The sequence below is a fragment of the Melopsittacus undulatus genome, chromosome 5, assembly GCF_012275295.1.
Source record: "Melopsittacus undulatus isolate bMelUnd1 chromosome 5, bMelUnd1.mat.Z, whole genome shotgun sequence".
Taxonomy (NCBI): Eukaryota; Metazoa; Chordata; class Aves; order Psittaciformes; family Psittaculidae; genus Melopsittacus; species Melopsittacus undulatus.
This window is the reverse complement of record NC_047531.1, coordinates 9,613,683-9,685,771: the sequence shown is the minus strand read 5'-3', so window position 1 is coordinate 9,685,771 and position 72,089 is coordinate 9,613,683. Positions and strand designations below refer to the sequence as shown.

The following is a 72,089-nucleotide window of genomic DNA, read 5'->3' as shown; positions in this document are numbered from 1 at the left end:
GTATGTAAATGATTCAGAAGATTAGTTTAGTACAACAATCCAAATTTTTTAGCTACATGATAACTTAACAATACAGTGCCTTAAGATTCTTACTATCCTAGATGTAATGGTACTAAAAGACTAGAAAATTATTTTAACTTTCAAACATTTAAAAGTGTCATGAACATGAATATAGAGAGTGCCAGTTCTTTGTATTAAAATGCATTTCTACCTTTGCAGAGACAAAATAGTGCTGAATTGGTCAAGTCTCTGTCCAGGCTACTTTGTTGTTTAGAGGCACAAACAGTCACATACATATTTGGGGTTGGGGGGTGGGGGTTTGCTTGGGGTCTTTTTGGTTTGGTTTAGTTTTTTTACTCACAGTGGGTTGCAGAGTTGGTTTTGACTCCTTATTTATTTAGTTCTTTTTTTTATTTTTTATTTCCCCTGTGGCATATTAAATATATGCCACTGTGCAGAGCCTGCTTAGCTCAGCAGTCAGTCCAACAGCTGATGGATGCATGGGTTGTTTGGCTGAGGAAAGAACGGGAATGAGGACTGATTACAAGCTAAGCAAAACTAACCTGTTTGCCTCACACTGTGCCTTTCATTCCATATGTTCATCCACCGGTGTAAATTGCTCAGTACTGACAAGGGGTGTTTTATGAGCCGGAGGGAGACTGATTTTGGGGCCTTTGGAGCCGGTGGTATCCCATCAGTGCCGATGGGAGGGATGAGGCGCTTCAGCACCAAGGATAGATCTCCAGCCGTGCAGGGCTGCAGCTGGCCAGATGTGACATCTTATCCTGAAGAGGTATATCTTTCTCCACTACCAGCTGTGATTGTCAGTATCTACTCTAATTCATGGCTTCAACCAATAAAACCCTTTTGGAGGACCGAAGAGTAGCTTCCGTGTCTCTGACTCTGATCAAGGCTTCACATTTGTTTTCAGTGTTAGAAGGTTGGAAATTTGGGGTTGAGAGACATTGAACCTGCTGAGCATGAAGTTTGCATGAAGATTCTATTTGTGAAGGTGTCTTTGTTTAACCCCAGCTGACAACTAAATACCATGCAACCACTCTCTTACTCCCTGTTTGCCTCCTTCCCCTGGATGGGATGGGGAGGAGAACAGGAAGAAGGTAACAACCTTGGGTTGAGGTAAGAACAGCTGAATAATTGAAATGAAGTAAAATATAATAATAGAACAAATAAAAGTAATTATAATAGTAATAAGAAATAATAAAGAAGAAACAAAAATGCAGGAAACACAAGTGATGCAGTATGCAACTGCTCACCACCTGCTGACCAGCACCCAATGGTGATCCCAAGCAGCAACAGCTGGCTACCAGCCAACTCCCCCTAAATTTATATTCTGGGCATGGCATGCTGTGGTATGGAATGCCCCTTTGGCTAGTTTGGACCAGCCGCCCTGGCTGTGTTCCTTCCCAGCCTCATGTGCCTCTCCTCACTGGCAGAGCATGAGTGACTGGAAAGTGCTCAATCAGGGTAAGTGCTACTTAGCAACAGCTGAAACATAGGTGTGTTATCAGTACTGTTCTCAGACTAAAGCTAACACAGTACTGTACCAGCTTCTAGGAAAAAAACTGATTTTATACCAGCTGAACCCAAGACACAAGGAAAGACTAGGCTTTTACAAGTCTGATGGCACTGGCAGCAAGGGGTATCCCTTTTTGTTATAGGAAGATACTTGGGTGCTGTAATTGGTTATATACTCGCATTTCAAAATGACAGTGAGTACATGAGAAATTTGGCCTTTCAGTGTTTCTCATGAGATATTGTCTGTAAATTATCTCAGTACAGAGTTCATAGCTCAATGTAATTAGCCTGTGGTGTCACAGCATTTAAAAATGAGATCTGAGCACATCTTACGTACCTGCAATGCTACAGGCTACACAACATATCAAGCTCTTCTGACTTTTTCTTTTTTGATCTTCCCATCCCATTAACCCTATCTAATAACCACAAATATGTACCAAACTGGATGCAATCCCATTTGAAGAGGATAAACACATTTCTTACTTAAGAGCAGCTCTCCTTTGGTAGCTCTAGAATTCAGGTTTCACTTTTGCAACCTCCACTTCCACCCCTGCATGCTTTGATGCTGCCAATAGCAGACTCCGCTCTTGGCCACTTCTAACAGGGAAAGGAGAAGGAGAAGGAGGAATGCTTCCAACATGCTCTTTTCTCTCATGGCAGCAGAAACTTCTCATTGATTTAGCTGTTAAAGAATTCAGAGGCAACAACCATCTGTTTAAGTCAATGTCCTGTTTCATGTGTCTCCAGGAAAAGGCAGCAGTCCAGAAAGAAACATCAAGTGCAACTTGCTGTCTTTCTTGCATGAAGACTGTGTAATAATGAAAATACTTTTCTCCTATATTTTCTTTCCTCTGAGCTGGAACATGCTAATTCAGACTTTGGTATACCACAGACTAGTTAAAAACAGGGGACAATGGCCTTCTTCTGAACCAACTTCAAGGAAAGAGAAGACCTATAAAGATCAAAATGGATAAGTTCCATAAACATTCTTGAGAGTCTGAAGAAAAAAAAGCAGATGTAGGAGATTCAGAATTGGGACTTTTAGGTACCTACCATACATGTGCACTTTGAATGCAGCAATTTTTCCATGTGCCTACTGGTTTAGTTCTTTTGAATGTGAGTCAAATTTGAACCACTCTGACATCTGATTCACTGTATGACAATCAGAAAGCAACTTTTTAAAGCTAACATGTAATATTAATGATTCAATGCATCATAGAATAATAGCAGTTTGAGTCCATGCTGTAGAAAATTAATTCTGCATTCTTTAGAACTATTGAGTGTGTGAAAGAATGAATTAGTGTGTCCTTTAACTCTGAAATAGAAATCTGTAAAATATGATATGCAAACTTGGAAAAAGTGTCTGCATTTCTGATATTCAGCTTACTTTCTGTTTGGTTGTGGCAGAACCATTACCTAATTATGTGATAGACCACTCTAAAGCTCTCCTTTCTTTCTGACACTCCACATCTGAATAGATACTTCAGGTAATTTGGTTTATTCTTGTGTACAGTTTCTCTTTGTTAAACCAATTTTGAAAGATGAGAAGAAGTCAGAAACTTTGCCTGTGTTCAAATACATCTTTTAGTAATGAGAAGAAGGAGTCAAGGAAAATCAAGTGTGATAAACATAATCAGAAGGCAAGTAAGAAATTATTACCACCATTCTGATAACATTTTAGTCTATAGTTCAGGTAGTGCACTGGTTGCTCACTTCACTGTTGATCACAGAGTGCTTTGGGCCACACATGAGGAACCAGTGTTTTCGCAAATTTTCCAAATCTCATCAATTCCAAATACTGCTTTTTAGTCTAGAATTCACCTCACCTAAATTAACTTGTTTAATGGGTAGTTATCTAACCTTATCTAGTTCCTTGCCTTTTGTATGTAATAGGGAGAGACAGACACTTCCAGAAGGCAACTCATCACATCCTAATCCAGGGTGCCAATGTAAATGGGTTAAGTTTCCTTCAAGAGATGCCTGTGTCTCTATATTGGTGATTGTCCAGAACCTATATGACTAGAATTATTAATTTTAGAAGTATAACATTATGCAGGATAATCCTACATGTTTCCAGGTCCATGATTTGCATGAATGTCAACAGACTGAAAAGAGGATCACCAGAACTGTTGAGGTACTCAACTTCAAACTGACGTCTTTCTTGTAGCTTAAATCCAGCTTTTCCCAGAGTTTCAGTGTTCTGGGGCATACATGCTTAAATTACTCAGCACTTGTGAGGTTGCACCTAGAAGGCTATGTTCTGTTCTAGTCCCTCACTACAGTAAAGACATCGAGGTGCTGAAGAGAGTCCAGAAAAGGGCAACAAATCTGGTGAAGGATCTGGAGAACCAGTCTGATGAGGAACGGCTGAGGGAACTGGGGTTGTTTAGTCTGGAGAAGAGAAGATTGAGGGGGGACCTTATTGCTTTCTACAACTGCCTGAAAGGAGGTTGTAGTGAAGTGGGGGTCAGTATTTTCTCCCAAGTAACAAGAGACAGGGCAAGAGGTAAAAAACTCAAGCTGTGCAGGGGTGGTTTAGACTGGATATTAGGAAAAATTTCTTCATAGAGAAGGTGATCAGGCATTGGAATAGGCTGCCCACGGCAGCGGTGGAATCCCTGGAAGTGTTCAAAAACCACGTAGATGAGGCCCTCAGTGATATGGTTTAGTGGTGGTCTTGGCAGTCCTGGGGTAATAGCTGAACTTGATGATCTTAAAGGTCTTTTCCAACCTAATTGATCCTATGATTCTATTCTATACATAGATGCAAGCAAATTCATGCTAGCACTTACAGTTCTTTAGTGTTGTGGACTGCTCCTACTGGCATATACTAGTGTTCATTCAGGTTTTTAAACCATTTGTTTTGGGTGTTTTCCTTTATGGCAACTCCTCTGAAAGCTGTCTTACAACCAGCTTGCTTTGACCTTTGTCCCATGATTGAGTGGAGTTTCTCTATTTAAAAAAATGTGTGAGCTTGCTTCCTACTTTTCTCTCAAGCTCCCTTTTTAAATTGTCATCCTGATCCAGACTTTTCAATTTTGCATTTTTCATAGTTTTGACTTGTCTTAATATTGACTTGTTTTTACAGGTGAAGTCAGTGAAACTGTTTTATTTTTTTGTTAATCAGACATTTCTGTCCAATATTGCAGAAGGCCTGGAACAACTTCAATGTCAATGATAATGATTTCTTTCTTTCTCAGTATTTTTTCAGCCTGGGGCTGACTCACTGCATATTGAGTCCATCAATGATATTATAATCTTATAAAACAAACATTCATGCATTACAGATAACTGTTTTCCCCAAATCAGACCACTGTATTGAATGAATAACAGGTGATCTTATAAATCTGAAAGAACAATTACAAGCATTGGAAAAATGTTGGAAAGTATTCATTTAGTTACACAGTAAGTGCGACTTTTCTAAAATGAGAAGAAATGTCTTTAAATTATGCAAATTTCATAAAATGTTTGGTTTTGCCCTGAGCAGTTCCCAAGGTAATAATGGTGCTTGTCTTACCACTTGAAAAATGCTAAGTCACATCATAAGATTTAAATACTCTTTTGGCAGATGCAGGTAATTACAGTATTTCCTAGCCCAATAGAAACACATTTATTTATTTATCTGGAGTGCAGAAGAATCTAAATAATCTTTCTGTTTATTTAACTCATTGCTAACTGTTTTCCTGTGTGTGCAAAAGTGTTTTTACAGACATCAAAAACTGGGAAACATACCAGATAAGATTAGTATTTTTAACGATAGTTTAGTGAAAATGAAGTTAAGAACTGATTGTCTTCTTATCGAGTTACTATTTTCAAGACAATGAAGTTAATATGGAATCTCACTAAAACTGAGTTTTGTTTTTCATGTGATTTTGCAGTCTAATGTTATGGTCTTTAAACTTACAATGAAATAAACTGTGCTTCATATTTGAAAGACCTATCTACTTAGAGATGGAACCAAACAACTCAAACCTGTTGTGAATTGCTAGCTGTTCCCCAAGAACTACTTACTGATTAATCTCTATTTTCCATCTGAAGTATACATTTTCTTCTACTGTGTGCACCACACAGTCACAATGCTAAGAAATCATTTTGAAACAGAGAAGTAATCTGATTTATTCCAGTCTTGGCACAGATAAATTCATTGAGACATTGCTCACGAGAAGCCCTGAGATCCTTTGGATCAGCTTCCCTTTAGATGTGCTGAAGATCTTCATCTAGGGGCTCTGACAGCAGCTTTGCTGGGTTCCTTTTTTGGATTATTTTTGTAGCAGGAAAGAGCAAGAAGAGCAAAAGTGTTCCACCTGTAGGCGAAGGCATTTTTACAGTGGTATGAGCTAAATCTGTCTAGATTAGACACCAACATCAGAGAAGTTGTTGCAGTATTGCTGGGCAGACATGGAAAAGGTGCCTTTATCAGCATGATGGCCATTGCTAGAAAAGGAGCCATGGCATTCTTGCCATGCAAACAAAGTCAGCAAAACAGCTTTATGATTTGGTTTTCTCTTCACAGCAAAGCTGTGACTCTTAGTGCTAAAGTATCTGCATATGAGTTGTGCCAGGCTGAATGTAAACAAGTACATCTTTCCGTAACTCTACTTTTTCCCATCCTGATGCTGTAGAAAATATTCATACGGTTATAATTTTGGGGATATAAACCTGAAAGGGCATTCAGGTCATTTATGTGCACCCAGTCTCCTTTGCAAGATTGTCACAGGTTCTGGGAACCTTTTTAGTAGGAAGACTATGGAGAAGGGTAGGGTGTATGGTCTTTCAGCTTCTCCTGCTCTAGTCCATTAGTTCTACACTGAACATCCAGCATGTTCCAAATCAGTGTAATTTCTACAGTGAGTAGCCCTGTCCACCAGGATGCTGAACAATACCCCCTAGATGCAAAGCATCTATTTAGTCTTTTGATTTCTGAACCTGATTTAAAAGTTCTCATGACTTTCAATGAGATTTTGAATACATTTAGAAGATGAGTAGACCTAATTGTACTTTGTTATCATGATAGTGACTTAGAATAATAGAATAACAGAATAATGGAATGGTTTGTGCTGGTTTGCCTGGAAGATAACAACAGGAGTTGAATATCTCTAAGCTGTTAGATGGAAGTATTTTTTCTGTATAAGAAAGACAGAAGGATTGATTGTACCAGTTCTTCCATTGTATACTGAAGAATACAAGAGAGGATGTGACATGTGATTTGAGAAACTTAAAGGTTATCATTGACTACAGGTTATTTTGAGTGTACAGTATCATATTAAACAGCACTGAATGAGTATAGTAAAATGAGGACAGGCTAAGACAGGGGCTGTTTAGCCTGGAGAAGAGAAGGCTGCGTGGAGACCTCAGAGCAGCCTTCCCATATCTGAAAGGAGCATATAAGGATGCTGGAGAGGGACTATTCCTTAGGGACTGTAGTGACAAGACAAGGGGTAACAGGTTAAAACTTAAACAGTGGAAGTTCAGATTGGATATAAGGAAGAAATTCTTTACTGTAAGGGTGGTGAGGCACTGGAATTGGTTGCCCAGGGAAGTTGTGAATGCTCCATCCCTGGCAGTGTTCAATGCCAGGTTGGATGAAACCTTGGGTGACATGGTTTAGTGTGAGGTGTCCCTGCCCATGGCAGGGGGGTTGGAACTAGATGATCTTAAGATCCTTTCCAACCCAAACTGTTCTATGATTCTGTGATTTATTGCCCTCTGCACAAAAAGTTCTCTCTCTTCACTGGAGAATATCATATTCTTTTGCAAGTCAGGAAATTTCAGAAATCAGTTTTGAGAGGATGCTGTTATTCCTCAGCAGGTAATGTTCCAGACTGCTATACTGTTATACTGGTAGATATGAGCTGGTGTTCATGTGCCTTTACCTTCCTACAGTGATGGAGATTTGCACTTCAGTTGTAATAAACCTTAAAGGTTCAAAGTAGGTGTCATGAGCTTACTTCTACAGTATATCTAAGCATGAGCTTAAACAAAGAAGACATTTGTGTCAAACTGTTCCTAAGATCATTTATAAGATGAATCTTTTACATTTTTTTATTTAATCTTCTAAAAGAATACATATTTTAAATGCATGCTGGATTATAACATAGCTAGTGAACATCAGTGATGGAGCTGATCTCACTTAGCATCACCTGTCTTCCTCACAATTTTGGTATTCCTTGTCTGTCTGCAAATATACAAACTACTTTCTTGCTGTAGTCTTTGTTATCTTGGCAATCATGAATGCTGCAGTTTAGTGATTAAATGCAATGAAAAGCTAAGTGTGTGGTTACCTTCAGGGTGTTTTTAGTCAAACTTGTAATCTGGCATACAAAATGAGAATGTGTTATTCCCATCTTGTAGAGCTCAAATTTGCTGTCTTCCTGAAACGATGCCAGAACATTTGGCAGCCAAAAACCAACAAACAAAAATAAGTAAGTAAATAAATAGGAAAAAAGAAAATCCCCAGCAATTAATTTGCTGATTGTTTGGGGTTATGTTTTAGTTTGTTTTTTTTCCCCTTGGATATGGCTACATCCTTATCACCCCAGGAAGTCACATCTGCTAAAAACCTTCTTACATAATATAAAGTAAATATTTATTGCTTCCTCAAGTTTGCAACCTAACAGTGATTTGTTGGAAACAGAAATGACACATTTTGAAGTGCGATGATCTGTAAACTCATTGTAAGGAAGTACATTTGGCATTGTCATGGAATTTTGATTATCTTCCTTCTACAACGTGCTACATGATTCCTGTGTTTGCAAATGTTTTCATTAGTAATAAAATCATCAGAGATTCTTTTACACTGCTCATTCTTATTAATCCAAGTCTTTTGTTACAGCTTAAACTCTTATGACAATTTATGACTAGATCTAAGTATGTAAAATGTCTTTACTCCCACTGTTTCTTGCTGTGTGAGTTTTGATGTGTTATGTAGCCTACTTTTCTGGAAATTTGCTAACAATACACGTTAGAGGTAGAAAGATCCATGAGTCAATGCAAGATACCTGTATACAGAAAATGAGGTGTCAGTATGAGAATGGGTAGTGGAACTTGATTTGCTACTAGCAAATGATCTCCCAGTAGCATCTCAATGTGTTTTAAGCATGGCATATATGTTTAAGACCTTCAAGTAAAAAGGGACATTCTTAGTCACACAGTTCTTATAGAAGTTTATTTTGGACTACTATAGTTCAGAATTAACATCTAATTTCAAGCACAGGAATCTAGTAAGTCAGCTTAGCTAATACATGTGATATAAACTGTGAGAGCACACAGTGCAGTATCTGTAATTCCTACACCATGTGCTCTGTAAACAAGAGTGAAAAAATTAGGCAGAACTAAATAGACAGTGAGTACAAATAAACCTTAGAAAGACCAGTATTCCTGATAAGTGAGAAGAAAGATTCAGAAAGGGAATGAATTATAGAGTCACTTATGGACCATTACGCACTTCCTCCTGGTCTCTATAGGTATGGAACTTGTTGTATTCCTTAAAAAAAAAAACAAAACAACAAACAAGGGTTTTGCATGGCTTCAGTATTTCCTCTTTTTGTCTTTTTGTAACTGAAATGGAATTTTCCAGTCAAAACTTCAGCCTTTGAAGTTTCAATGTTTTTATTTTCTCTGCTGAAAACCTTGACAGAATTTCTGATTAATACCTCCAGCAGAATTCCAGCAGGAAGGAAATTTTAGCCCCACCTGGCTCACAATAAATCGTATTCAACATCAAGAGCTGCATTAGAAAGTTAGAGAGATCAGTAGAAGGCAGAGAAGGGAAAAAAAACCAAACACAACCCAAACCAGCACATTATGTTTGGAGTTTTACTCCTACAAAATAGTGTATAGAAAAGAGAAGTCTGCGCTTAATGAAAGCTAGGAAAGGCCAAATGTTCTGTTGTAGCACTAACAAATGCTGGGATAGGACGGGTAGATAATTGAAAAGTGTATTTACGGGAAAGCACAAGTGGGTATCTCACAATATCACTCAAGGCCCTTTGAGGGAATCATATCTGTCTAGATGAAAAGAGAAGAGGAAAAAAAAGAAAAAAGAACAAGGTAAGATATGGATAAAAGTAAAAAAAAATGCACAGTTAATTTTATTATTTCATTCTCTTCAACCTAAAATCAAAGGTGCACTGTTTCCATATCAACCCTGCAAAGCATCTATCAGTTTTCTTTCCTGCTCTTCACACTGCAGAAAGTCTTCTGTCCAGAAATCAATTATTTCAGCTGCACTGACATAAAATTTCAGTTCCTAATCAAATATTTTAGTGGAGAGGTGAAGCTTTATTCCCAGATTTGGCCCTTTTCCACAAGATTGGGTCCACACCAAATGCATTAAGGAAATCACATCTTCATGCATATACTAAAAGGTGGGACATTTCTCTCTTGGTTGATGAATACAAGAGAAAATTCTGAAGGACCTTTCAGAAGGTTTCCTAGTTGTTCACGGGACAGCATTTTCTATGCCACAGGTAACTTCTGTGTCTGAAGGCATTCAGTATTTTGTTATTGGTACTGGTTTTGGAGAAAGCTGTAGAACTAGATAGACAAATTGATTTATACTTGTGAAACTACAGTTGCGGTACATGAAAACTGCTTTAAAATTACAGAATTAAACCAAGATTGTTATGAGATTTTTTTATCTCCTTATGGGATTCCGTTCAAAAGCCATTGTTTTTGTTGAATTTGAAGGTATATATGAAATTATTCTATAGGATACTTTCATAATCTTCAGTAGTAAATAAAATATATATAACAGGTTGATCCAGGCATGCTGCAGGGATTATTATTTGTCTGGATAAACCATGTATTCAAAGATATCCGATACATACCAAGAATGTGCTCTTCTAACTCTGAAGATATAAGAGAAAAAGATAAATGTAACTTTGTTTTGTCATGTGGTCACTTTGCAATTACTAATAATGTGCTGTTTATTTTGTTCTCAGAGTTGAATAAAGAAATACTTCTGTTCAGATTTTTGTTTTTCATTGATGTATCACTGGTTTTCATAATACATATGCAGGATGCATTATAATCTAGATTTGGGTGGTAGATAATGCTATGAATCTACTTCCTTTGAATAAGAAACCTTGCAATGTGTACCATACATCATCAGGCAACTGTTTATCCTGCTGCTCATTTGAACAGCAGTTTAAAAAGTTGACAGTCGGGAGGGTTTCCATCTGCCTCAAATATTTTACCTGTCCATATAGTCAAGCAAAAAAAAGAAAAGGAATATTTTGTGCCTGTCCCCATGTCTCAACTGCTTCAGCCTTCTTGCCCCACTTTGCAGTAGACAGATGGAATGGGACCATTCTTTGTCTAATTATATAATATTAAAAAGAAGCATAGATTTGTTACCAGGCCAGGTGAGCTATGACCCTGCTAGCATTGTGCTTGTGAATGGATTCTAATGGCAAGGAATAGGATAATGTTTGCATTCCCACCTTTCCTCTTTTATTGAGAGCTGGTTCACAGCTCTCAAAACTGTTCACATGTATAACATGTTGACGTTTGCAACTCCAGATTGAAAGTATTCTTTATTTTTTTTATATTTAGATGATTCCCTAAATCCTGATGGGTTTTCACTTGTACAAAAATTCTGAAGAACAATTAAAATAATTTAGTTCTAAATATACCCAGTTACACTCTGCTAGCTTGAACTTTTTGCCACCACTCCAAGGTGAAGTCACCAGCCCCGGCATCTCTGCAGTCAGTCATCCACTCAAAGATCACAAGATGCTATTTCCTACCAGCAGGCCAGGAATGTGCACAGACACAGCACACCGCTGAGGCAATGTCTCAGATGATAACCCTGTCAATAAGTGGTACTTAGTCATATTATGCCATTGTAGTTGTACCAGAATGCCACAGTAGTTGTACCAGAAGACAATAGCAGTTTGTGCTTCAGAATTTGGAGTATCAACACATGGCTGAATTAAGTTTCTGTCTGGGGTATCCAAATACTTATTATGTAAGTAAATATTTCAGTATTTTTTATTTGTTTCCACTTAGTGTATAATTATCACAATTAGAAATATAACAAATAAATGATCTGTCTTTAAATAGAAATGAATGTTGGAGTTGAGATCTGGCACTTAGGAACTCTGGGAAATACTGCTAGAGGTGTAGCTAGGTGGAAAACACTTTTCTATCTAGCATATTTTTGATAATATGTATTTATTTGACCTCTCCAAGAAGTATGTACATTGACTTTCACATTTTAATAACTCATAATCCTGGGGAAATAGAATTTAATTTATCTTAGATATTTTGTTTCAAACACTTTGAGAATTTATGCTTTTTCTAAATTTAAAAATTGTTATCATAATTAACTTATAGTTATGCTCCTATAGTCCTACATCATGTAATTCTAAATAGAAAGGTCTTAATGAAAATTCTGAACTGCAAAATTGTCAGTTTTAGTTTCCTCCATTTCCAAATCTTTGTTAAAAAGAAAAAAAACAATCTTCCCCGTGGGAAGATTGTCAATTTCTGTAGATGTAAGATATTTCACAAAGTAAATCCCAAACTCATTACAACAGTAAGTCTGTATTTTATACTCCTTAAGAACGGCAGCACTTTGTGGGGCCTTTAAAAGTTAATGTTTCAGATGGTACCAAATGTTCTTCTTCTTTCAATTTCTTTTTCATCCAGGGTGTAGATAAACAGCTTTTGCAATATCTTCTTAATCAGTACCCACATATCCCAGTGGATTCAACCCTTCTGTCAAGTTGGTTTCCTGCTGTGGAAAATTCTGTTTATTTGTATCGTTACAATAGCCAGGAAATTAATGGTATGCACATCTCCCCTGTTCATCTTCTAAGCCTGCACTACTAACTTTACCACATTCAATAAAAAAAGAAGACCTATTTATCATCCCCTAAGATCTCTTTCTGACAACCAAGTTCTTATATTAATAAATACAGCAAAATACATTTGTTTCATGTCAGTGTTTTCATAATACAACTGTTCTGTTGAGCACATTGTGCAGCTTGAATACTGGTGCTTCGGTTCCTATTGCATTCCTTGTCTGTCTTTATTGTTTTCTAGTGCTGAGCTCTACAGGCAAGTATGCCACTTCAAAAGAAAAAATGCTCTAAGGACTTGAATGGCATTCCATAGTCTGCTGTCAAAATATGTTTTCCTCATGATCCATCCTTATTATAAATGCATAAGGTACAGATTCAGTCTTAGCTTTAGACTGACCTTGGAGCCCCAGTGTATGTCCAAGTGCCTACTCATGGAGCAGGTCATTCTCATCAGATCATACACAAATGAAGCAAAACATGCATAAATTTATTGTGAAACAACTATCTTGTCCTGGGTTTTTCTTAAGCCAGATATACATCTCTTGAGCTGAATATCAATTAAAGCAAACAGGTAACAATGCAGATTGAAGATGACTGGAAGATAATGGTTCACTCTCATGACTGCTTTTAGTTTTGTGCAGACAAGGCCAATTTGTGAGCGCAGTCAGTGCTTCAAAATATGTCTGAATATAAAGCTCTTCACGTGCAGCATTCCTCCCTTTATTGTGACAGAGACAAAGGAGCGTATATTTGCTCTACAGTCCTTAAATTTAGAGACTGAATGTCATTCTTCATAAAACACTCCAGGTTTTATTTATATGCTTGATAAGCTCTCATGAGCTCTCACTGTAATTTCAGTCTTCCCACTGAAGGCAAATAGTCCACAAGGACTATTACAACTGACCTTTCTTACTAAGAAGAGCTGTGCTGGGGAGTCTGCACCAACTGCCGGTTAGTGTTACACTGAGGCTGTGCCTGAGGAGGTGGTTACATTCAGGGCTGGCTGACATTTCTGGAAGGTTAGAATACCTCATCTCAAATTCAATAAACTTCAGTAATCCAGATATCTACCATAGTATGTCAATTCGGAGAACAATATACCTGGCCCCTTATGCAATCAAACATTTTCTTTTTTGAAAGGTGAAAAGATATTCATGATTAATATCCTAAAAAATGAACTGTTGAGAATCTGTCATGACAAAAAGTAGCCTGCCTTTTTTTGCCAGCTAGTCTATCAAGGGGAAAAGGCTATGGTTAATGATGTGAAAAGTAGTTCTTAGTATCCCTGCATTGCTGCCTTGGCTGTGAAAATAACTATTCATTTCCATGGCTTGGAATGGACTTTCTACAGCTGTTTTACAAAAGTGCTTTGAAAGCCAAGCATTGTTGCCATGTGAATTTATGGAACTCGCATGGTAGCTTCAAAGAAGAATTGTATGAATTTGAACTACGTGAAGCCCTAACTAGAGTGAACATTATGATTTAGATAATTCCTGATGGTCTTTATAGAAAATCAGACATCGCATACATTATTGTACTGTAAAGTCAACCAGCTACTTCTATTCTTTGATTATTTGTCTGCAACAGATCTCCCTTTAAGTGCTGCTGTACATGAAGGCTGACAATTTGGATGTGATTGTAATGTATTGATCTTTAATGCTATAATTATCATACAGTATTTTGTGCTCCTGTAATAGGCCTGCATGATACTGGAAGAGAATAGTGACAATGGATATCCCATAGAAACTTAGTAATCCACCTGTGCTATGCTGGATGCTGTTCCTACTGAAATCACTGGCAGTGTTTCCAATTATATCAATATGAGCATATTATGTCTGTCTGTGTGGGAATAAAATTAGTGGTAAAGAAGAAAAGATCTGAATGAATCACATACAAATTAGCTTCTCAGTGTTTGATTTTAATAAAAGGCTGTTGGAGAAAGGGAAGAAAGGTAATATTAGGAATGTAATTTAACCTTGGTTAAACTGTTCTTGTCAATATAATTTCATCACATGAACTTCCTTTTGTAATAAAACAATAGAAACGTTAACAATTGGCCTGCATGGAGTCTGCCTTCCTCTCCTTTTGGAGCGTCTGGCTCATCAGCTTAGGACTGTGAGCTGCAGTGTCTGCCTTTGTGAAAAGCTACCTTGTGTATTTTTGTTCATTGCCGCTATGTTAGTTGGACCTGCGACTGGCTTCCACTCCACCCTGGCAAACACAGCCATTTGCCTGTGGCAGCTCAGCTGCAGTCCTCATTACCAGAGATCTGCCTGGTCTGCCTTGTGGATGGCTTTTCCTCACTAGAGAACTTCCCTTTCTCCCCTGCTCTCTCCAAACTCTCCTCAGTCTTACAATGCCAGGTACTCTCTTGTATAGACAATTCTTTCATATTTCATATTGTCATACTTTGGTATATATATTTTTTAAGCCTGTGATCTGCTGTCTGCTCTTGGCATCTACCTCTCATTTGGATGGACTGCTATTTTTAATGGAGCACTTCTCAATCAGTCCTCCATTTCTCTTTCTTCAATAGAGAAGAGATTACACATGAGACACAGACATCTGTAAATCTATAGGTTTCCTACCTTGTGCTAAGCTGGTCTTTAAAATCTGTGTCAAATTCTTATCTTGTGCTTAATTCATGCAAAATGAAATTAGAAAATAAAAATCAAGACAGTGTTAGGGTTAAAGCTGCATTTGTGCTTATGTATCTTTTCTTTCAGAATTCCTTAAAAGCAACCTTCAAACTAAAGCTTTGTGTCAAATTTACGTAGCTCCTATTTGTGCGAACTATCATGATGGAAAGCTCAAAAAATGGGAGATGGCAGATGTGCATGAATGTGGGAACTTGGAACAGATGAGATTTTTGTGAAGAACAAGACACAATTAAAATGTAATTCTAGTGCATCAAAATGTAACACAAAGTGAGTTGGCCAAAGGGTTGGAAATTCTTGGGGTTAACTTTCTTATTTTCCTAGCTGTTTACGTGTAGCACTTTAGAACGTTCTAATGCTATCAGGCATGAATATTATGAAAGCACAATACAACAACTCAGTCTTAACTTTGAAGTGTTTATAAGGTACTGCAAACTTCAGAACATACTAGAAGTGAAATATAGGACAATATTTTTTAAAATACAAATTAATTGTAGTTGTATTACTTTTTTCTTTTTTTTCATAATAGATTACTAAATTATATTAGAAATTTTAGTATTCTGCTTTGCAATTCAAATATTTATCTATCAATCAAAAAAAAAAAAGAAGAGAAAAAAATGCGAATGGATTGTGCCCATGCCCACCAATTTATGAAGGAAATTCTGTCATGTGCCACCCATGGCCCAAGGTCCAAATGGAGTCTGACTCTGAGGGATTTTTCCCACACAGCAACCCTGAAACTCAGGACAGGTCTAGTGAGGATCTGTCAAGCCTGTAACTCTCATCCTGACCAAGGGCTGCAACTGAGAATCACTAGGCTGTTTTTTGTTATGAGGGAAAACGGAGTAACCCCATTGATGTAATCTGAGATCAAGCAAATGAGCTTTCAGGTCTTTCAGATGAGTTGTTGCTCTTCCAGTGTTTTATCTGAACATGAAACAAAACCCAAATTCAAAGTAGGCAGAGTTCTACAAGCCTGCAAAGCTAATCCCATGCTTTGACAATGCTCAGAGCAAATCCCTCTCAATTGATTCACTTGATTTGCCTCAGTGACTTAGTGACATGATGTGTTCAGCAGGTTCTCCTCTGATCCAAAATGCACTCAAACAGTGCAAAGATCATTCCTTGATGTCTACCAAGGATCAGAGGAATTGGCTGATGTCTAAATCCCTTTGAAGCAGGAACTGGATGCAGCAGCACTGTGGACAGGGGAAGTGAAATTGCAGTGATACAGCAGTTGTATTAGCTTGTGGGGGAAAAAAAACTAACAAAAAAAGTAGACCATGATGTGGAACACTGCAGTAAAGTCCAACCATTCTCCACAATGGGGGTTTCAAATTTGAAAACCTTCTTGCGCTTCACTGATGTCACACTACTGGATAGATGACTTCTAGAAAGAGGCCACATCTGCATCTTTCCTCTCTCCCATGAATACATCTAGATGTAAGCACACACTTCCTGTGTTAACTTTCCCTTTTTACTTTTTGGTTATATTAAGAACATAAAATAATACAGAGCATATGGTGTCACTGACAAGTGCTTTGCAGCCTTCAGCTGGGAAAGGCAAACCTTTATTTCCCATAAGAAAAAACTCTCACACAGCTGAAAGCAGATTGGGAAACCATGCCATGCTTTCCATGGTAAGCTGTCTTTATTTCAAAGTGACATAAATTTTGTTGTGATTATTGGAGGAACTGTGGTATTTCCAAAGCAGAGATCCTGTAACATGAGGTATGGGGCCTGGCACTTACTCTTGTATACTGCTCTGGACCTTCCACGTGGGTCAGTTTCAAATAGTGTGTAACGCTGGGTGGCAACTCAGCTCAGTGGGAGCAGTCACAGCCTCTAGATGTTTCTGGATGCAAGGAGAGGTTCCCAGTTCCTTTAGGTGCATGCTGATATTGAGGACTGTAATTTTGCATCTAGTATATAAGTTAGGATTGTAATTTAGGAACTGATATCCAAGTTGGGATGAATTCTACCTGAACTTCAGGCATCTACAAGTTACCTGTCTAGTCTAATGTTTGTGAGGCTCACATTTACTAGTCCTAGTTCTTCATGCATGGCACACATTACATAATGCAATTTAACTGCTCAGCAATAGCACTCTACTATGGCAACTCTGCTACTTCTAGCTGAAAATTACTCTTCATTTGTCTGGTTATTGTTTCTCTGTGTCCATGTCCTGTGAAATAACCATCTGACTAAAGATCTGATTAAAGATTTTTTTTTCCAGATTCTGCACAATCTGAAATTAAAATGTTCTGCAGAGAAGGATCAAGCTAACATCAAAAAACAGCATCAAGAAACTCACATGCAAGCTAGACAGGGGTCTTCCAATGTTTTGTAGAGAATACGTTGACATCCATTCTTAGGCCCCTGATTTTCCATATCATATCTTTTCCTATCCATATCTTTTTATCTCTAAGTTAGAGTTTAAAAAAATTCCTTCTGTCCCCTTAATACATAGACTGTTTATTATCCATAAGGTTTGGCGGGGGAAGAAAAGATCCTTTCCTCTGGGAACAGCAGTAAAGAGGGAGTTTGATAGGGTCTTAATAACCTAAATTGACCAAAGTTTCTTCTTGATAAGAGCTCTGCAACCCATTTTATCTTCAGTTTGCAGAAGCTAATTAAACTAATTTGAAGACAGAGAAGGCAGCTCCAAAATGCAGACAGACATGATTGTTCCCAGGGGAGAAGAGATAATATTAACAATGGCTTCAGCCAAACTTTGGGGATATTCAGAAGTAGGCTTTCATTCAGACACACCTAGAAACAACTAATTATTTCCAGAAAGTGTCTGCTTGAATACTGATGAAGGTGTCTCTTTGTAAAGAGCATGTTTTCCATTTAATTTCTTAACAACTGATCACCATTGCAGAAACTGTACACTAATAACAATTGATTCACAGAAAGGTAATTTCTCTTACTGTGTATTGTGTTCTCGAATAAAATGTCCTAGCTGTGTGGTCCCCATCAGGATAACAAAATCTCCATGTTCTGCATTCAATATTTTTTATTTACCATACAAGTAATAGTTTTGTTTGCCAAGAACAGACATCAGCTTCAGAAGTCCTCCAGCTGTCATTGGTATCCATTGCCTCAAAGTAATCATTAGCTTAGTGATCTTGATGCTTAGCGCTTGAAGACAATGGGAATCTTTCTATTCATGTAAGTAAACTTATGTGATCCCTTTGTGAGTGATGAATGCTGTGGATATTAAATCTACAATTTTGCATAATGTTTCAGCTTTTACATTTCCACTTAACAATGAACAACTCCAAAAAAAATATTTCTGAGGAAATTACTTCAGGTGAGGAATTGCATTCAGTTGCACAGAAAGGAAAGAGCATTTTGGTGACCTCATTACACACCCTCCAGAGTGTTTCTGTCCAACACATACATGATACCACATGCAAAAGTAGCAAGGGATTCCTTTGCTTTCTGTGCTTGTTATAGATCCCAGAGTCATTAAAATGCTGACTTAATACCCATTTATTTTGTACTCCAATGTACAGCACACATTAAAAGTTATGTGCTGAGTAGGTGGGAAGGTGGCATTTTAAATACACCCCAAGCAGTCTTTCATGACTGACACAAAGTGCTGTGATTAGACTCCGAATGGGAAAACACATATATGACCCCAGGCATCATTATAAAATAAGTGGTCACTGTATCTCCAGGGTATTTTTTTTCCTCCTAGAGATTTCAGCCACATGTGTTTTGATGTATTTGCAAGTGAAGGCTCTGTAAAAACTGTCACATGAGAGGGTAACAGTGTCAGTTTGGAGCAAAAAGACTGAGGCACTGTCTTGAAATATATCAGGAACAGAAAATGGGCATCAGTCAAAATCATAGTACAGCTCTGAGACAGTTTCCTAAATTCTAGGGTAAGGATGATAATAGAAACACATCTATCTAGATATCTCCTGTATAGTCAGCACCAAACTGCACCAAGGATTTTATAGATAAATACCTATTCTCAAGTATGCTCAGAAACAAAACCAGAGCACAAATGTAATCTTCCTGCAAGACTCTTGCTAATAAAACAAGATAGCTTATTCAGCAGAGGGTAATCCTCTAGAAGCTTGATATGCTGAAACAGAAACATATCCCCTTCACCCTGTGATTGCCCACACCACGGGTTCAGCTGTCTGTCTTCCTATGGGTCAGGTCTATTTCTGACATATCCGTCATTATATAAACTTGCCTCAGACTTCTGAGCAAGTAACAAAGTCTGAAAAGGTTTCTGCCATTACTCATTGCTTCTTCTTTATCATGTATCTTTTCCATTGGCTGCCCAAAATCCTTGGGTAAAAACTTTTTCTCACTCCAGAGGACTCCAGGTATCTGTCTGGGGGAGTTAAGCTATGACAGTTTAAACCAGGGCAATTTCAGCTGCAGGAATAGAACTACTAGTAACTATGGTTCAGGTGTAAAAGTATTCCAGGTCAAAGTGTCAGGTGTGAGTCTGCTACCGCTTTCACTGGGTCTGTAGAGAGTTTAGTCTCTGGCTGATCATGCAGCTAGTCCTCACCCAGGAGACCCCTGGCATTATGAACTTGATGGAGGACAAAAATTCTTATATGCTAAGATACATATAAGATAAATGCATATAAGATGCATATAAGATAAATGAGTACCAGAGTCACTGAAACAGCAATCATCCCGTCTTTTTCTTCAGGAGTACTCCTAGGTATTTGCACAGCACTAACATAGATGGTAATCTAAAACCTACAACCAAAGTCATGCTGTCTTCTAAATGTTGGAAATATTAAAGGCTTTTAAGTGTTATATTTTTAGTACCATTATAAAAATGACAACCATGTCAAGTTTGACAGTTATGTAAATTTTATTTTCTGTTCCAATTACATGAATTAAAGCGCATGACATGCCAAAGATATGTAGAAAGTCTTTTGAACTAAATATTGTTAGCAATGGGAGATCATTGCTTATATTCATGCAGCTCAGCTAGGTGTTATTAGAGGGGTCTTTACGTTATGAGTATTTAGTCATATGCCATTTTGTAAATCTCTGCTGTCTTGAACAGTTTATGACTTCCACTAGCTGAAAAGCTTCTGATCTTTTGACTGATAATTTATAAAGCCCTATGAGGTTGCAAGTGACATTCAGTGGTAATTAGAAGTAAGTTCATGTAGCAAAAATTTTGACTAATGGAGACAAATTAGACATTGTGTAGAGCTTTAAAATTAAAACCCACCAATATCAGTCTAATCAATATTGTTTAAAGAAAAATGACTCTCAAACTACAAAACCCCCAGCTTACAATAAAAGACAATTTCCTGGGGCAAATGAGCTGTATATCTATAGAAAAATAATTGCATAAAATATGTGACTAAAACATCACTTTCATCATGGAAGAATAATTCAGGAACAAACAATTTTAACGAAACTCCCACTAACAGCAGTGGTTCATTATAATCACAAGTCAAACATTTACTTGGCATCACTGATGCTGAAAATTAGTCTTTTGTCTTTTTTGCATCTGGTGCTTTTAGCAAGATTCCTTTAATGTAAAAGTTTATCCAGATGCTTATTTATTTACTGATAGCCTCTTAGTTTATTTCGCAACTTCCATTCAGGATCAGAAGGTCCTAATCCTTTCCTTTTTAAGAGGCACTGTTAAAGATTGTTGATTTAAATGACATGCATATACTAAGTAAATACATAAATAAAAATTAAAGTTTTTTTGCACTCACTTTAAACTAATGTTAGAAATATACTTATATACTTAGAATATACTTATATAATTAGAAGTATAGATGTGATTCTTAATTATTTTTGTCACAGATCATAGCAAAACTCATTACAGATTTGCAGGAACAAAACAAGATATTTCTTGATTAAGGTCCAGATGTTGCTCTCCTTCAATAATCTTGAAAAACAGCATGGGTGTGGGTGAGAGACTTAGGCTCATTATCATTATTAGGCAAATATATGTTTTTTAATCAATAGCAAAACAAAAGAAAGAACAATCTTTCAACAGAAAGAGTTTTGTTTTTCTTATAAAACATTTTCTCTATTCTTCCTGCCCCTTGAAAACTAATGATTGGGTTGAAAATGAACTGTCCGTGGTGGAATAATGGAAATATCTTTTGAATTTTTGACATTTGCATTTAGTTAGATTCAATTCAATGTGATTTTAAAATGTAGCATCAAAAATAACGAATAAAATGTTTTGACTTTGAAAAAATATCAGGTGTTTTCCTGCCCAGTAATAGAACAAAATTCTACGGAATTTTGTTGTAGGCTGTGTTGTATCAAGCAAGCTGTTTGTCTTGTGCATATTGCCAGTTTATAATCTGCTGCAACACTTTTTAGAGTAGCTTAATTTCACATCTGTCATTCTCCTAAACAGCACCCCTTCAGAACACCACACAACAGCACTTCTCCAGTAACATGTAGAAACATTTTCTGCCCTTACCCAAAATGTTTCAAGCAGACTCCCAAAGTGGTTGTACCCTGGACGTTTCAAAATGTAAGCTTTGAGTTTGTATAGATCTTCACACAAGTAACCACCTTTCATGATCAATAGTGCTGTGGTTTCCTTTATAAGAAAGCAATTTATGTAATTCAAGAAACTCAAGTGAAAATAAGCTTTTTTAAAAGAAACACATTGTAAGCCACATGAGAAATAGAAATTGAAAGTTAATCTTGGGTTTTTGTGCAATATCATTGATGCAGCTTTTGCTAGCAACTGCAATTATGGACTGAGATGGGAAATAGAAAAAGAGGAAAATACTAAGCTTCTGAATCAGCTGTCCCTCTCCAAATCATAATGTTTCAAAGGCAGAAACAACTTTTCCAGACACAGCCCATTGTTTTTGTCGACTCTTATACAGGAAAGCTGATTTTTTTTGTCAACACGTAAAAATTTTAGAGACCTGAATGAAGTAGAAAGAGAAATTGAAAGAAAACAAATGAGAAAGATCTGACAACACTTACCCATCTTAAACAGCTGGTAAAATTCCTAGTAAGACATTATGTTATGTGGGATTTACATTACCATGAGAAGAGCTTAGGGACTTAGAGGACGGGAATTTAGCTGTTAAGTTCCAGTCTCATCTGGCTGCATGGCAGAGAACAGTCTCCAGCCTGTACTACTTAGTATTAGTATTAGTAGCTGTAACTTTCACCTCTGGCCTATGTGTGGAGTTTTAAACTGATAGGCTCTGCCCAGCTCCTTTTCAGGCTTCTGAATTCTACTCAGCATGAAATCATAGAATATCATGTTGGAAGGGACTTCAAGGGTCATCTGATCCAACCATTCTAGGCAAAGTGTGACATAGATGAGGTCCCAGCATCATGCCAGTGTTGGGAAATCCACCACTTCCCTGAGGAGTTTATTCCAATGGCTGAATGTTCTCTGTATGAAAAATTTTCTTCTTCTGTCCAACTGGAACTCCTCAGGAGTAACTTGTGCCCATCACAAGAATAAAGAATAAAAAGAACTGTTGGAACAAGTCCAGAGGAGGCCACGAGGATGATCAGGGGACTGGAGCACCTCCTGTATGAAGACAGGCTGAGAAAGTTGGGGTTGTTCAGCCTGGAGAAGAGAAGGCTGCATGGAGACCTCATAGCCGCCTTCCAGTATCTAAAGGGGGGGCTACAGGGATGCTGTGAAGGACTCTTCTACTAGGGACTGTAGTGATAGGACAAGGGGTAATGGGTTTAAACTTAAACAGGGGAAGTTTAGATTGGATATAAGGAAGAAATTCTTTACTGTAAGGGTGGTGAGGTACTGGAATGGGTTGCCCAGGGAGGTTGTGAATGCTCCATCCCTGGCAGTGTTCAAGGCCAGGTTGGACAGAGTCTTGGGTGATATGGTTTAATGTGAGGTGCTCCTGGCCATGGCAGGGGGGTTGGAACTACATGATCTTAAGGTTCTTTTCAGACTATTCTATGATTCTATCACCCCTCTCTTCCACATGACTCCTTGTGAAACAGGAGTCTCCACCTTTGTCGCCACCCTTTAAATACTGAGACATGGTGATAAGATCTCCCCTGAGCCTTCTTTTCTCAAAGCTGAACAAATCCAGTTCTCTCAGCCTTTACTTACTCTGGACTCCCCTGCCTGGCTACATTGTTTTTGAATAGCAGACATTTCTAACTGAGGTTTTTCTTTGTTTTTGTGTTTTTTTTTTGTTTGGTTGGTTTGTTGGTTGTTTTTTTTATTATTTTTATTTTATTTTGGTTTGTGGTTTTTTGTTTGTTTCTTTGTTTGTTTTGTTTGTTGGGTTTTTTGTAAGACTTTTCCTATACTTTACCACCCCTTGAATTCTGTTTTATTTTCGCTTGAAGAGTTTTCCAGTTCTTTAAGCTTAAAGCCAAATCTGTAAAGGAAAAAGGCCCAGCTCTGGTAACATTGTACTTGATTATCCTAGCTGGACATCCAGGGAGGTAGATGGAAGTTAGGTTGCTTTTTCTTTGAGTATCTGAAGTCCCTAATGGGACCTCTAACAACAGAAGTGTTATTGTGAAGCCAGTTTATGTATACCTATACACTACTATTTCTAAGGATCCAGAGAGCAAAAGGGAAATAAAAAAGGAAAATGATGTTAGTTTTGCACTGACTTGCAGCTGTCAGCACAAGGGTGACTTTTCATTGCTGGTCTGTAAATTTGAGTTTAGTATTTCACGGTACTCTTTATTTCTTGTGTCAAAGGGGAAATGCGTGCCATTTCTTAGTCACATTTAGACTAGACACATATTTATACATTAAAAATTTAATTCCCCCAACATTGACATAAATAAACGTAGGAAATGTATTCTGGATGTTACAATGAGATATTGTTATCAGGATAATTTTCTCAAGAAGATAATAGATGTTACTTGAGACAGAAGAGAGTGTATGAAATGACTCATTTTCAGATTTTGAAGGTTTAAAATTACCTGGATATCCAAAGGCTTCATGCATAAAGACTTATAACTTCTAAATTAGCAGTGTCAGAAAAGTGACTCTATTAATTTAAAGATTTCAGTGAAGTGCAATGAATTGTCTTGCTTCACAGTAAAGAGAATTTGTAAAATCTGACCCGAAGATGCCCTTATAAAAGCTAGGGGAAGATTCAAAAATCACATAGCGAAATAATGTCTATATTGCAGTATCTTAAATTGCACAAAAGCAATCGCACAACATTCACAGTTATTTAGGTAATGACAGCTTATGAGAGAAAATCTGCCATTCTCTTTATCACATCTTCACTTGCTCCAAAAGTGTTAAGGAGCTTGTTCAATATTGACACAAAGCAGTAAAAATAAATCACAGCAAAAGAGATGAGCATATCTCTGGCTGGACAGAACTGGGATTTTGAATGAAGACACATCCTGTAGAGTAGATATATGTTCTGGGAGTACAAGGATGAATAATAACAATTTTAGGCAAAAATTCTTCCATTAGATCAATCCCTTTATTAAATAATAGTTCTTGATTGCTTTTCTTTTCTCAGTGAGCTTATGTCATGGCACACCAGCATAGATCCAATCCAGCCTGTAAGAGCAACCAGCATGTGGCACTGGAGTGATGGAGGGCTTCCTCCTCCTCTGTTGCCATCAGGTCCCGCATGGTGCTAGGCATGTCCTACCAGATGGGAAATAACTCAGGAACTCACTCTGAAGGTGCAATTTTTCTTCTTCTTTTCCCCTTCACTATGTGGCTGTGGGTGGCAATTTCCACACACACAAGCAGATTAAGATGAGATGACTGTGCCTGTTTATCAACCACCCCCTCTCACAGTCATGCCACCCACTCTATGCCAACAAGTGTGTAGCTCCTGCATGTCAGCCCCCACAACTAAATCAAAGCTTCTTCTGGGCTTTATGAACATGCCATGCTGTAGGCTAAAGAGGTTCAGGAGCTGCTTCATGCTGATGAAATGCTTCCACAACTTAGCCTAATAGCTTCTGGACAGATTTAAACTTCCCATCATTATCTGATGTCTTTTAGATGTAAGTTCTCCATCTTATAATTTTTGATAGCCACAAAGGTATCACAGATGTTGTTTGCATTTGTTTGGACCAAGAGTTTAGCAGGTTGGCTTGTCTGGTGATCTGACTGGAAGTTTGATATTGCATATAAAGTATTCTGGTCACATTTCTTACACTGTACAGGAGTGATATCCAAATACATTTTTTATTGGCACAACTGTACATTATTTGAGACCAAACCTGTTCCCCCTGACATCATTAAAATTTCTGTGGGAAATAACTCAAGATCAAGATTTACTCCTTCAATAACAGGTTAAACAAATTTCCACAAGAGGTATGAAAATAGCATTTACAAAGTGAAAGAAACAACTGTGGTATTGCTCAGATGTTTCTGGCCAATACTACAGATTCTCCATCTAGAAAACCTACTGATATTTTAACAAATTATATAACATTTCAGTTTTCACAGCACACTATTTCAGAATCATTTCTGCAAGGTTCTTTTCCCAATTTATTTCTGCAAGAATTAATTTTACCATGAAAATACATAGAGGAGGTGTCCCTCTGGTATGCTTTTGGAGCTGTTTGTTCCACTCTTCAATGTGAAAATGAAGTGATCTAGATATCATCGCATGTAACACCAATGCAAAAAAAACCACAAAACACTTAAAATGAGTACACTACATGTTATTGGTGAAGGGAAAGATATAAGAATCAGATTTCTTGGCAATGCTTGGGTAAAAGTTGGATTTGTGAGTTCTTTTCCAACCTAGCTGATTCTATGATGGTGCCAAATAGGAGCCTGTTCTCTTGTTTTGTGAGCTGGTTTATTTTTATACTGTTTATTGCTTGATCTGTGTCTGCTGTTCCAAATTATGTTATTATAATTAAGCAGATCTGTTCTGCCAGAAAGCAGGGGGTCCTGAGGCTTCCCCACATACATAAGACCTAAAACAATTGAGGATAGCAGAGTGTGATTCAAAAATACCCTCATGAATGATTTTTCTTCAGTAACATTTTTTGGTCATTACTATATTGGGTCATTACTAACCATATGGAGATGACTTAGTGAGAAATTGGCTCTTGTAAAAAAGACTTCAGCAAATGTATTCAGTTTTCACCTCTGGTCAGGGTGTAGTGGAACATCTGACTGGAGAAATGTTCCAACCAGTTTGGGAACTACGGGAAACCGCACCTTATCTCTAGAGTACACCCTCTTTTCTCTGAGGAAATTCAGTTTCCATATCTTCCCTGATCACCAAAGTACAAGCCACCCTGACAAATCAGGCAGGGAAAGAAGAGTCTAGTCTCTTGTCAACTGCATCCAATTTTGAACAGACTAATTGAAGCTCTATTAAATGAAAGGAAGAGAGAACATTGAGACAACAGCTAGGACATTGGCCTGGGAATTATGAGAGATGAATTTCAATCTCTGCCTCCCAGGCCAAAGGAAAGATTTGTACTTCCCTACTCCTTGTTAAGCTGCTTCAGGCATTAAAAGACTGTGTGTTTGCCTTTGGCACGTCCTGTGGGAAAATTGCCACAGGCATCTTGGTCAGAAAGAGACTCAGGGTGATAAACCCAAACCTTCAAACAGGTAAGAGGGGCTCAGAAGGGAAAATTCTTCTTGGTCTTTCATGTGGTTCATGAAGCTCTCTACCAACCCTGTCTGTCCCATTTGTCCCTTTCCAGACACTGCACAATAAGCCCTGATTAGAAATAGGCTGTAGCTTTTTTCTGATGCCAGCACAGATCCCAGCAAAGTGCTGCTTTTTTCTGGGTTGGTTCATGGCATTTGTGTGTTTTTTGATTGATACAGAATGTGTGTCCCTTCCTGGCACTGTTTTCAAAAAGAGAGGCTGAAGGCAAAACTGCCTCTTGTTATACTTCTTGTTTTCTGAACAGGCAAAGTTAGGGTTACTACAGATGTTCCTGCAGCGTGCAGCTTTTGTGCCTCACTTACTTCCCAAAAGGATAAGGAGACTGCAAAGGAGGAACAGAGCTATGTAAACACGACTTTGGCTTTTGTAGTGCTCCCAAGGAAGATACAGAAAGAAGCCAAACAAGTCAAGGATGATAATGGATTACCTGTAGCAGCTTACACTTCACTTGTCAAAACCACTCCAAACCAAGCTCTTGACTGGACACAGCTGCTCCTTTTTGAACTATCTCCTAAACCCAGGTGCATCTATTCAGAAACACTCCAGCCAGCATGAGCTCAGCTCAACACATTCACATCCATGTGGCACTGTGCAGACAGATAGATTTCAGTCAGAAAGCTGTGTTCATGACAGCTGGATGTTCCTGCCAATGGTGCAGGATGCAGAGACAGTGCTACACAGCTCTTGTGTTTGCTTGATCTCTGCTGGCACAGGACTTGCTGTCCTGCCTTGAAACCTGGGGTGCTAGGAGCTAACCCCACCTGAAGAAACATAGGGATGGTGCCTGGCGTGGGAGACAAGTTCAATATGCAGTTTAGATGAAAGACACATTGTCCCATGATCTCTGCCAGCCCAAGCATTACACTGATGTGCATCTTACTGGGACAGAGAGAGGCATTTAGAAGGTGAGATTCACAATAATCCTGAGGGTTTTATGACTGAATGCAGTCAAAGCTGCTGTGAACTTTACACCTTACTTTAATTCTCATATTCTCATCTATTGTTTACAGTTGGACTCAATGATTTTAAAGGTTATCCTAGATTTGGCTGGGACAGAGTTAGTTTTCTTCTTAGCTGGTACAGTGCTGTGGGTTTGTTTTAGTCTGAGAATAATGTTGATAACACAATGTTGTTTTAGTTGTTGCAGAGTAGTGCTTACTCTACATCAAGGACTTTTCCGTTTCCTTTGCTCTGCCAGTGAGGAGGGGCACAAACAGATGGAAGCGGTCATGGCCAGGACAGCTGACCCAAGCTAGCCAAAGGGTATTTCTTAACACAGACTCAGTTCAGTACATAAACTGGGGGAGGTGGCTGGGAGCTACCAATCACTGCTTGGGAATGGACTAGGCACTGGTCAGCAGGCTGTGAGCTGATTGGTGGGTGGGTGGTGATGTATTGTACACCACTGTCATTTACTGAGTTTTATTCCTCTTTCTCTCCTTTTCATGACAATTACCACATCATTACTATTGTTGTTATTGTTATGTTTTACTTTATTTCAATCATTAACTGTTCTAATCTCATGAGTTTTACTATTTTATTCTCCTCCCTATCTCACCGTGGGGAGGGGACTGAGCAAGCAGCTGTCCAGTACTTAGTTGCCTACAGGTCTTAAGCCACAACAAAGGTCTTTTCCAACCTAAATGATTCTATATTTCTGTGTTCCCTGATAATTAAATCTATATGTTAAATATCAAAAGGTGGTAGTAGAAAAGATGTACTGGAAAACAATATAGAAGTCTGTCAAGCTCATCAAACTTGCCAAGGCAATTTAAACCTTATCAATGAGCATTTGGGGGACAATAAAATCCGAGGTACAGAAGAGCTCATTAACCTACTAGAACAAAAACTAATGTCTGGAAGTTAAACCCAAATTGAGCTAGAACTTAGGCACTGAGCCTGTCAATGATGAACTGGAATTTAGAAACCATGTCTGAAGAGCAGGTAATTCTAATCCTCCTGCCACTTCCAGATCATATTCAGATGCTTTCCTGTGATCTGCTCTATCTGAATACAATTCTTTGTCTCAGTGCAAGGACAGGAAAGAGAAATCTAGTTTACTGTATATGTGATATCTCACAGGGTGGTGATAAATCTAGTGGTGCTGAGACCCACAGCTGCAGCCTCAGTGGCTTGGAGTGTCTGGGGTGAGGTGCAACCCTGAGAGGAAACCATGACAACCCAGCTCCAGTAAGATATGGTGGTGGGCATGGCTATGTAAAGGCACACAATGCAGAGATATCTGAGCCAACACAGCCTTGCTGAAAGTTGGCAGCTTGCCTCTGGCTGCCTGGGTGACAGTGATGTGCTTACACTGCTTCAGGGGTCAAGGCAGTACTTTCAGGCTTCTTCAGAAGGGTCTTAGGATGCTCCTATACTTTTTAAAGGATAAAACTAAGTTTGAATTTATATTGTTTATGACATATAAATAGAGACTGGAAAACCAGTTCATGCAGCAGTAAGTGAAAGTCCCCTGATTATTTTCCATGTTCAGGTGGCAGACTGAATTTCACCCACCACTGCATATGTATTTTTAGAGGTGGGACAGGCAATAAATGGGCAAGGGGAGAAAGAAGTTGGAGAAGGTTGATACCAGTGCAGCTCAGAACCATTATCCTCTCTTCAAAGAGTGATACCGGCAATGAATGCACACAGAGCACACATTTTAACTAGGAGAGGGTAAATTCTTGGCTCAGTAAATTCATATCTCATTTTCTTTTTAATGCAAACTGCAGTGTGTGCCTAAGAGATTAATAAAAAAGATGAAGTAGTTTTTAGTATCCATTCAGGAAATGCTACATGAATAATTGATTTTCATTTACATTACAAAAAAAGAAAGTAGAGGCCTGACTTCAGGCATTCAGTTAGAATTCCATATATTTATTGCTAACAGTCTAATAAAAAGATGTAAAATTGCTTCTTTTGTATTGCTGCTGTCCCATAGTCTATGTCTTCAAGGCAGAACCTGGTTGATGTACTTAATACTTTATGTTTAAGTTAATATTTTTAGTTTTATTTAGCTTTTGAAATCAAATATTCAGTGAGTTCACCTGTTCTTCTGGCAAAACGGCTGCTTCGGGTGCCTTCAGTAAAATATTACTGTGAGTTTAAGATTTTGCTATAACTATGACTTTGCTCTTTTGATTCTAATTAAAAACAGTAAATCTGTCAGAAAAATCTAATTCTGTACCTTCAGAATCATCATAAAGCAGGAACATTTCATACCTTCATATTGCTTTCCAGTCATTCAGATTTAAAATAAGAAGGAGGGTTGTTTATAATGACAACATCCCAATAAAGAATTTATGTTAGTGTCCTTGTCTTAAGACTTCATCAATAGTAGCTTCTCATATTAAATCACCAGTGGGTTTTATTTGAAACTGAGTTTTCCATTAAGATTGTACATTCTGTATTCCACTGAATTTAGGCAAAAAATAACCTGGGTGAAAAAAAACCACTGTGTCCACAGTAGCCATACAGAGTGAGGTTTTATATAATATTTTCAAGCAGCTTCTCCTTCGAGGAGAGGAAGGGTGCTAGAAGGGATTAAACACTGTAGTTACTTCTCCTGCTGCCTTGTTTTGCTTTCATATTAATTGTTGTTGCTATGTATGTATTAATTCCTCTACCTACCAATTTTCTGTGACTCCCTGGGGAGCTGTTCCAAAGCCAGAGGGGTAAGTGTGGAGCAGTGTCTTCTAGAAACTTGACATGATGTTTGTAGTTCATATCTTAAATAAACATTGTGAGGTGAGCTCCAATAAAAGGGGAACAAGCAGTTTAACATATCTTTATGTGTCTGATAGGGTAGGATGTCAGACTCCCTCATACAAGATTTTCTTAATGGCTGTTTGCAGAGACATCCACAACTTGCAGAGACATAGATTCATAGAATCATAGAATAGTTAGGGTTGAAAAGGACCTTAAGATCATCTAGTTCCTGGGCAGGGACACCTCACATAGACCATATCATCCAAGGCTTCATCCAACCTGGTCTTGAACACTGCCAGAGATGGAGCATTCACAACCTCCCTGGGCAACCCATTCCAGTGCTTCACCACCCTAACAGTAAAGAATTTCTTCCTTATATCCAGTCTAAACCTCTGCTGTTTAAGTTTAAACCCATTACCCCTTGTCCTATCACTACAGTCCATTCACAACTATAAGATTTTTATGGGCAAGAGACTCAAAGGCTGGGAACAGGAATTTGCAAGGCTGGTATTAAACTTGTGAAGTTTGAGCATGAGCCTTTCTGCCATCAGATATGGAAATAGACACCAGGGCTCTCCACTGCCCAGAAACTGTCACTGTCAGGGAAAGCTTTGAGCATTGCATTAAAATCCAGATTTTCTATTTCCTGCATTCTCTCTTGGGTTCTGTCATTCATAAAATCATAGGAAAAGAGTTTGTAAGGGAGTTCTGAAGGTCTCAAAGCCAGAACAGCTTTTAAGCTAGGTCAGGCAGCAATTAGGTGCCCCCGAACATGCGTCTCCTGCAGACAGAACCAGCTCAGTTCTCTCCGCCTTTCCTCAAAGGTCCAGTGCCCAACCAGCCTGGGAACCTTCTGTTGAACTTCCAGTTGTTGATAGTTCTTATACTTTACAGCCCACAAATGAACCCAGTAGAACAGAAGCAACCCCATAACTGCTAAATAGAAGCGAAGAATCATTCCCCTGACATACTGGCTGCATTCTTGCTAATACCTTATGGGGCTGTCCTTCACCACAAGGATACACTGCTGATCTGAGGTTCATTTTATCCATCAGGACAATCCACATGTCCTTTTCTGTAAAGTGCTTTTTAGACAGCCAATGCAGAATCTCTGATGTGGCATAGGCTTATTACATTACAGAGGCTTTATATTTGTCATTGCTGAACTTCATGAGGTTCCTGCCAGCCCATTATTCCAGCTTGTTTTGGTCTGAAGAGACCAAAGAGATGCTTTGCTCTCTGGTGTGTGGACTGCTATCTCCATTCCCTGCCATCTGTTATTTTGTTGATTGTGAATTACACCACATTGTCCAGGTGAAGACACTGATTATTATTGGCCCTGGTATCAATCCCTGAGAAACACCAGTCATTACAGGCCAATTGGTAATGATTTATCACTTTAAGCAATTTATCAGTACTTTTGAAATCTGAAGGTCCATCCAGTTATTTACCCATCCTTTAGCCACCACATCCAGTCTACATGTCCTGAGTTTGGCTACAGGGAGTTTTGCATTTTTCTACATAAGGAAGTCTGGCTTCAAGAGGAATGGAAATTGCTTCCCTCCTCCTTTAACTTCTCCTGTTCCTTCCTGTCTTTACTGCACATCTCTTGCCGTGGGTGACTATTGTAGCCTCCCATGCCTATATAAAAGGTGAGTGGCAACACAGATTTTTGCTATAATTTTTGAATGAAAGAGACTGGAATTCTATGCTGTTTCTGTGAATCCAGGGAGGCCTAAGTATGCCTACTGTAGTAAAGACATCTGCTCACTGTGCTATATTTGAGCTGGCATTGAGGCTCTCCCACGCATTGAATGTGGCTGAGATGCCAAGGCATTTTCTCTCTCTGATAATTTCTGTCTGTGCATGGATTCCTACTGCGCCAAAAGACATGTTGGGCAACACATACTCTTGTCCCCAGCATGTTGCCAGTTTTCCGTCAACCCTTTTCCTTCTTTATTATCAGAGATAGATGTGGGAATGCACTCTGGAAATATGGACTTTGTGCTACTGCACAAATGAAGATGTCAGTGATTTCCCTAAGGAAATTATTTATTCTAACGGGTTCTTCTCAGACAACCACTGCAACCTGGTAGTTTGGGATTTGACCATCCAGACTGGAGATCTGCCTGGAAGCTGCTGTATGTTCCTTTTTCCCTGAATGTGGGTTTTATTTCAACAGGAAGCAGTGGGTTGAGAGTTAAAGAAAGCATGGTATATACCCAAACCAGAAAGTCAGCGGGCACACCAAGATTGAAAGCTACAGGTACAGCTAATACTCGGCAAGGGGATGTTCTGCAGATTACATCATGATTTGTTTTCCCCCAGCAGCCCCAGTTTTATCACAGGACTTCACATAAAATAAGTGGTTCACATGCTGGAGACTACTGGTGTACCAACTGATCCGGTATTTATGCAGTTATGAACTGGTTATGCAACTTCTCAGCAGCTGGAGAGTGATCAGGTTTTATTTCTTTGTATTCTACAATGTTTCCCCATAACTTTTCTAAATGGACAAGTGTCTACCTGTAGACAAGTGCCCTGCAAGTGTCTGAGGTGACTGGTAGTTCCATCTCCTTGGAAATGTGAAATGTAATGCAGTTTCACCATGCAGACAGTATTTTCTCTGTTATGAGCACATTTCAGTCCATGTGCTCTCTGGGCAGTCAAGAGAAGAGAAACTTCTCAAAGATTTATTAAAAACTGGAGAAAGAGGCACATCTTAAGCTCCACTTCTTTGAAGACAGCAGCACCTAACACTTCACTTGGTTGAGATCCCTGCCTCTGCCTGGGCTTTATAATCGTTAGTTTTCTGTTAATGCTCAATACCTTTAAAACAGCTTTATCAGGTTTCTGTCCCATTTTAAAGAGATGCCAGGTTAGAACATAGGAGATACGCCGATAGTGAGGGCAAACATACCTAGGATGGTATAAAGCCGAATTCAGGGTTTTCATGTGTCCAAATTCACACTTTCTGCTGCTCCCCACCAGAATGTACAGTGGTTTTAAAGAGGAAAAAAGTGGCTTCAAAAGTATTGCCTCTTGAATATGTCTCCCTTTGCATGAAAAAATGCAAAAGAAATTACTTTTACCAAACAGTAAAGATTTGGGGCATTTCAATCCCCATTTTAAAATAAACCAAGAATTTTATTGTAAAACGTGACCTCTGTGTTGTGCAAAGTGGAATTTTCAGAGGGATTTGGGACCCACTGTCCCAGAATGTTGTAAGGCACTGGCTTATGGCATAAGGATAAAGAAAGGAACTTGAATCGGATTTCTCATTTCAATGCTCATCCACTGTGATCTCAGAGAATGCATAGGGACATCGGGTTTTCGTATGAGTTAAGCTAACAGATAAGGCCCTATTGATGTGGGAGATAAAGAAATACCCTAAGCTGTTTTCAGCAGTAAGTGTTGTGCAGCTCTGTCCTTCCAGGTTTTGGTGGTCTACATGTGCCCACTGTGTGGAACTGAAGATGACTGTGAAAATCCAGTAGAAGCAACTGATGTGCTGAAGAAATTTTACCTTGGGGTGGTGGTGGGGGCGGTTGAAGGGAAGGCTTTCATACATTAATTTGGATCCCAAATACTCTTTGGGTTGGTAGACCTCCAAAAAAATCTCTCTCCCCATCATTGCTTTATGTGGAGGAGCCAACATGACTGATGACTGTTTATGTTCCCTCTACAGCAGAGAATACACATATATCACACCCTTCAAACCACCGCCATGCTGCTGCACTCACTGAGTGTAGGTTGCAATCATTTCAATAATTAAACCACAGAATTATTAAATGACTTGTGAGACTCCAGCAGAAATACTGTAATTTTAAAGCCTGAGGATAAGAAGCCGTCTTAAATAAGAATGTGAAATAGCAATATTTGTGCTCACAAGTGCAAGCTGTACTAGTCAAGAAGGTTGAGTGTAGAACACCTCTAAAAAGGAAAAAGCCAGACTTTATTTTTATCCTAATTTACATCAAAAGCCCAGGCTTTTGGGCAAATTGCACTGTGCTCAGCCTGATTTACTTTTATTCTATGTATTGCTGGTTTTGTTAATTTCAGCTTTTTTGGTGGGAGGTTTTTTCTTTTTTTTAATAGTACTTTCTGTGTATTTCTTGTTCTTAAGGATGACTTAGAAAGAAATTACAGGCTACAAATGTAACCATGAGGCTGGAAGTCAGGTTTTTCTGATTAGATATTCCTCCCTGTGTATTTCTTTTCTAAATCAGATTTAATGCTGGCTTTTGCAGCATGGCCTACCAATCAAACAGAAACTCACAGTGTAGTTTTTGGTGTGATCACACACTCTTGACCTCATCTTTCTCTCTTTGACATAACGACCCTTTTTAATGGAAGCTGTTCTATAAAGCTATTTATTGCTTGGCCTTTCTTCCATTTAAGCTTATAAATAAAAGCACATTATGAGGAAAGATCAGTGTTGCTCTAATGTGGTTTTGTTTTGTGCTGTGAATAAGACTAGTGTAAATCCAAAGAAGTACCAGAGAATCATGAAAGATTCATATTTGTCATGTTTTCATAAGGTGGATTTAACTGAGGAAAAGTGATTTTGAAACCACAGAAGGGAAACATGTGCATTGCATATGCTATTGGATATTCTCAGCTGGTGAGGGGAATGTGTGACATAGAGCTCTGTGCCTGAAAACGGTGTTTTCCATTCATTCTTTGGGTTTAGCAAACTCGCCTTTTCACAGGATTAATTGCTGTGATTTCAACAAGTGATGAGGTACAAAAAGTCAGACACTGGTCTGACAGCCAAAGAGGGGGACCTGGTGCTCCCTTATACCTCACCAGCTCTCTCCTTCCCTCTTTGCTGCTGCATGGCACAGCTGCTGCTCTCCATACAGAAAAGTAAGCTCAGCCTGAGAGATGCTGCTTTGGGTTTCTTCCAGGTGATGTTCTGTGGGAAAAGTGGAAGAAATGGAAAAACTTAGGAAAGGTATTTTTCAGCTCCGTGCAGCTTCATTCTTGCAGCTTTCCCTTCACTTATACCTATTTTACATAAGATCCATTCTTGCTGCATGTCTCATTTAGATTCTGGGCTAAATGGAATGCATAACAGTTCAAGCCAGTTGAAAATCCCTTCATGCAATAAAACTGCATTTGCTTCATCTGCCATGAATCATAAGCAGGATCTTCTGTAAATCAAACATCCATTGTTTTTCTCTCTGTTACACAATGATTCACAACAACAATTTCATTTGGCATTATGTTAAAAGATTTTAATTTCTTAAAATGGAAGCCTATTTCTATTCTCTCTTTCCCATTACTTGTATTTATGTTAACACTGTAAAGACAGTTCAACATGGGGCCTTTCATTGAAAATGCATAAGAAAATAAGGAAACAGTATGAATTAGATGATTTCTTCCAAGTGCTGTTTTTGGGCTATTATGCTGCAGAATGTAATGGCTCTGACTCTGCCTGTAAAAAGAATGGACAGAAATACAGAGCCCTCTCATTTGATGCTAGTGTGGAGGCAGTAAATTTCTCCCATTTTGCTTTTTCCCAGAAAGTACTTAATCCTTCCTTTCCGTTTAAAGTCTCCTTCATCTGAAGGCACTTCCGTGCACCTCCAATTACACTGACTCCACATCTCCCTGCTGAGCTGGCTCTTCCCTTTCACTCTGTCCTCAGATGTTTTTCTTTCTTGAATGTAGTATATTTTCAGGCAAGGTTGAAGGATGATGGCACGAGCTGGAGTCAACACAGCTTCAGCAGCCTCCTGGGAAGTGTTTCTCTCTCTCCCAGCACGTAGTTCACAGCAAGGCACTCACCCCCTTGCTGCTGCCACGGCCAAGCACCGATGCTCTTGCTGCTTGCAGGCTTTCTTTTAATTGCTCTCCAAAAGGCTGGTAAATGGAGCTGCTCTCGCACTGTCTGGCTGATACGAGGAGATGTGCTGGGTTTGGCTCAGCTGGAAGCGGTTCTTTCCATGTCTTTTGAGGTACTCTCACAAAGCCCATGGCTCATTCATTAGGGAAGTGTTACGGCTTGTAGGCACAGTTAATTAGCACTTATAAATAAAAGAAAAGTAGAAGGAAAATTAAAGGAGTAAGGACAACAAAAATGAACTTGAAGAAAACCAGTGGAAGTTTATAAGAGCAAAGCGCTTGAAATGCTCATTAAAAGTACATTGATGCTGTAGGTTTTACAGTGATTTTTCATTTCCAGACTAACACAAAGCAATACTATGTGGCATGTAGTCCAGCTGAACCAGCACACACACACACACACACACACAGAGGTATGTCTGTCTGTCAGACCAGTGCCTCTTTGGGGCCACAAAAATGGAAAAGTACTTGAATAGAGAGAATAGAGTAACTGTGTGTGCGTGTCATCAATGCCATCATGAAATTTTTAACAACCAGCTGAGCAAGGGCCACTAGTGTCACTTTACTTTCCCCCCTGTGGCTGCAGCTCATTGTTAGATATTCTTGCACAACTGTATTATGGAAAGCTTAAAAGCACGAAGCGTGCTGCAGAAGTGACCGGTTGCCCTCTTGATGGCTACCAACAGGCAGTAAAAATCTTCCTGGAAAAAAGCTATAGGCATTCAAACAATCCACTGACTGCAGGAGGATAAGTACATTTTGAGCCTCACTGCTAGAAGGCATGAAATTCACTGTAGCATGCAATCAATTATACCATGATATGAAAAATGCACAAACGGGATGAATAAAGGAGAACTAACTGACATTTTGAGCCTTTTGAGTGTTTGACTTTGCAATTGTACTCATAGTCTTTTAATAAGAAGCGTCGTTCCCATGATTGCATGCAAGTATGATCAAGTAGGCTTAGTACAGCCAATGCCTCCTATTTATCTATTAATCAACACACACACTTTACATTGTCTAAGAGAATGAATCAGTGATCAGAAGAAATCTGCATCAGCTACAGTGGCACCTCAAAGATTCTGGGATAAATCAGGGCAGAAACATCAGAGTTGTGGCAAACTTTGCTCTTTCTGTAAGAGCAGAAAGCTGTGGCTCTATTCTGACTTTTTTATTTCCTTTGCCTCTGAATAGCGCCAGCAAGTCATTTCAGGGGAGAAAAGCTGCCCATGAGCCAAAGGTTAGCCATTATTTACAAGGGGTAATGTGTTAAAACTTAAACAAGGGAAGTTTAGATTGGATATAAGGAAGAAATTCTTTACTGTTAGGGCTGTGAGGCACTGGAATGGGTTGCCCAGGGAGGTTGTGAATGCTCCATCCCTGGCAGTGTTCAAGGCCAGGTTGCACAGAGCCTTGGGTGATATGGTTTAGTGTGAGGTGTCCCTGCCCATGGCAGGGGGGCTGGAACTGGTGATCTTAAGGTCTTTTCCAACCCAAACCATTCTGTGATTCTATGATTCTATGATTCTACTGCCTCTTTCTATCTGTTTATGCTGGCATTCATACCCTCCCTGTGTGCCTTATTGTCATGTGTTCTTCAATAGCAACAGTAATGCCCCAAGACACATTAGCCTGGAAGACCTATTCTCAGGTCTTGCCATCTTGTCAGGGATGATCATTCCCTCCCTGATACTGGATTTTATGGCAATTCTGTGCAGTTACAAGATTTCCTGTCAAAACACACCTTGTCGGTAGGCTGTTTGTAAGGAGGGGAATTGAGATTCTCATTTTTAGCATTAGGTAGAAGACGGAAAAGGAACTGCGATCCTGTATGACAAGTCATATGATCCAGGACTGGGTGATAAGAAACAAACATCAGGCTGGGACTGAAATAAATGAAGAGCCAAAGGTTTTATTTGATGGCAGAAGTAATTCAGTGAAGATTAAGTCCTTGTGCACTCCTTCCCTGCCAATGTCTTTTTCCTCCAAGCTGGGTCAGACTCAAAGCTTGTCAAATAAATTAAACAAATCAAATATAGTTCATAGCTTTCCCTTCACAAAATTCACTTATTAAATAGTCTGTAGATATTCTTGAATCATTATGCCAGCTCTATAATTAGGCAGGGAAAAGGATACTTCATGCAAATTTCATCAAACGTGATTTTCAAAAAGAAGCATTCTCAGCTACAACATGAACCCAAAACTTGCTCTGAGGTTATTCCCTCCGAATGCTCAGTTTTCATCTGGCTCCTACAAGGATCTCCTGCCCCACTGAACAGACCTAGAGCTGCCTTTCCTGTCAGGAGAAAATATTTGTACCTTCTCCTGCCAATGAAGAGAATCTTATCCTTACATTCAGGCAACAGTCTTCCTACTTATCTGTGGAAGCCTCAGGTGCTCCACCTTCTGTGTATAAGGAAGCTAGTTCCATTACCGCACTACAATTTCACACACTGATGATTTATTTCTTAGGCAGCAGTGACAGTGCATGAGAGAGGGGTACAGGTATGATGACATGACAGAAACTTTGCATCTTGATGACCCCATCTAGTTTGCACAGCCTGGGAAACAACCTGGAAGGATGTCTTTGGGGTCACAGGGCTACGGATCACTGCAGGACGGGAGAGCAGCTGGAACCATCTGCATGGGTGTGTATCAGCTCTACCCTAAGACAGGCTATGAAGAAGAGGAAGGGAGATGCCTTTGGGGGAAGGAGCAGCTCAGAGGTGCAGAGGACAGGGTGCAGGCTCACGGGTCACAATCAAAGGAGAGATCAACAAGAGTGACATTACAGGGGGAGGATGCCACCTTGCATGATCAGGGTGAAGGCAAACACAAAGACTTCTTCAAACAGCTTATCTCTCTGTATCACAGATCCTTGATCTTTGGGCCAATTTAACCTCCTTTCCGCTGCTGGAAAGGCAACACAACAAGACCCAAGTGTTAATGATTTCTGGAGGTGTCAGGGAGAACTTACTGATAGCGGTACTATGTGGGGCCAGTAGGGGATGTGATAGCGGATGCCCTAACCATGGCTGTAGTGACCACGTAACAGTGGGGTCCAAAGACCTGCGAGGAGTGAGAAAGTAGTACAGCACAAACCCTGAACTCTAGGTGAGTACACTACTGCTTGTTCAGGTAAGTGGTAGGTGGGATCCTACACGGCACCTCTGAAAGGATCTCAAGAGAACTGGCAAGCTTTCAAGGACAGCATCCTTCAAGCACAGATTGGACCCACAGGTTGGACTCAGGAGCTCGCTTGGCTAAAACAGAAGACTCATGTCAGAGCTTCAGCACAGAAAGGCAGCATAGGGGAGGCAACAGAAGGGACAGGCTAAAAAATAAGAGAGCAATTATGGAAAAAACAGGCATTTATTGGAAATGTATTTTTTGGAATATATTTTCTCCAGGGAAGAGAGTATTTATAAGAATCTAGAAAAAAATCCACAAGGAAGTCACATATCAGCCTGTCTTCAGGCAGAATTAGCTGAAAAAGATTTCCTGAGGGAAATCAAGCTCTCTCTAAGTGTCTCTAGCCATAGATGACATATGGAAGCTCCTCTAATAATTTTTGGCCTGAGACACTAGGATGGAAAACCCAAAATGCTTTCAAAAATAAAAATAATAAAAAAAACCCAGAAAAAAAACCCAGAAAAAAACAACAACTAAAAAAACTATCAACACTTGCAAATTAGCTCTTTGAGAAAGGTTTTACAGTTAGCAAGATGAGACAACCCATTTCTGTTCAAAGAGACACCTTCTGTGATGGTGTCTTTTCAATTTTCCACATGACTTTCAAGCTAATCAAACCTGGTTTGCTCCTTCATGAACCTAAGCAGAAGGATAAACCAGCACAGACCTATTTTACCAATAAAGTTGAAAACAAATTCCTAACCTTGAACTTACAAGACGACAACTTATTTCTAGGAAGAAACCTGTCTGAGGCATGGGGCTATGCACAGATGTGGGGCAATTCCCAACATGAGGCAATTCGTTATAATAATGGAAGATAATGATAGAGGGGCTTGGTTTTGTCACTTACTTCAGCATGGTGTTTCCCTTCTTTTTTGTGTCCCTGTGGTCTCTAATAAAGCTGCAGTAAAGCTGCATCGTAGGCTGTATAATGCAGCTTTTCTTCCCAGTGATCCAGAGGCATATGGGCATCTAATGGTCAACAGTGTCTTTGGCAGCCTCCCAACAGATGCTCATCAGTTTGGATATAGCCACCTTAAGTCTTGAAATCTGTCAGTGTACCGTACTGTACCTGGGGGAAATCCTGTACATGGAGAGCCTGAATACATTGAGGCACTGGGAAAAGTTATTTTGGTCTATTATTCTGATTTAATTTGACCCATTCAAAACGTTCCCCTTGCTCTGACAAACACATGGGCTGTATTCAGACAGCAATGAGCAATGGCAGAGAGCACAGGCAAGCTGAAGGGTGGTAAGTATCAGCTAAGAGAATCAGCAGGGGGAAAGAAGGGAATGAAGATTAAAATATGCTCCACTGCATTAGGCAACTGGCAATGACAAACTTCCTTTATCAAGCTCTAAGGTTTGCAAGGCTTAAGATGAAGAGCTCTGTATTGTTACTCCAGGTAGCTGAATAGGAACAAGACCCCTAGTCAGCCTCTGAACACAGAAGCTGATCCCTATAATATTATTTTGCATTGCCATTATTGTAGTTGGAAAAAGAAGCCTTATGAAATGAGTGGGGTCTGGATGTCTGGTGGTGTGGTACAGTCACTTCCTGTTTTTATCAGCACAAACCAGGTAGGAATACAGATGAAGAGTGTGGGTGTTTGATATGCAAAGGACAAATGTAATTCTGAGAGAGGAAAGCTAACTGAAGATATTAAAACAGGCCTAGGGATCAAAAAGGGCTGCTGGGTTTTGTTCAGTTCCCAACTTTTCCAAATCTCACATTAAAAATATCCATTCATGTTTAGATTTTACTGAAGTGAAATGCTGAAAACACTGAGTATTGAAACTGAGATTGAATTATTAAATGTTTTTAAAAATACATATTTTGAGACCTGTGAAACAGAAAATCACGTCTCCTATTCTTCCCTTCCCCTACTCACCAAGTTCCTGTGTTACACTGGGAATGAGCTGGCACTCACACTGGTAAAACACATATGCTTTTGCATCCCAGATGATATGATGTGTCAGCTGATGGCCCTGCCTCCATCACAGCTCAGAGATGTACTATCTCTCACCCCCTCAGCTGGGCAGCCAAGTTCTTCCCACTCCAGTGAAAACTGAGTTAGTTTAGACCACTCAAAACAAGGGGTTTTAATGTGAAAAAGTAAATTTCTCCTCAACCTCTCCCAGCATTCAGTCCCACATCTCTAACAGACTGTGCTACACATTGTCTGTTTAGACTGCAATCCCCTGGAGAAAGGACTCTGTGCCACCATAAGCCAGTAATCACAAGTTCCTCTACAAGGCCCATAGGGCATTTGCCTCACCCAGAGCTCTGTGAAAGGCAGGAAAACAACCAGGAAGCAGAGCCCCAGAGACTACCAGGGCTCTGTATTTGAAGCCATGAAACACAGTTACAGTTTGAACAAAGCAGGCAGCTAATCAGGCTGCACAATATTTGTTTTTATACAGATATCATCTTTAACATATAACAGAAATGAAGTAGTGGTTGCTCCTGAACTCCTTAGAAAGGCTCCAGCCATGTAAGACACCACTTGCTGTGGTTTGTATCCCTTTTTCAGGCAATACTGATTCACTTGGCAGCAGTATTTAAAGTGCAACTGAGGGTTTGATGCAGGAAAAAGGCACTCTCAAGGTCAGAAGATCAAGCCAAATCTTTACAGTTACAGACTACTGCAAGATGTGAATCTTTTCTCTCTTGCTTTAATTTTAGTCTAGGGCTGATAAAAGTTTAAACAAAGATGATGTTCTCCTTCAGCTAAATTAATGGTTACAGATTTTTCTGTGATAGGTGCCAGCTTTACCAATCAATCAGACAGGCTTGTCCACAGAAGAATGAAACATGAAGCAGAAGAAAATCCCAGAGACCTGGCAAATTCTTAAGCATCCATTTCATGTCCTTCCTTTGTTACAAAGTGTATGGAAAAACATTTCCCAAAATGTTTTTACCCATCCGTTGAAAACAAACACGTTTTCACTTAAACAGTGCATTTAATAAGATGTAACCCTGTAATAGCCTTGCTAATTTTCACAACCACCAGAATCCAATCACAAAATGCAAAGAAATCTGAACACCAAGGGCAGAATTAGGGTCCTCAATGTTCACATGCTACATGGTGTTACACATGGGCGCCAGCACACAGCAGTAGCTCACTACTTATTTCAACAATCTGAACTTTGGACTATTCTAGAAAAAAATGTTGGCAGCAGTCTGAAATCAGCAAAGTGTTCCCCATTTTTCCAAGAGCGACAGCAATTCATTATACACCAAGTTCAAACATCACCTGTCAAACTGAGTACTCAGCCTGATGTAGCCGGAAAGACATCAGATTTTGACTCATGGAGTCAGATACTATTCTCCCATCACAATTACAGTTAAGCAAATCAACTGTTTAATCCTTCTTTGCTTTTGGTGATATTCATATAGACTGCTGATTGTTGGGAGGAAGCTGCCTCCAAGTATGTGTCCTTGCAAGCTGAAGTACAAGCAGCCATTACTGTAGTACATATAAAACCAAAAAGTCTGGTTTTTTGTGTATTGGGGTATTTTCAGTGGGTTTCCTCACTTAGGACTGATTTGCTGCTCAGCTCACTGTGGCAAACCTCTTCAAGTATGGAGTCAAAACCCAAGACTTTACTAGTTTATACAGAATAGCAGTACCTCCTATCTCATTAGGACAAGGAAGACTTTCATATACACAGTTATTGGTTAACATACTCTGGTTTTGTGTCTTTTGTGCCTTTCTTTCTTTAAAAGCCAGGTAACTTATTTGGTATGAAGGAACACAAAATTTATCTTTTACCCTGTCAAATTTTATTAATGCAACAACTGTCCTTAAGCTTTATTAATGCTGTATTAGCTCTTGGAAGAGAGACTGAAAGGGCTGGGATTTGAAAATGGAGTCTGGAAAGCAAGTAGTACTTTCTACTACTAGTAAGAATGCAAAAGATTCCACAACTACTACCAATAGTACAAACTGATAGTTTGTACTAGTTCAAAATAGCTCAAACTCAGCAACCGCTTGAATAGGAAGCAAGGAGGAAAAAAAATCCTCTATGCTGTATTTGGTTTCTATGCTGTACTTGCTTCAGTTTGTAACACCCGACATTAGATGAGATTATTCCTACAAAATGGAGCTGAAGAAGCAAAGCTGTTGGAAGAAGCTTTCAGGAACAAAGAGCTTTGAACAGAAATTTTTAGAAAACTAAAAGGAGCCTTCAAATGACACTTTTAAAGGCTGAACCACTTGCAGCTAATGACAGGAGAGGGAAGACAGTGGAGAATACAATGTTTTGAACTCAATGGAAAACAAAGGGCACAGTGAAAAGGAGGACTGAAATTCAGAGAAAGGGAATCAGCACACGGTGACAGATGTAATGAGAAAGATCTGATACAAACAGTTCATGTGAAACAGTACAAAGAAAAAGGAACAGACAGATGCACAAAACCCACACAACTTCACTGCTGCAATCAGGCTGAACTGCATACTTAACAGACATAAGAACAGTGAAAAATACAATTTGACCTTTTATTCCAAAAGTTGTAACTTCCCTACACCTAACCAAGAAAGCAGAAAAGGTCAGATTAATCACTAATATAATTCAGGGTCATTTGGCAGACTTGTACCTGCCAATACTGAATGAAAATTAAATTCAAACTTAAGATGTGTTCCTGAGAGGTCAGGCTAGTTTCCTGCTCTCTCAAGGAGAGTAGGAAATCAATAACAAAGGATTTTGCAGGTAATTTTGTCCTCTGAATAACTCAACCATTAGAAATACACCTGAAGGAAGTTACTAAAGCATCATGGAAAGGGAGCACTGACACAATGCAGTTCAGAACACCACTGGCTCTCTAAGATCTGAGAAAGAAAAATATAGTGTGATTGACAGCTGCAACAAAAGAAAAGCTACAGGGTGAATCTTACCTGGGGAGAAGCAAAAGTTCACAAATGTGCAGCCCTATGCTTTTATTACAGCCCTTCTTGTTATTCCTAGAAAAGAACAAATTTCATGAAAGAATAAAAAGCCCTGTCGGCAAGACTGGCATAGCCTCCTTGGCTTACAGTTGCCATTAGATAGGACATCAGTGGAGGAGAGAAAAGAGGATGCATACTTATTGCCTAAATTCTAAGTTTCCAATAGTAGAGGAATCTCAAGCTGCCTAGATACCACAGCACCTAAATGCAACTTTGAAAGCTTCATGTACTTAGTCTTGTCTCTACTTCTTCCTCTCTTCTAACACTGTTTAGTAACGTTTGATGGGAAGAAAATCTAAGGGTGAGAAAGGGTACAGGAGACACAGTAGTTCCCAAACAAATGATGCCAAGATAATAAGCTCAAATGATGCCGATGTGTTGCAAATGTATAGTATGTGTAAAAAGGGAACAACCAGACCAACAAAGAGCTCTTCAACAATCTCATGAAAGTATGTAAGGTAAGTAATGGAAATGAGGACAGACTTTTTAAGTATTATTAGGAACAACAATAAAACAGAGCATATCAGAACCAAAACAGGAAAACAAAATAAGCAGCAGTTGACAAGAGTAAGAAGTGACTGGTCTGTAAGTAATGCACCTGCATTCAAAAGAAAAAAAACCAAAACCAAGGGAAGTGTCAGTTATGCAAGATGCAAGAAAAACAACTGACAGTTAATGACATTAAAAATGAGCTGCCTGATGGCTGTTTTCACTTCAGTATTCCCTAGTGATGGCAACTACAGGCAACTGTATTCACATCATTGGCAAAGAAAGAACTCTGCCTAGTAAAAGAGAAGAATAGGTTGGAACATAAGTTTCATGAACTTTTATGTTTGCAGGTTCTCTAGGCCCCAAAGACTTCTTTATAAGGTATGTTAAAAATTGGTTTATTAATATGTTTAAAAGTAGCCTCAAAACCAGTTGTGGTACTAGTTATATTTGCAAATGGGCAAGACAAAATGCCTATTTTTAAACAGAAAGGGAAGAAAAGAGGCAGCAGAGATTTCTTGATCACAGTTGAGACCTCTAATTTTTAATTCTAAGAAATATTTTTGGAACAAGCTCTCTGGTACCCATTTATGTTTTTCACAGTAACTGACACAAGTCAGCTAAGAAGGAGCAATGCTAAAATCGTTTCTTCCACAGTAGTGTAATGAAAAAGCAGTAAACAAAGTATCTTTATCTTGACATCACACTACCACAGGACATTCTTACAAAGCAAGGCAAATACAGCTCAGATGAAAATATTTCTTTATGAATGCAGAGATAGAGTTATCTGAGAGAATAAAAACAGCTTACTGTCAAAACAGAAAGCTGTAAGGATGACCTGCAGATGTATGTCCTAGGATCAGTCCCACTGATATTCTAACAACCTAAAATATGATCGTTTGAGTGCTCAGATCTACAGAAAAATCTTAAAAAAGTGATCTTGACAAGCTACAGAGTTGTTTAGAAAAACATATTTAACATATTAAAAGTGAAGGAATCATTCAAAAACTCAAGGCTGAATCAGTCACTGCAGCAAACATGACCTCAGATTTTTAACACCTTGAATGCCATAACAAAGCACTCCATGCTACATAAAGTATTGCCTAACACTATTTACCTTAGACTTGTTTTGCCCTGACACAGTAGGGACATAACCTTGAAAGGGGGTTGGATTAAAAAAAAACCAAAACCACAAAAAAACAAAATCAATAAAACCCCCTTCTTTCCCCTGAAAGAATTCTTGACTTACTTCAGATCTTCTCTGTGTTTCATTAAATCTTCAGTTCAGAGATTTGGCAATCTTTTTAGAAGGGAAAAACACTGCCATCTCCTGGAGCAAGTGAAGCTAGCCTGTGCTCTGCTCTCCATCTTACATTGTTTTCTATGCACTGAAAAGTAACCTTGGGGACTTAGCAAGTCATCATCAGATGTTGCATATAGAAATACAAGCAAAAGGTTACAAGCAGGACAAATCTTGGCGGCCTAAATGCACTAACAACATGAATGCCTGTAACCATCCCACCAAATCTACATGTTTGAACACCTTCCTTTCAATCAGCCCTTCCTACCAGACACAAATCCTTAACAGAAACCTCTGTAAAAGCAGGAGTAGGACCAGACACCAAATACAGCAGCTTATTCTGATCAGAAGCATAGCAGACTGGATTAAGTGGACTTACAGGTGACTACTACCCTACAGTTTTCAAACCTTTCTGCTATTATATTGCTTTTACTGACATTATTTTGGTTTTATTGCCATGGATCCATTCTATATTTTCATCCAACACATTTCAAGAAGCAGCTTCTGAGAATGTACCATAAGGTCTATTAGTCTCACCTAGTCAGGCATATACCTCTGCTGTACGCTGAGCAACTCATAACAGTCCGCATGATACAGTGTGTCTACAAAATCTGTATTCATAAAATTACTTCAGGTAACTACTCCCTCCCCCTCATGTCTATTTGTCAGAGCAGTAACACATCCCTGATACATTAGAAATGTTTTACAAGCAGAAGAAATAGCCAGTTATCAAGTAATTTGAGACACACCTAGTAATAACAGTTCATATTGTGTGTAAGCTACAGGTAGCATTATATTAAGGCTCTTCCATTTCCTCAGTAACACTGGCTGCTCTCCTAGTGCTCAGTTCTAAGGCTAATTGGAAGCTACATTAGGAATCTAGCACTCCATTCATGTCAGTTGCTACCCAGCCCAAGGATGTAGCTCAGTTACATTTTTTTTTCCTTTTTAACTGGATTATATATAAGCTAGGACATCACACAGCTGTAAATGCCTCAAAATTAGTTTTCTAATACTGACTACACAGAAGATAACATTCCTACATTTTCTTACTAATCCATCTTGGATGTTTGAAGTCCTTTCGAATGTTGTGCCTGTTTTATCATTCCTCTGAAAAACAGCTCAACTACCAAACCAAAAGCATTAATGTCAGAAGGCTTCCAATGTTAGAGAAGCACCAGTAAAGCATGATGGCTGAATCAGGATGAAAGCAAACCGACAACAGTACTAGTATCGGCAGGATGAAAGAGACAGCGGTCGAGCCTAGAGATACAGGCACATTTCTAGACACCACTACTTGTATAATACAGTTAAACAAGTGCTGTTATTTCCTTCTTCTGGTCACATAAACAGTATGAACACTTTACCGTGCCTAATGCTATTTATCGCCTTAAGAATTTCAGGTGATTGCATGCCTTTGTTGTCTTCATACTGGAAAGGTATTTTGATTAGCTTCCTTGAAGCTTCTTAAGGGCTTTACCTGGCTAGGAACAACTGACCCAAAAGACAAGTTTCACCAGAAACTTCACCAGAAGTGGGTTTCCCCTATACTTTTAGTTTAATTCTACAGAATGTCTTCCTTCTATTCTGCAATTAGGGCTGAGGTTCACAGGAATCTCAAGCTGTCAATGCTAAAAACTCAGCTTGAGTAAACACAGATCAAAGAATAATGAATTTTTTTGGCACCATACCTCATGTTTGCTTTGCATATTGCAGGTTCTGATGTAGTGTACTCTTACAGAAGAATGATTTAGACACCTTATTAAAAAAATCCTTTAAAATTTAGTATCATCAATTCAACATTTGGTTTATTTCCTAAAATAAAAAAACATGCACATTTGTAATATACACCATTTGATTCTTACTAAAGACATGTTTATAAATATTTTTATTTTAATAAAGATTTCTATCTACAGTTCAAATTCTGAATGCCAAACTGCCCAATTGTTTTTGGGGCAAACAGATTCCACTGAAGACAATGTCGATCTGCATTGCTTCAGGTGCTGGAAAACAAATGTACCTGCAGAACTAACTAATTATCTCTTCAGGCACTTGCCATTTGGCTAAACCAAGCTTAACAGATTCGTTACTTATACAAAAGCAACAAAATTCCAGTCTTTATAGGCTCCTTCAGCTGATTTCCACATGGAGAAGGCGCAGAAACAAATTTACACATCAGTCAACTCACTACGAGAAAATACCGTATTTCTTCTCCAATTCTTCAACAGAAGCATCTTTCAATCCCATGCGGTTCACATGATTGAACAATACCTGTGTCACTGTAGAAGAAAATCCCAACATAAACAGTTATTTCTGTGACTTGCACTCTTAAGGTAAATTAGTCCAATTCTTGCTTAAGGGAGAGTAAGGTTTGGATTTATTGAGCTGAAATACAAGTAAGTTTTTAGAACTACTGAGAGGATGAAAAAAAGCAAAAGGAAGCTCTAATTTTTTTCTGAAGCCTGTGAACTGCCTAACGCTTCCTTAAACAGGTATACAATCCTGACAACATAAACAGACAGTTTATTTTGTTTACTCTCTTGACACCATGCTATTAAATGCATAAGGTAAAAGTTAATGCCAGATGGCAGATAAAGCTTACATCAGGTAAAAGGTGTGAATGCAATTCATACGAGGAATGTACTTGAATTTCAGTATGTCAAACAATTTTAAGGAGATTCACATCAACTTTGAAAGTGTAACGGCTATTAGTGAAACTTTGCAGAGATAGTAAGTTTGACATTACTTGGTCCCAGAAAAAGGTTTGTTTGTAAGTGCCTCAACTGTTACACAGTCAGTCTGGTGTGTTAAAGAAAGAAAATGTTTGAGACAAAAACCTCACACACTTCTATGAAATAGAAGCAAATATCAACATGAATTACGAATTAATTTAAGTGATGCCTCAAGAACAGGACAGAGGAGCAGGCTGAGTTTAGAAACATTAAGCACTCTTATTGACAACAGTAAAGTCAGGATTGCCAAGAAATTATTCTAAATTGTGGAAACTAATTTGGATACCTTCCATTTGAGATCGAAGATTTCAGACAAATTCATACATTTCTAACATTACCAGCTATAAAACTGAAATGTTAGTGAAGCCTATTTTATCAGACTAAAATGCAACAGTATTACTGATGAAAACTACAGCTAACTCCTCTTAGTTATAAGTCTTAAGAATTAAAAAGGAATCGACAGATTAAGAAAAAAATCATATTAATTTCTAAAACAATCAAGAAGCTAGACAACTAATCACTGATTATTAAATGGAATAAATAAGAATAGCACTAAAGTTTATGTATTTTCTGATAGAGTCTACAGCATCAGAAAGTTTGTAAGTACACTACTGAATTACTTACTTTTTTTCTCTGTGCCTGACATAAACATTACTGCCATATCAAATCTTTTTAATTCAGATAGCCTCTGAAGGATTTCAAGGATGAGAGAAGGCTCCTCTTTCCTAAAGAAGAGTATTAGAAATATAAAAATAACTACTGTTGATTAGAAAGATTGAGTAGCTGCAAGCAATATTAAAAGACTTCAGGAACAAGAAATTAAATGACAAACAGAATTCACTTCGCTGTGTCTAATATCCCCCGCCTTTCATCCTTCTGGTTTATTCTTCCATGCATGAAGCAAAAAGTCAACATCCAGAGATCTTAATGCAAGTATCATTCAGATACAGAGCAAGAATGAATAAATATAAACCCCTAGACTTATGCAAACTGACTGCTGTTCATATACGAATAGCTACCATATGATTTAATGGTTACATCTTGCTGTAACATCACCATATTTATACATATTGGGGTGTGCGAGTTCAGGAAGCAGCCCGTGGTCACAGAGGCTTAGCAAAAAGTACCACATTAGTTTCCATCATTTTTATCCGTACAGAAAATTCCTAGACTGTGTTCTTTCTACATTCTTCTGGTCAACAGAAAACAGTTCCTGTCTTAAAAACTAACAACAAATAGTATTTTTCTTTTAGAACTTGACCTGTCTCCCTACAAAAGAAATATATTTTACTTTACAGCAAACAGTTCAAACTTCCTAAACTTTTTATGCCATACCACCACGTGTAGGACCTTATCCTATGTCATGTTTCACACACGATGGGTATTTACTTTTAAAGAAACTAAAGGAAAGGAAAACATCAGTTTAGATTTGCTTTTCTCCATAAAACACCACCTTATAAACATTCTGAAGTGTGTGTTCCAAGTAATCCTGACACACAGTAGGCTGCCTCTGACAGGCAAAATGAATTTTAAGACTCAGCGGCATAGACAGAAATTCAAATATAATTGTCAGGTCCTTTCTTATCAGAACTTCTAGCTCCAGCACACATTTATTACAGTCTACTGTAAAATACTAGCAGGTAATTTAAAGTCACAATGCATCACAATAAGCATTACACAAAAATGAAACCCTCTATTTTTCTGCTTTAAAAAGTTAATATAGAAAGCTGATCTTGTGCAATTATGTGTGATAACAGAACACACAGTAATATAAACAAAATTATTCCATACAGCCTGATACTCAATTTCCAATGCAATGTAGCAGAACTCAAAAACTTACAGTAAAGGCTATTTATTTCTTTATGCCTTTTCTACCTGATTTTTCAATGTATGCTTAATTCCTGAAGAAAGAGAAACTGAATCATTGTAATTATTGCATCATGCAGGCTGAAAATATTTCGTTTAAGCCCAAGGGTGATGCTAGGAAGGAATAAAACCAAAAACCAAACCCAAACCAAAAACTCACCTCCAAAAAAACCAACAGCAGTATACAATGTGAAACAAAAGAGTTAAACTTACTCAATGTAGAAATCATGCAGAATTTTCAGTATCTGGTTAAACAAGTCTGGATCCAAGGATTTCTGGAACAGTTTTGAATAAAGTGAAGGCTCTATTTGCTTTGGGAAAAAAAAACAAAACTGAGTTATTTTTAGAAGGAAAAAAAAAAAGCGGTTGAGTCATGAGAATTAGAAGTGCCATGTCTAATTACCCTAAAAGCATTCATTTGAAAAGTCGGAATTCAACATGGTTACTAATGTATTTAAGTCTTTGGAGAATCACGGCCTATGTCTGAAAGAAGAGACAGATCATGTAGGGACTGTACACAAAGTGAGGTAAGTGAAGTCAGCCACAAGAGGAGAATGAGTCAAATGCGGATCAAACTACTTGGTATTATGTGAAGGCAATTAAAGAAAGAGAGTGTTGTACATTGTTACGATACACTAATCATAGCTACCTTTTCCACCTAAGTTTGCCCTATTTCTTCAATGTCAGTTGAAGAAACTGTCCAAGCTCTGCCAATCAATACTACATTCCATACCTTCAGGTACAAGTACAGATTTTCTGAGCAGTCTTTCAACTTTCTGAAGTCAGATTCAAGCTGGAAAGAATTTGCAGGAATGGCAGGGACTGCAGAAGCAGATATAAATGACCTTTTGACTTCTTTTTCTCTCTGTCCATTCAAAGGGAATGATGAATCCAATACTGATGAAATTCCTTTCATGCTACCATGAAGCCTGCAGAGAGGATTAAATTTTTTTTGATTGTGTTTCAAAAAAATCTTACATTAAGACCTAACTGGAGATCTCTCAACCCATTAAAAGCTAACATACTACCAATGCTTTTAAAACTAATGTATTTTAGTTTAAGCAGGTACCTAAAAAACAACAACAACAAAAAAAAAAACCAAAACAAAAAACCCCCCAACCTTCATATTATGGAAGTTTCATGATTCACCTTTTCTAAAAGCCACACATTTACAAATACTTATACTCAGCCTCTGTCTCCTTTGTTTCTGGAAATAACTGCATTTTTTTAGTACAGATTTCTACCAAACAGAGCTGAAAATTAAAAATAATTACATTTTCTGCAATTTCATAACACAGAACAAATAACTATGTCAAATGAACAAACTGCTTTCAACACTGATTACATGCCAATTTTTTTGTCCTACAATTTGTCAGTTAAGTTTATTTTTAGAAGTTATAAAATGGCTAATATACTTTTTTTCTTCAACACCCTTCAACATTTCTTCACATTATAACCATTTGACTGAGATGAAAAAGTTGTGTGTGGGAGGATGCTTCACGTAGGAATTCTTCAATCAGAATTCCATAAAAAGTATCTACAATTAACAGAATTAGGTGATGCCAATGCAGCAGACATGCAGAGTTTCAACACTTAGCAGGGATAAAGTTAGGATAACGGCCTGAAGTTAGGATAGCAGCTTGAAGTTAGGATACTTCAGACTAGTTGCAGCCAGCCAGACTTGAGTTTGCCTAGCTAATGAAGTAGAACTTGGGAAGTCTGAGCAAACATGAAGTCATCAGCTTTCCGCTAAGTGGAGGAAAGAGTGGTGACACTCTCATCTGCTCCTTTTCCCTCACACAACCAGTGTGCAAAGAATGTTTAAACTCTGCTCAAAATCTGCTCTAAAACATTGCAAATAAAAATCACAGCTAGGCAAGATGAAGTGCACAAGGAAGAGAGTATGGCGTACAGGAAAATATGAACTTCATTATAATGGAATTGTAAAAATAAGACTAGTTTTCCACCTGACACTAAATAAAGCATACTTGTGTCAACTATAACATGATCACAGGCAGATGTCTAAGAATGGCAGTTTCCTTCGGTGTTTCCTTTTTGATTCAAGTTCGCAAAAATATGTTTGTAGAAATCTGAAATTTAAGATTTTAACTAAATTTATCTTTTAAAAAAGGACCTGAATTCTTATACTTACTGAAATGCCGATGTATCACTGATTTCTTCTATTTTTAAGTGCTTTGCTTTTGGAATGTCCATTGTAGCCAACTGATCATCCTGATCTAGTTTCTCTGATTTTTCAACAGTCACTGAATTCCTACAGTTCTTCACTAAAGAAGCAGTGCTGGGCAAATCACTGTTTGCTGTGTCATCATCAATTTCTTCAATCTCTATTCTTTGCAAAGGCTTCTAAACAAAATGCATATGTCATGAGTATAGCCTCAACATCAGTGCATACATAGACCCCACATAAGCAGCTGCACTTAATTTAAAATACACTCAAGATAAATAGTTTCACCTGTAGCAGTCCATACGAAAGACACTTTCAATAAAGAAAAAGGAAACTTCTACATTCCACAGGAAGCCTTGTTAATTTTCTTGCTTTACCATTATAAACCACGGTATCCTGATTGTAGAGGATCTCAAACTCTGTATTCTATTTTCCCAGTAGTAAAAAAAATCAACCCAAAACTGCAGTTCTCTCTGCAATCCCTGGGCAGCACTAAAAGCACAGATGCTTCATCTACTTGTTCTACCTTAACAGAACAAGGAAAAAAAATAACCTAGTATCTCCACTTAATTTAGCAGCCAAACTAAAATTTTTTTAATTGTCTAGAACATTTCAGCTGCTTCACAACAAATTTCATTTAGGTTTCCAAAAAAAAAAAAGTAAATAAAAAAAAATTGTATCTGGTTATATAGAGCGCATTAATACTTCCCCCCACCAAAAAAAGGATCAAAATAGCCATGTATTCTCTACTAAATCCATCTGAATTAGATGCACAGATCAAGAAAACACTACAGTACTCTGCACAAAGTGTGAGCATGTTTTGTATTTACACAAGTCTCCCCTGAATGTATACAGATTAAGTGTACTAAAAAGGGAAGCTTAATATATAGAGCTGATATTGTTCTCTTTATTATCATATTTTGTCATATGTAATTCATTAATCTGACTATAAGCGCTAATAATTCATAGTTCAAAAATATCGCTTCTTGAAAGCAAGTACTCGGCTGTTCTACAGTTTACGTGCATGAAAACGGAGGCTCAAGGCTCTTGCAGTAGCCATAGGTGACACCAGCCTATGACATGGGTAGGCAACATGTCTTGTTACCACTACAGCTGCTACACAAACTGTAAACAGCAAATGAAAAGAAGGGAAGTTTACCCAGAGCTTTCTGAAGTCTGCAATCAAACACACAGATTCAACTGCCACCCCTCTACTCTCAACTGCAATGTAAGCTATGCCCAGGATAGAGCTGTGGGGTTGCTTCTCCATTTCATATTACAGATATACGCATGTATACGTGTTTCCCAAGTGCAGAACTGCAGGCTGAATGCTCACAGCATGGCTACTATTACACATGCATGGAAATGCTGAAGTTATGTTCTTGAAAAATATCAAAGGTGTGTAAATTTTGGGCTTTCTGCAGGCAACATGCATCTATCAGGAGTTAGTCTACATAAATAAGCAAGAAGTGAATTTTATCTTCAAGATCTATTTTTCCTATCATTACAGAAAGCACCTCACTAAACCAAACAACTTACTGTTGATTTCAGGAGTGATGGATTATGACTCAGTTTCATTATATTTTTTATTTCCGATTCTTTTATCAATACTGCAGGATATTCTTGAGTCCACTGTTCTTTCTCAGCTAATTCCTGAAAAAATGGTAAGTTGTCCAAAAGATTAGAAGCTTGAGGAATAATTACAAGATATGTTGAGAACATTCTACCACTATAGGCTTAAAAAAAAAACCCCAAACCAACCCCAAAACCCAATAAAAACCCCACAAGAATACATACATTCCTTATTTTAGTGAGTTCATTTATTGCTTGTTTATTTCCAGGTTCCAACTTCAGAACAGCTTCAAAATCTGCATGGGAAGAAAAAAACAAAAAACCAACCAAACAACAAATAAAAAACTGCAGATATTTCAAGTTACAAAGTACGCCTTTCAGAGCTCTAAAATTATTAAAGGCAGGTAAGCTATCCTAATACTTATAACACATTTTTCAAACTATTTCTTGCTACTTATTGTATGTGACAATAGTTGTCATTTAATGCAAAACTTCTCCAGTCCTGAAGATATCAACACATAAGACATTATACATATTCAATGAAACTCATCAAAACCCAATCATTCTTAATGCTTCCATGATAACCACAATTAATCAGCAATTGATTAAATTGCTACAAGAAGATTAAAAAAAAAAAAAGTAGAAATCAGGACGTTCTTATCTCTTACCCAACACATTCAAGATAATTCAAAGTCTTACCTTGCACAGCTTCTTTTAGCTTTCCAAGAGCAACTCTGGCAGCTCCTCTTCTGGCAAAGGCTTTAGAATAAGAGGCATCTAAGAGCAGAGCTTGTGTACAGTCATTTTCTGCCTCTTCATATCTCAGTAAAAGAATAGTACAAAATTAATAATCAGTTTCAACAGGCAATTTCAACTGAAATGGCAGAGCTACCCAAAACAATTAAAACATAAAGACAGATCTTAATTACACTGAGCTAGAATGTAAAGTGAAAGTATAAAATACGATTTCTCAGCACACTTGAAATTTCAGCCAAATCTCTTGGTATATCTCATGACACACTGCTGAATCTTTTTATCATCACAGAGAAATTCACTTCCCCCATGAAAATAAATGCTTAAAGCCTGTCAAGAATCTACGTTAAACATTAAGCCTTAAAATGAAGTCGACATCAGAGCTTTTTGCTACTGAAAACCAGCAAGACCATTACAAATGTATTAACAGAGAGGGAAAAAAGGAAAGGAGAAGCAAGCATATAGGAGATTAAAATTCTCTGCATCTGAATTCCTGTGACTTGTCCCAAGATATTTCAGAATAACAAGTCAGTATATCCTTGCATTAAAGTAATTTGCTTCATCCCAGCTATATTTAGTTATATTAGATTATGATACCACTATGTGCATATTAAACTATTTTCATTCATTTCTCTTCTCCTCCTTCAATCTATTATTATATTTAAGAAAACAGTTTTGGGGTTTGTCTTATTGGTTTTGTTGGAGTTTTTTTGGAGTTCTTACTAGTTCTAGAGTTTTATAAGAACATCAATGAGCTTCTGTTGCATTTTGTTTGGTCCTCTTTGAAATGCAAAGACCCACAATACATACATAGATTTATCATACAGCATTGATTTTCTTGCTTGGTCATTCAATTAAGGTATCAATTCCTCTGGTTCTCTGAAAACATTATTTGCATTATGGTGTCATCTGTGGTTTCAGTACTAAATTACAAATGTTTTGTCAGAAATACTACCTGTGTTACCCATTTTGTAATCTAATAATTTGAGATCAATATCTCTACAGATACCCAGTCACATCATGCTGAAACAGATGACCAACATAATGCTCAGCTCTCTGCTTCTCATGCTACCACTTTAAAAGGTTTAAACTACCATGCCATCAAGGAGTGGGAAAAAAAAAAAGTTAGATTTCACAAATGGTCATGTGGAATTTCTCTCATTTGCTAGGCATTTCCTACTGTTACGGGATTATCTGAATTAAGCTTAACTAAAAATAAACTACACATACATGTCTCCATTAGTGGAGTTAAAGAAAAATACTTTAAAAAGATGACTACTTCCAAAAAAGCTCCATCCATTCCTTTTGAAGTCAGAAGTTATAATCCAGTTCTTTTAACAATACAACATTTTATAGCTGACTGGGGTTTATATTCAAAAAAGACAAAGTTTTGGGCAGGTCCTTCGAGAAAAGTGAATAACTATCTTTCAATATACATAAAAGAATGAAAAATCAAACTTCAGTAACTATAAATTCATGCTGATGCTATTCTATTGTCTCAGAACTTATTTCCTGCGACATGCATTGTAAAATTACACATATTGAGTTATTATCTCCCCCTTACTGTTTTCAATATGACTTATTCTATACTGAATTCTGAGTATAATTAGGAATTACAGTAACTAAACCCCAGTAAAAATCTACTTGCTCGTTCTTCTATCTAGTTCACCACAAAGAAACGCACAATCCTACTTACTTTTCAATCTTTAGATAGGCCATGGCTCTGTTAGCTGGCAGAAGCGCATTGGTGCCATCTGCTGCTATACCACGGGTATAACACTCTATTGCAGCCTCATATTTTCCTTCTTTGAAATAACAATTACCCTGTAATATTTAGGTTAGAAAAAAATACTGCTGAGAAACATCTAGTGCAATGAGCTTTTAATCTTTTTAGTAGAAAGGGTCACAATATCAGGAATGTGGATCACAAAGAACACACACATCTGGGCCAGCATTTATGGAATATTTTTTCATATCTAAGCTGGGAGGCAGACACATAAAATATCTTAATTCTTTCTAACACTTCAAGGATATAAAAAGATATAAAAAGGTCTGCTGCATACACAGTTTAAGTGCAGACATACAAATCAATAACTTGTGATTTATCTTTATGCTAGATATGTAGAATAAGCCACCCTGTGCCTCCTGAATTTAAAGTCATGCTGGACAAAGCTGAACTGATGCAACTCCCCTTTCAAGGCTTGCTGTGCAAATCTATCTTTATCCTGCTACATTCATGAAACTGTTATCCTCAAATATTACTTGGGCCCAAATGTTGCTTTTATTTTCCAGTTAATTTTCCATACAACAAAATTACAGCACTGTGTTTCAAGAAACTAAAACTATCTTTTGCTTCTCAGTAGTAATATAAAGCCACATATTACCTTCTCTGATACTACTCTACTCACTGGCAAAAAAGCAAAGGCACAATTCAGACTTGAAAGGATCCATGCTGCCAGGAACAGGCCCACAGTGAGTCAATTCTGATATGAATGAAGTATTGTACTGGACTGAAATTTCTCTTCTGTAGCCTCTTCAAACTTTTGTTCTTTTTACACAATGGATGCTGTCATTCTTTTCCTACTAATTACCTCTTATAACCAATATAGGAAGCCTGAATATTAATAAAAGTCCCAAGTTAAATAACTAGGTAAGAGAACAAAAAGAAAATTGTTTTACTTGATAATGTTATTTCTTAATTGCAACAGCGAGGAGAGGGAGAAATCAATACACCAATTGTGAGTTAAGACCATGTTTCTGAAAGTACATTTTTATTGTCACTGTTGCCTGCACCCCCTGAAGTCCTTTCTGTAACTACTTTTCACCATGTAACCATAAGTTTGAAAACACCAAAAACAGTGCCCAACTCTACCTGGACAAGCAAAGGTCAAGATGCATATAATACTGGAGAAATGTGATCTCTGTAAAATACAGTTCAAATTCTACTTATCTTGTTACATGTTTGAAGTTTTCCTATAAAATTTGGGCTGCAAAAGCTACCTTGTATAATTATTCCTCCAGAAGAGTCCAAAGAGAACCCACTGTCCCCCTCCCCTCCCTATAAAGTCCCAAATGGGAAACACTTAAGATTGTATCAAGGACATTGTACTTAATTTAAAGACAGTATCAGGTTTAATTTACACATTTACATAGCTCACAGAATCATAGGATGGTTAGGGTTGGGAAGGACCCTAATATCATCTAGTTTCAACTCCCCTGCCATGGGAAGGGACACCTTGCACTAGGCCATGTCACCCAAGACTCTAAACAATCTGGCCTTGAACACTGCCAGGGATGAAGCATTCACCACTGCTTTGGGCAATCCGTTCCAGTGCCTCACAACCCTTACAGTATAGAATTTCTTCCTTACATCTAATCTGAACTTCCCTGTTTAAGTCTGAACCCATCACCCCTTGCCTTATTGCTATAATCCCTAATGAAGTCTCTCTCCCGCACCCTTTTAGGCCCTTGTCAGATACTGCAAGGCTGCTATGAGGTCTCCACACAGCCTTCTCTTCTCCAGGCTGAACAGCCCCAGCACACGACTTCTTTGCAACAGCACAACACAAGACTTTTCCTTTTTAGTTCTTTCCCGTGACTTACCATATCTTTTTCTGTAATAGCCTTCTGCTTGAGCTGCTGGTGTTCAATGCGCTGCTTCTCTTCATCGGTTAGTTCAGGTCTGACCACTTCATCAACTTCTTTCTGTTCCGAGCTTTCTTTTGATGACAGAGCCTGCAAAGATATTTTTTCTTTCCTCAGTATTTCACCCACTTACACATTTTCAGAAAATAAACTATAAATACAAAATTTTTAAGATGCAACAAAAGCATCTTAACAGAAGTGCCTGTGTTGTAAGCTGAATGCAAATTGAAGAAATCATTCTAAACTTGAAAATGTGTTTTTATGAGGGACTGAAAGTCAAGACTGCTACTTGGTAAATTAAAGTATGTCATTTCTAAAACACAATGCAACATGACCCATGGGATCTATCTATACATACATTCCAATTCTCAAATAATTTATTTTTTCAATTACTGAAGACTTCGATCTTGATTCTGAAAATACATTTTTCAAGCGCTTTCAAAACTACAGTTGATGAGGTATAAGCATATTCACTCAGTAACAACAGGTGAGCTTGTATTTACTAGTCATCATAATCAGCAGTCTCTCCCTGTTATGAAAGGGATCAGACATGCATCAATGTATTATGTTCTGCTAGGTTTAAACCCACTTTCTGATTCGGCAGACCACAGCAATCAGTGGGACTAGAATCAGGCTAGGCAAAAAAAAACACACAGGTTCTCTCAAATGTAGTGCTACTTTGTACAAAAATACTAAGCATGACTGAAAAAAACATTATCACAGAAGGCAGAGAAGCATCTGAAGGACGATACAAAAAACCCCACAACAAAAAACCCTCCACAAACAGAAAACCCACACAGATGTTGGTGCATATATCCACTCTTAGTCTGACAATCCACTATTACACTGATGTTTGCATACATGCTAGGTTAATCCAGAAGAAACTCAATTACAGATTTTAACCTTAGTGAACTTCAAATGCCAGAAAAAGCACAAGATTTTATTTAATTCTACTGTTATAAACATAAGTTGATACAAATATAAATTGAACAGGGTGTATTAACTTATGCTAGAGACTATTAATCTTATTACCTGATCAATTTTCTTCAGTTCATTTTTTGCTTCAAAGTTGTTTGCATCCAGCTCTAAAACTTTTTCATAATCTATCAAATGATCAGAAAACTGTTTCAGGTTAGAATTACAGAATACTAACCAGAATATAAAATAAGAACATTCTTTTCGAGATTACCCTTTTTTGTAGTTACCCAAGAAGCCCAGGATATGGCAAGCAGCATGTCATAGAATGGTTTGGGTTAGAAGGGACCTTAAAGATCATCTTGCTCCAACCTCACTGCCACCAGCAAGAACACCTTCCACTAGACCAGGTTGCTCAAAGCCCCATCCAACCTGGCCTTGAACACTGCCAGGGATAAGGCAGCACAGCTTGCCTGGGCACCCTGGTCCAGTGTCTCGTTACCCCCATAGCGAAGAATTTCTTCCCAATACAAATTATAAATCAACCCTGTCAGTTTAAAACCACTCCACATTGCCCTATCACTACATGCCCTTGTAAAATGTCCCTCTCCAGATTCCTCTTAGACCCCCTTTAGGTACTGGAAAGCTACAAGAAGGTGTTCCCAGAGCCTTCTGTCATTTTTGTGGCCCTCCTTGAAGTTACTTTGCAGGTCCACACCTTCTTATGTTGGGAACATTTAAAGCTAAATCATTCTAGAACTACTTCTACTTACAACTACCATTCAGTTTTGTTGCTTGATTTTTACCTTGCCAGAAGAATGTTATATGTTTGTCTGTTTTTTTTATGGGAAATAAAAATTAAATACCTAAACCAGTAAGTAAGTTGCACAACCCTTAATCAAGCAGACATGGGAATAGTTTGTACATATTTTAAGGAAAAAAAGACCCACCTTCCTTAGCCCCTTGAAGATTTTTCAAAGCAAATCGAGCAGCCCCTCTTCTGGCGTAAGCCTTTGTGTAATTTTTATCTAAAGCAAGTGCTAAATTGCAGTCAGATTCTGCAACAGAAAACCTATCAAAAATACAAACAAGTTAGTTTGGATACATCTAGGTAACAAACCCTAAAACTTAAGCAATTTAGCTTACTCTGGTTCTCTCTAAAGTAGAAATCTTAAATGCTTTAGAAGGAGCACAGAATGAGTATTTAAACATGTCTCAATTCGGACTACATCAAGACAGGAAAGAAAACAAAAGTCAACATTTACTGCCATAGAAGGAATAACCAAATCCCCTGTGTACTGTTTCTTTTCCCCACATAAATCAAAGCCTTATAAATAGCACTCAGTGAAACAGAAAGACAAATTAGACAGTGAGATTTCTCTTTAAGTCTTACACAGACTTAAGCAGAATATGGTGAACTTGTAGTGGAAAGCAGAGGAAAAAAAAATGAAAGAGACTACCAGATTTCTTATCCTGATGATTCCTATTTTATTTTGAAACTGCAAAGCAGGTAGCAACACCAGTCTTACATAGACCAAATCGCGGTATGGTAAGTAATATAATCAAGACTTAAAATCAAAAAAAAGTATCTGAAGGTAGCATTTCAAAGAAGAAAACACTATGGATTTAACTTAAAATCTTACTTTTTCATTCTGCAAAATGCTGATGCTCTGTTTGTGGGCAATACTGGATTATATGGATCAAAATGCATTCCTCTAGTGTAGCATTTTATAGCGTCATCAAACTTTCCTTGTTTGAAGTAGTTATTACCCTGTGAATAGAAAAAAATATATATTTTTAGAAAGTTATCAACTTTGACAGACACTAATTTTGCTGATTTTTGGTGGAGAAAAAAAAAATCCAGAAAAACAAAGCTTGTATTTTAGAACTTTTTAAACATTTCTCACAAAGCACTGCTTTACTGTGAAACATTTCTTTCAACTAAGAGTATTTTAAGTATTGCATATTTCTGATGACTTAATGCAATAACAGGGTTTTATTATATACTGATTTTCAGTATCTGTAGGTCATTTCTATAAACGTATAACGATCACATACATAACTGCTTAAATTGAATTAGAGAACTACTGAAGTTTGAGATCTGGCACCTTTCCAGGGTAAAGATTTTCATTGCTGCCTCCTTTTGTGACACGACTCTTATCTCGTGTGCACCCAAATGCTTCATTGCACCCAAGATAATAATGGTCAAAGACATTTAAATTTCTCAGCCTACACTGCAGATTATATACATCAAGGAATTTCTACAGCAGAAGGGAAAACACAGATGTATGCAGCGAACATTAAAAAACAAAAACAAACTAAGAAACTCTACTGAAGAAAAGTATGGACTTACAGATGGTGTTAGGTGATTGCTTGTAAACAAAGAAGTGTCTCAGAACCAGAGAAGCTGCTATACAGCTTAGCCTCTCACATGGCAATGAAGAATGATATAGTTGTTGCAGTATTCTACTTGCAAAATAAGGTAAAACCAAATTGGTACAAACTTGCCATTACCAAGGCAAGGAAGACATACAAGTTCACCCATCATTCCAGATGTACTGGCTTCACAAATGGATTAATCTTAAAATCTTGGGGATTTAGTTTGGTGCATTCAGACCTTGTGCTCAGGTAAAGCCTAGTCTGATCCTTAGGACAATTCCATGCAGAAATATAACTTATCAAAGAACAAAACCCACCAACATATTAATCATCATAAGCATACTTTAGCAAAGTCTAACAGGCTTTGCTGCAATTGGTGATGAGAAGAAACAGAAATACAGTGAGAGTTTTCTATTTTGGGATAACACGCAGACAAAAATAAAACATCCAAATAGGCAGTTCTTCCACCAGAAGAGTGGCCTTAGTGGGCAATCTTTTAAGAGAAACTGCAAGTGCTCCTAGGACTAAATTTCTACTTGGCAAATAACAAGTTATTTATAATGCTATAACCTTTTCCTTCTCTGCAAGAGCCTTTTCTGTATCTATACGAATTCCGTCTTCTTCAGAGTCTGATTCTGGAGATATAGAATCATGAGCACTATCTTCTTTATCAAGTTCTTCAAGTATCTTATCCTGAAATCAGATAAAATGAACTATTACCTTCATTATATTTTAACAATACAAAAATAATACAACACAGACTTTACGAGAAGTAGTAATGCATTTTTAAAAATCTCTTCTGGTTAAGTCCTCTTTATTAAGGAGTATTCCATACTTCAAAAGTGAGAGATCTATTCTCTGATACTGCCAGCTGTGTTTAGTCTTATGTTCTATTAGAATAATGACCTTCTAAGAGATCTATTGTTAATCCTTTTTTTCTCTTTCCCCTTAAAGTCAAATTCAATCTACTGGGTGAGAGCATAGCCAATGGAAAACTCAAGTATTTCTCAATGTTATGGATTTTAAACACATAACATTTCTGGGAGAAAGCTACTTTCAATGTTCATACGCTACCCAGTACAGAAAGATGCTGACATATGGACTGAACTCTCAAGCACTGTAACAAAATCTTATTTAAAACAGAAATAACTGGGGACAAAACTCAGCTAATAAGCAAATGTTCAGACTTACCACATCAAGTTTTCCCCATGCTTCATAATCATAAGACTTGATCTTGTTTTTCTTGTTTTCCTCAGTGGTTATCTTTGAAGTGCCTTTACTTTTGCTTTTCTTCTTTTTCTTAAAAGCCTTGTTTCGAATTGGTGGCAAATTCTATATTGAAATAAGTAGTTATGATAAAACAGATGTATGAAAGTCACTTGTATTGAAGCACCTATGGTACCTGTAACCAGGTATAGTATTCTTCTAGATCTGCGTGGAACTGAAAATGTACTGGCCCCATCACCTCCAGATGCTACTGCCTCACAGCTCTGTTGGTGGAAGAATTTACAGGGCAATCTTTGGTCTACTATGGATGAGGACCAAGCAGATGAGTTAGCCTACACATTCTATTCAAATATTTTAAGTCGACATACATAAATTTGCTGAAGCAAGAAGTAATTATTATAAATGCTATTGCATTATTAATAGCTGAGTTAACACTGGACTTATGATTTTTACCTCTTCTGAGACACCACTCTGCTTCCTTAGTTCAGAATCCACTTCTTTAATATCTTTTTCCCAGCTCTCCAATTCTCTCATAAAATCCTGCAGCTCTTCAGCATTTTGCTTCACTTGCAGCTGTAGTTCTATTGCTTTATTTGGAGCACTCATTGTAAGCTGCCAAATTTCAAAGAAAAAAAAACTTTCTAAAGAAAATTTGAAAGTATGCACTGAAGGAAGCTAGCTACTTCAAAATCAATAAGTCTGACTTATATTCAAGATATGCTTCCCAATAACCTAGTAGAAATATTAAATACTAAAAGCCTAAGAAGAAACACAACTTAAATGCCTTAAATAAAACAAGGGAAGCCCAGTTATTCAGACAAAACAAAGTATATCATAATAAACAAGTAATACTTTCCTAAGTGCAACATAAAGTGCCTAACAAACCAATGACAATCCTGAGGGATTACAAAATCATCTTACTTTCAAACAATTTCTGAAGTACTCCCCAGGTAACAATATAGAGAACTAACACATTACCATTTAACTGAAAAAAAAACAAAACTCTAAGTTATACATGATACACCTTGTATCTGAACAGAAATAAAACAGCTGGCAAACCAACCCCCAGAAGCACTTACAGCCCCTAAAAGCATGCTTAAATACACACATATTTTTAGCACAGAAACAGTAAACACGAGGTGTTTTCTTATTAAGCCTCATGAATTACAAGTTCAAAATACCCTCTGAATGAGTCTGTATGGGACAAAATTAATGATTTCTGCAATACACTGTGCTGTCTATAACTATTGACAAGAGTCTCAAAGATGGAAATGCATGCTGCATGACTGCTAGTGAACTGATGCTACCAGAGCAGAAATGTTTATCCATCCCAAGTAGATGCCCCACAGTATCGCTTGTACTTTTCCCTAGTTTATATGTAGGTGGCAATATGCTTACCTTTAGCAATGTATTTTTCCCAAAATCTTCTAAATACTTGGTCTATTAAAAAAATGTGGAAAAAGACTTTAGGTGAAACCAAACGTGTGTATTATTCAGTTTAGGTGTCTACTACATTTTTTCCACCTACAACTGTTACCCTATGCTGAGCTGTCTCTGCAATACTCCGACAGTAATTCCATGAAACCTGGTCATGGACACACTGAATATTCCATACAGCCTACTAAGCCCTGGCCAACAGTGGCTAGAACAAGGTACAGCAAAAGATGTAAAAAACTAGGTTGTGATCTGCTGAACTTTTCTTTTTGCTGTCACTGACTAATACATGTGAAATTCTAGCGGTTTATTTCCTGGCATTCTTCAGTGACTTACAGAAGTGTGAAATGCAAGCTTGCTCCTGCTTCCCGCTAGCCTAACATTGCTGCACACCGCTTAGCAACGGCCTCACTTATCGACAACCGGCTCCTCTTGGCTCAACTCTCACACACCCTTTAAGACGATTTTACCTCTTCCTTCGCCTCACCCAACACCCGAGGGCAGCCGCATAACCCCAGAGACCTGGCCAGACCTGCACCCAGAGGGCCACCCGGGAGCGGGCCCCGAGGCTACGCCACTGGAGGCCCCAACTCAGGCCGAAGATGCCCCACTGAAGTCTCATCACTTGCCTCTCCGCCGCGCCAGCGTTACGAACGAGGGCCTCACTCCTTTAGGGCAGGCTCCCCACAGGCTCCACCTCGCCTCACCACTACGCGCGGCCAAGCCGCCTAGGGCCACACAGAACTAGCACCAGGCCGACTGCACCGCGGGCAGAGCTACACAGAGCACCACCCACCCACCCGGCCCTACCACGGCCTCACCTGTACCAAGTCCCTCCTCTTTCCGCTGCCGCCAGACGCCCTCCACACCCGGCCGAGCCTCCTCACGGAATACAACACGACCCCACAACACCCCTAACCAGCACCCCGACAGCCCCACAGCCGCAAGGGTAGAGGGCGGCAAGGGCGGACAGCGCCTGCGCACGTGATCCACAGCCTTCCGCCTCCCGGTCCGTGGCGCTCCGCGCTGCCTGGCCACGCCCCCTCCACCTCACGTGACGGAGGAGAGGGCCGGTGATTGGCACTGACGTGCACCACCCGTCGGCCTCACCGTTAGGACGGTGGCCGGCAGGGGCGGGAGGTGTGGGGTTGGGGTCGGCAATGGAGCAAGGGGAGGCTGGATCGCCGCCGCCGGCCGAAGAGAAGGTAGGGAAAGAGGAGGAGGATGACTTTGGCTACCGGCTCTTCCCGGAACGGAACAAGAATCCTCAGAGCTTCCTGGTCCGCAGCTTGTTCACCTACCACAACAAGTGCCAGTTGATGCTGAGGATGACTCTGGAAACGAGTGAGTGCTTCCCTGTCCCCCAGCGGGACCGAGACTGGCGCTGACACAGCGGGGAATGCCGTGGTTGGATCGTGGGGCCTCCGTGTCCGCCACGGGTACGGCTAGCTGCCGTACGGCTGGCAGTGGTGACCTTGGGCTGCAGGGTCTCTGGGCTGGAGCTGCTCCCCCCCGGGGCGGCCGGACGGGATCCGGACGGGTGGTGGGATGGGGCTGCTGCTGGATGAACGCGTTAGCTTTGGTTAAGGCATAGAAGACATAATTTCAGAAGTGGCTGTGTGCTGTTTTCCTACCAGAAGGTCCTTCTGTGCTTCTTTTCCTTGAAAGTTTGAGAGGATTTGTCAGGTTTTGGTTCGTGTATGCTCTTCTCACGATCTGATGTTGACTGAAACCAAGTGGTCACTATATGCCATTATTTATGTCTACGACTATTAAAAGTGTCAAAAGGGACTTAATTCCTGAATAGCTTTCTATATATCGTGATTCTGTATCACTTTCCATAGCCTGAGCTGTATCAGATGCTAGTTGCATTTTATTAGCACTAAATACTGCAAAGTGTGAATTTGCATGTGTAGTGCTTTTTTTTTCTTGACTGCCTTTATATTTTGATTATAGATGACTTGCAAAACTTTTGTCTAGAGAAATTGATTGCAGCAATGTTTTTCTAGATCCATATGCTCAACTTCTTCTTGAGGCTATGAAGCAGTCTGGTTGGTATGTAACCTAACTCATCTTGTTCTGTGCAATAACATCACTGTTATATGGAGTTACTAGTCGTCTTCAGATTCTTCCCTATAACTTTTTTTGGACCTTTCAGCACTGTCTTCAATGACCGGCACTTTTCTTGTGAAAACTGTGATGCCTGTGTTGGTGGAGGTTTTGATTCTGCCACATCTCAGGTAGGCAATGGACATTGTTTTCTTTCAGAGGACTACAACTACTTTTTTTAAGTGTTTTGTTACTAGGATTAGTCATGAAAACAAAATAAATGGAAGCTATTCTATGGTATCAGAACTAGTACTCTGCAGAATAAGGCTGTAATGTTGAAAGCACCTATCTAAAGAGTTTAAATGCTGTAGGTGATAAGTACTTGCTCTCTGAGAAGTAAGGGAAATGTTGAAACTTAGTGAAAAGACTACCTATCGTTTCTTCTACAGATTGTTCTATGTCAGAACAACATTCGCCACCAATCCCATATGAACCGGGTGGTCACACATGAATTGATTCATGCTTTTGATCACTGCCGTGCACATGTTGACTGGTTTAAAAATGTCAAACATTTAGCGTGTTCAGAGGTAAGTTAAAAGACTTCAAATATTGTCATTATATTAATTGTTGATGGTTATGGGGGGTACTTGATGTTTAAATGGGCATGCTGTTACACAAACCTTCATGTGGTTCAATCCTCTTTATATTTTTTATTCTTTCTCTCAGATCAATCTACGTAGTTACATTCAGAAAACAAATATTTAGTTTTCACAAATATTAATATGTCTATATCGTATTACATAGAATGTGATCACTGTGAGTATAACAATGTTATTAACAAATGAGAGTAGTTGAACATAAAAACGCATTCACATATTAATCAAATATTTATAGGGTTTTCTTTCTTCCCTGTAAGTCTTGGTATTTTGTGTAGTTATCACAGTTGTATGGTTAACACCTTATTGTTGTTTAGATCTTTTTTTGTTAACCACAAATAATGTCTTTTTGTATAACATATATTTTTGATGAATTGTGGTGTTGCTGCTCCACTGTGTTCCTTCACAGGCTGCAAGGAGACAACCTGTGTCACTGTGGTCTTTACAGGTTGGAGGACAATCTCTGCTCTTGTGTCTGGAGCACCTCCTCCCTCTCCTTCTTCACTGACCTTGGTGTCTGTGCGGCTGTTTTCCATCACGTTTTTCTCACAGCTCCTATGTAGTATTTTTAATTCTTTCTTAAATACGTCATCACAGAAGTACTGCTGGTGCAGTTAATGGGCTCAGCTGTCACCAGTGGGGGGTCTGGTTTAGAACCAGCAGAAATTGATCCTGACATGCAAGGGAGCCCCTTGTCTCTTCTCACAGATCCCACCGCAGCAGGTCCCCCACTGCCAGCATCTTGCCATGTAAACCTAATACAATAATTCAGAATTATTAACTATTACCTACATTTTTTGTCCGAGATCTACACAGTGCAGAATAAAGCATATAAGCCTCAAACATAAAATTAGACAACATACATGAAACAAGATTTTGTTTGGTTTTGCTCTTATCTAGGTTAGTTGTTTGCTTCAGGTCTATTGATAGGTATTTTATTATATAGTGTTTGCAATTTATCTTGTCAGCTTTTTAATTTTTACATTTAATATTTTTCCATGCATTTATTCTCACTCTTTTATTTAATTATAGGAAATCTAGTTTTAGTCATATTTCCTAACTAAGAGAGTAGGGTGTGAAGCAGTTGGCAGACAAAAGAAATTATAATGCACAGGACAAGACAGTTGAGCTAAAACATACATACTTATTTGAATGTGGCTTTTCCTAAAGCAGGAGGGTTGCTGCTCTTCTGGTTATTGCAGCTGTAGTCTTCGAAAGATATTTGCCTTTCTTCCTGACTCTTATATCAGCTTCTGATAGAATATTATTTCTATGTACTTCTAGCAGTTCACTATATGTATTTACACACACACATTCATATGATCTCTTCTGCTAATTCGCTTAAGCTTTGGGAATATGTAAGACCTTGTCCCTGGATAAACTTACAGGTTCTGTAGTAATACTTCATAGTTCACTGAGTCTGAGAGGGTGGATAGGGTGATAGGTACTTAATAAGTAAGAAGTGGCCCTGGGAATATTCTCTACCAGCAGTCACCAGAAAGATTTTGAAGGAAAAAAATTGTTACAGCTTTTTTGGCTTCGTATATCCATGTGTTTCTCTGATCTTGTGGCTTTTCTTTTTTCTTTAATAGATTAGAGCTGCTAATCTCAGTGGGGACTGTACACTGATGAATGAAATAGCAAGGTTTAAATTTGGATTGAAAGGACACCATCAGGTAAAAACTGTAGATGTTAAAGTCTAATGATTTGCAATGAGCCGTCTTTACCTACTTGATTTTGGCCTTCTACACTTTCATAGCTGAAAATACCAGAGAAGGAAGTAGATGCCATGAACTTGCTGTTTTCTCTTAATTAAACTTCAATAACCTTTAATGATACGATTTTTTTTCCATGTTGTTATTTTTGTAGGAGTGAAATCCCTGAATACCTAGTCTTATCATAGAGCATTACCACTGACAATGGATAGTTAATAAGGACCAAACTAAAAACGGGGTTTGCAGGAAATGCAGTGGGATTACCTTACCCACTGTAAGTGCGTAAAACTCTTAAGTCTTTGAAAACTGGTGGAAGGTGAATGACAAAGGTTCTAGATAAGCATGTGTGTGAAGTCTTACACAAATTATTTTTTTTAAATAGTAAAGATGATGGGTTGAGTCCCAAGTACTTGCTCATGTCAGACTGTCAGTTAACTTGTACTGTTTACATCTTTATCTTTAGTACGCAAACTGCATAAGTAAAAGTTGCCATAAAGAGAGGTGTCAAAATGAAGGCCCACAGAGTCATCCCTTTACATTTTATAACATTTCAGTTGGAAAAGTGCTAACTGGTATTTGTCTGTTGCTGACATATTTTTCTCTTGTGTCCAAGTCAAATTGTACAAATATTTGATACTTAAAACAAATGCCAAATTGTATTTTAATTCTAGTTCTAAGAAATTCTCTGACGGTTTATCTGCACATGAAAAACTAAACCACATAGTTAAACACGGGACAGAACAAAAATGCTTATTACAGGTATTGTTTGATTCTTCTGTGATACGAAGTTATTTCATATGTAGTAGGAATTAATAATTTAAAATATCTGGAAAAAATTATTTATACTAATAATGACAAATAACTTTTCTTTATCTGATTCCCACTTTAGACGTGTGTACGAGACAGAGCAATTCGTTCCATTCTGGCTGTTAGAAAAGTTAGCAGAGAAACAGCAGAAAAAGCTGTGGATGAAGTTTTTGATGCCTGCTTCAATGACCTGGAACCTTTTGGAAGAATCCCTCACAGTAAAACAGATGCAAGACGTGCTTTTAGAGACTTTCAGAACAGAGATCGCTACAATGCGAATTTGTAAAGGAAAAAAAAAAGAACCATGAAAAATAATGTTAATGTCTATTCTGTAACATCTGGAGTTACAGTCTGCACACACAGTGCTCGTGAAAAGGGGCAATTCTATGAAATGTATAGATTTTTGTAAACTTTTTCCAGGAGCCAACTTCCATGGAAGTAAACAAAGTAAATAAGCAAGGATGAAAACTGTGTTTTGTCACCTCCTATTCCAGCATGGTAATTTAGTACACCAAATGACTTGTCAAATAGCTGTCTACACATTTCAATGCACATTTGACTCTGTCTCACTAGGACTTGGTTTCTAAAGTTTTTGTTGTTACTGAATAAATCTTTTCATAAAATCTTTACATTTGTACCATCCTTCATACACAGTCATAAACCTGGGATCTTAATCACTGCATTTTAAAAGGCACCCTGTCTCTTGGGCCTAGATTTAATAACGATGGCTAAGCCCCAAATTGAATAAACTGTTACTTTTTTTTTTTAACAGTTAATGAAATTCTTGGAATTCCAGCTCATCTAATATTAACTTCACAGTTATATTCCTTTGGCTTTTTAGGAGTTTGATAATGCTGCTTACCAGATCAAACCTACATGCTGGATAAGCATTAGTGAGAGTTTGTCCATGAGGTTGAGTTTTGCTGAAGAAACTGGTGTTAACTCACAGTCTTCTTCCTACACTTGTTAAGTCGGTAAGTCCATCTGAGGATAGGAAGAAGCAGCTAGCATCATCCTAAGTCCAGGATAAGTTGTTTCATTCCTATGTTATTTTCAAGTATAAGGAATCATTGTCATGGATGCAAGATAATCACATTTTCTTCTTTGCTGAAATTAAAGTTGCGATTCAACCACAGGCGTAGTTCAGTGACACAATCACAGAATGGTTTAGATTGAAGGGACCTTAAAGATACCTAGCTCCAACCCTCCTTGCACAGGTAGAGACACCTTACATTAGACTAGATTGCTCAAAGTCCTGTCCATCCTGGCTTTGAACACTGCTAGGGATGGGGCAGCCACAGCTTCTCTGGGCAACCTGTTCCAGTGTCTCACCACCCTGGCAATGAAGAATTTCTTACATAATCTAAATCTCCTCTCTCTCAGTTTGAAACTATTCCCTGTTGTCCTGTTACTATGTGCCCTTGTAAAAAGTCCCTCTCCAGATTTCTTGTAGTCCCCTTTTGGTAATGAAAGGCTGCTAGAAAGTCTCCCTAGAGCCTTTTTTCAGTCTGAACAAGCCCAACGCTCTTAGCCTGTCTTCATGGGAGGGGTTCTACAGCTCTCAGATCATCTTCATGGCCCTCTGGGCTCTCTTCAATAGGTCCATGTCCGTTTTGTGTTTGGGGCTCCTGAGCTGAATGCAGTACTCCAGATTGGGGCTCATAAGCGCAGAGTAGAGGGGGAGAATCACTTCCCTCAACCTGCTCATTGTGCCTCTTTCGATCCATTCCGGGATATGGTTGTCTTTCTGGGCTGTCACACACTGCCAGCTCATGTCAAGCTTCTTGTCAACAAGCACCCTCAAGTCTTCCTCAGGGCTGCTAATGGAAATGTGGATCCCCATTCAAAGGTTTGCAAGCTGAGCTGCTGTGATAGTCACGGACTTGGACCTGGCTGGGAAATTTAGCTCCACAGAAGAAGGAACGGTGCCTGGATTACTAGTTCATGTGACATGCAAAACATTTTATATAGGCTTTCAAATTCATAGGATGTCAAGGTAACTAGTGGTGGCGGTGTCAGTTTTTGTGTGTGAAGTTCACAAACTGCAGAA

General features: G+C 38.4%; 2 protein-coding genes across 2 annotated transcripts; one reads left to right on the top strand and one right to left on the bottom strand.

The window, feature by feature from the left end:
- Positions 1–47,895: 47,895 nt before the first annotated feature.
- On the bottom strand, positions 47,896–65,830 carry RPAP3 (RNA polymerase II associated protein 3). Its single transcript, XM_031048059.2, has 18 exons — positions 65,634–65,830; positions 64,777–64,818; positions 63,832–63,990; positions 63,343–63,483; positions 62,722–62,844; positions 61,416–61,543; positions 60,723–60,844; positions 59,890–59,960; positions 58,816–58,947; positions 56,909–57,036; positions 55,159–55,280; positions 54,685–54,755; positions 54,427–54,540; positions 52,855–53,066; positions 51,436–51,631; positions 50,916–51,013; positions 49,461–49,561; positions 47,896–48,383 (listed from the first exon to the last, which is right to left on the bottom strand). Exons 3-18 carry the CDS (start codon positions 63,982–63,984, stop codon positions 48,292–48,294), a joined length of 2,004 nt encoding a protein of 667 aa, XP_030903919.2. The 5' UTR covers positions 63,985–63,990; positions 64,777–64,818; positions 65,634–65,830; the 3' UTR covers positions 47,896–48,291.
- Positions 65,831–65,962: 132 nt separating this feature from the next.
- Positions 65,963–70,666, top strand: ATP23 (ATP23 metallopeptidase and ATP synthase assembly factor homolog). The gene is made up of 6 exons (XM_005148055.3): positions 65,963–66,156; positions 66,822–66,867; positions 66,971–67,052; positions 67,311–67,448; positions 69,110–69,193; positions 70,122–70,666. The coding sequence occupies exons 1-6, from the start codon at positions 65,973–65,975 to the stop codon at positions 70,323–70,325; spliced, it is 738 nt and encodes a 245-aa protein (XP_005148112.1). The 5' UTR covers positions 65,963–65,972; the 3' UTR covers positions 70,326–70,666.
- The last annotated feature ends 1,423 nt before the right edge of the window (positions 70,667–72,089 follow it).

Excerpts from the sequence above, each read along its gene's own strand:
- RPAP3 (XM_031048059.2), bottom strand. The coding sequence starts at position 63,984 with ATGAGTGCTCCAAATAAAGCAATAGAACTACAGCTGCAAGTGAAGCAA. Across the intron at positions 62,845-63,342 it reads CATGGGGAAAACTTGATGTG|GATAAGATACTTGAAGAACT; the intron begins GTAAGTCTGAAC and ends ATCTGATTTCAG. Across the intron at positions 49,562-50,915 it reads CTGCATGATTTCTACATTGA|GAAAGAGGAGCCTTCTCTCA; the intron begins GTAAGTTTAACT and ends ACTCTTCTTTAG.
- ATP23 (XM_005148055.3), top strand. The coding sequence starts at position 65,973 with ATGGAGCAAGGGGAGGCTGGATCGCCGCCGCCGGCCGAAGAGAAGGTA. Across the intron at positions 66,868-66,970 it reads GCTATGAAGCAGTCTGGTTG|CACTGTCTTCAATGACCGGC; the intron begins GTATGTAACCTA and ends TGGACCTTTCAG. Across the intron at positions 67,053-67,310 it reads TTGATTCTGCCACATCTCAG|ATTGTTCTATGTCAGAACAA; the intron begins GTAGGCAATGGA and ends TTTCTTCTACAG.